We start from the raw sequence: 71,906 nt of genomic DNA, 5'->3' as shown, positions 1-71,906 counted from the left end.
AGCATGCTCCACTGACAAGCTTAACATTATGCCAGCTGGCAACGGCAAAACGTTTAAAAGGCCCAGCCCAGAATCACGAAGCAGGGAAATAAAAGGTGAATGTGGAGCTAGAAAATGTATAGATAACTGGCACATCCACAAATCACTGGCTGTCCCTGCACAAGTTTCGGCATAACTCGTGGAACACTTCATTCAGGACATGTTCACTGAACCAGTACCTGGACTGGCTGGATGAGTGTTGCATTTAAGACATTCCCTCTATTGGTATAGTCCAATATCCAGGACACTGACTTCAAAATTTCTAAGTAAGAGGGAAGGAGAAGACAAGAGGTCTTCCCTTGCATTTGCTCAGCAAGCACTGCTTGTTTTCACTTACATTATATGTTTATTTTGGATGTCAGGGGTTTACAGCTGATGGAATTTGTTGGAAGGCGGGGGCAGGGATGTGTGTGACTAATTGCACTGACTCAAGAAATAGAGAAATAATTCAGCTTCAGAACGGCCAGAACAAGAATCAGCCAAGGAAAACCACCTGAAGATTGGTGGACTTTAAGTACCTGCAGATCAGGGAAGCTTATGTGAGGATTTCTTTGCAATAAGTAGTTCCTTTTCCAATCTTTGTGGCAAAACCTCAGGGCTTACATGAAATACTGTTCAGGTCAGTTCTCTGTTTATACAATAGGCTGAAAAGGCACTCCTCACCCCCTAACACACACACCTGGATACGTATCTGTGCAACACATTGTGGATCATGATTATGTAAATAGAAATTCTTTGAATATCAATGCTCTGAGAAATCAAATAATGGATTTTAAGTCAGCCATGACGCTAACATTTTCCAGTTGTGCTCTTGCTGTCATGCAGTTTCCCGTAATAACAAATGTTGATAGACAATGGTCCCAATAAATGCCATTTCAGAGGTATTTGCAAAGTGCTGTGGGACTTTATAAGACGGAATGATGGAGGGGGAATTTCACAGAGTGACACTACCAAGAAGCGTTTCCTGCCACATGAAATCATCTCTACTTAGAGGTCCTATAATGTAGTCATTCAAGGCTGATTTCAGTATTTACGTAATAGAATCAAACTAGGGCCAGAATCAACGCCCATCAGTTGGCCAATATCACCTGAGAATGGGTCAACTAGTGTTTGAGGTTGCACGTTGGCATCAGTTGAAAGATGTATGAACTGCCAGTAGTGGGACCTCATCTCTACTAACCAAAAGCTTTATATTCATAAAGGACAACTTTTAGGGAAGAGAATTAAGTGAATACCATTGCCATTTTTTCTCCCTCTACACCTTTAAGTAAAAAAACAAAATAGATATTGCCTTTGGAACTAACTGCCTAAGTACTCTTAGGAACTTAAATTTCTGGTTTATTATGCTATTAGTTTCCAAATGCTGTACATCTAAGCATAGCTTAAAAAAAATCAGTTAATGAGCAGAACCAAAGTCCTAGGGCAGTTTGTGAGTTCCTTTGAAATTACACACAAATTTTAGGGTACTTTTTTTTTTTGAGACAGAGTCTCCGTCACCCAAGCTGGAGTGCAGTGGTGAGATCTCAGCTCACTGCAACCTCTGCCTCCCAGGTTCTAAGCGATTCTCCTGCCTCAGCCTCTGGAGTAGCTGGTTACAGGCACGTACCACCATGCCCGGCGTATTTTGTTTTTATTTTTTGAGATGGAGTCTTGCTCTGTCGCCCAGGCTGGAGTGTAGTGGCTTGATCTCAGCTCACTGCAACCTCTGCCTCCTGGGTTCAAGCGACTCTACCTCAGTTTGCCAAGTAGCTGGGACTACAGGTGTATGCCACCACACCCGGCTACTTTTTGTATTTTTAGTAGAGACGGGGTTTCACTGTGTTAGCCAGGATGGTCTTGAACTCCTGACCTCGTGATCAGCCTGCCTCGGCCTCCCAAAGTGCTGGGATTACAGGTATGAGCCACTGCACCTAGCCCATATTTTGCATTTTTTAGTAGAGATGGGGTTTCACCATGTTGGCAAGGCTGGTCTCAAAACTCCTGACCTCAGGTATCTACTGGCCTCAGTCTCCCAAAGTTCTGGGATTACAGGCATGAACCACTGCACTCTGCGGGGTACTTTTTTTTTTAGACAGGATTGTAGCTTTCATCAGATTCCTAAAAATTGGGCCCAGAACTCCAAAGTTAAGAACCATTGCGTTAGAGGAACTGAGAAACTAAACCAGAGTAAGAGATAAACAGGGCAACATTAAAATGAACATTTTATATTAAAAGTTTAAGATTGATGATATACTAGCCCATGTATAGAATCTAATTGCAAACTGAACTTTAACAGGCAAAGATATTAATACATGCAAAGGTGAAATCATTTCAGTGAGTTCAAAACTGGATGGAGGATGCTAATTGTATTAAGCTGTATTAAATTTTTTAAAAATTATACTTTAAGTTCTGTGCATAAATTACACTTTAAGATACATGTGCAGAACACACAGGTTACCTAGGTATATGTGTGCTATGGTGGTTTGCTGCACCCATCAACCCGTCATCTACATTAGGTATTTTTCCTAATGCCATCCCTCCCACCTCCGACAGGCCCCAGTGTGTGATGTTCCTCGTGTCCCAATGTTCTCGTTTCAAGAAATGTGAGATGTCTTTCATAGCCACTTGTTTTCCCAGTTTCTTAGGAAGCCACTCTCCAAATAAATCATGCATATATATAGCAATAACTAGCACAATTTACATGTTCTCACACCTACCATAATTTTCCTCAAAAGCAAACATATTTAAAAATCATAAGGGCCGAGCATGGTGGCTCACACCTGCAATTACAGCGCTTTGGGAGGCTGAGGTGGGTGGATCACGTGAGGCCAGGAGTTCAAGACCAGCCTCGGCAACATGGTGAAATCCCATTCCTACCAAAAATACAAAAAATTAGCCGGGTCTGGTTGTGGCACGCACCTGTGGTCCCAGCTACTCAGGGGGCCAAGGTCGGAGGATCACTTGAACCAGGGAAGTGGAGGTTGTAGTGAGCAGAGACTGCATCACTACACTCCAGTTTGGGTGACAGAGCCAGGCCCATCTCAAAAAAACAAAAAACAGAAACAAACAAAAACAAAAACACCACAAGAAAACAAATGTAGTGACTATCATCAAACTATCAATCAAAGTGATAGTTCTTTCACCTCCATTTGAAATTATTTAAATTCTTTCCACATTTTACCTAAAATACAGTCAGATAAACATTTCACATGGAACCATATCCAAAGTAGTAGCACCATAATTTAGGTATGCTAAAAATGGATTTTCAACACAAGACAAATCTAGTGGCTTTCATATTATACAATATGTTTTCTAACTTCTGGGTGTCTATAGTACTAATTCACTTGATGCTCAATTTAAAACACAATGGAACTTTCTTAAAAAAGAAAAAAGCGTATCATTTTTTGATGAATTCATTTAATGAGATTTTTCTAAAATGGAGTGGTACAAATGTTAAGCCCACATATGGAGGACTCTTGCAAGTGTACTCGTTTGCTCCATTTAACACTTTTGCAAGGTGGCTTCTGAGTGCGCATTAGTTGGCCAGTATAACTAGTGAGATAAAACAAACGTCAGGGTGCGTGCTAGGTTCACTACACTGTCAGAATACTCAGTTTTAGCCCTAGCACTGACAACATTACTTTGGGCCTCTATTTTCTTTTCTAAAAAGAACTGGGTGAATTATCTTAAAGAATTTCCTTCAAGTCCAAATTTTTAAAAATGCTAATATATTGTCCAAGTAAAAGATATCCCAATAAACATCTTTGACATGGAACAAATTAATCAAGTGACACGTAACCACTGACAAACGGAATTGCCATTATCAAGAATTCTAATAAAGATTATTGATTACCACATGCCCAATCCCAGTCTCTGCATTTCTTTAAAATTCACTTGTCCTCTGGGAACTAAGACATCCCTGTACACAAAGTGCGACTCTACTGACGTTTCATCAATTTCCACAATAAAAACATGTTTTTTTAAAAAAAAAAGTTAACAAATGGGGGAAAAGCCAAGACCCAGGATAAAGGATTTAATCCAGTATTTATTCCACACTCATGATGGTTCTCTGTAATCAGAATACAAGTCATAAGAACAATCTATCAAATTTGCTGATAGTCTTAAATAATGCAGCACAGCATTACTTTTAATACTCCTCTGTTCTAGATTAAGTTTAAAAACTCAAACAGCAATCTCCATTATCAATAAAAAAAGTTTGGAATTTTAAAAAAAGGACACTATATCAAGCTGTTTCATAATTTAAGGATTTTTCATTTATAAAAATGCTTTGGAAGCTTGACACTTGAATCTGTTTCTCTACTCATTTGCCCCACCCTCTCCCAATTACATGTTAGTATAGGGTTCTGCAAGAATGCTAGGCTTTAGACATTAATTTTTTTCTTTAATATAGTACTTTAAAATCTGAGAAAGAATTCAAGAAAAAAGGATTACATGTCATGTATTTTTTTCAAATAAAAAAGGAAAACTAAGTGAATAAATTTTAGGCATACTAAGTGTCCCTTTGAGGTAGAATGCTAAAAGGACTTTTGATGAAATCACAGCCTAAAAACCTCTGCATCAGAAACTAACTTCTCATAAATTCTCTCTAAAGGTAACTGTGGAGAATATTAAGTGTAACATATTAACAAGAGCCTTCCAAGATAATATACAGTGGACAAGAATGTTAATCCTACAATGCTGCCTTCATGTACATTGGCAGCACATATTTTTCCTACAACAGACATCCAAGTTCCATTCTCAAAGTCTTTAGCATTCTATTACGAAAAGCACAGCCATGCTAACTTCAGTACACAAACCATAATCCCACACCTACAAAACAAAAATAGATTAGTGGCAGTTTATTGCCTTATACAAATTTAACCAACATGGCAACCATGCCAAAGGAATTAAAACATTTTCAGGACATATGTACAGACTGTACATTTCAAAAACAAACAATAAAAATGCAAGAACAATCTGTGCATCATGTATCAAACTTAACAATTGGGTGAAAACACCAATGCAATAAATGGAATTACAAAGGCACTTCCCTACACAAAAGAGGAAATGAAAATGCAGCCTACAGGGAGAGCTTGAGGAGTGCGAACTACTGCACAATCTCAACTTGGGGGAAAAAAAGCAGATTTAATCATTTATAGGATTCAATGTGATCCACTTTTACAAAGTATTTTCACACAGTCTCATCTTTGTTTTTATGCTGTTTTTCTTGGCTCTCTCGTTCTATACTTTGGCTCCTTCGACGATCATGTTTGTCTGACTGGTCCTTACTATCACTGTGATCTCGTTTGTGGGAACGTTCTTTGCTTCCACTACGCTTTCTAGATTTTTCTTTGCTGGGACTATGTTCCCGTTTTTTTGATTTTTCAACACTGTCAGTTCTTCCTTGACTGCCACTTCGACTTCGTTTATTTGATTTTTCTTTACTTTCATTTTTATGTTTACTTGATTTCTCTTTGCTTCTACTTCTACTTCGTTTCCCTGCATTTCTACTTCGACTCCTACTTCTGTGTTTCCTTTCTCTGCTTCTGCTTCTACTGTGTTTTTTCTCTTTCTTGGAATCTTTTTTGTCATCTCTGTGCCGCCTATCATCTTTGTCTTCTTTATGTTTCTTCTCTTCTACCTCTCCCCTACTTCTCTGTTCCTTGGACCTTTCTCTTGATCGCTCTCTCTCTTTTTCTCGGTCATTTCCTCTTTCCTTATCATAGTCACGATCTCGTCTTCTACCTCTCTCATTTTCTTTCTCTCTTTCTCGATCCCTGTCCCTTCTATCCCCTTTCCTATCACGACTTCGACTGCGACTTCTATGCCTTTCCCTACTTCTGCTGCGCCTGCGTTCTAACCCCCGGTCAATACTTCGGGATCTTCGCCGTTCTTTCTCCCTTTCTTTGGCTTCACGCTCTAGTCGCTGGCGTTCTTTCTCTCTTTCTAATTCTCTGTCAAAACTAGAAGACCCATGGCCCTCCCGATGATGACTTCTACTTCTTGATCTTCTTGGGGACCTCCGTGGACTCAGAGATCTCCTTGGAGACCTAAGGAAGGCGGAGGGAGAAAGAAAATTTCAATGAATAAAACATGAAATTCTTTTCATAGTAATTTTCAACAGCATTATTTATTCAGGTCCTCATGCTTAAGTCCATGTCAAGAATCATCAAAGCAAAAAAGTTTATTGTTCTCATTTACAGATGCATAATGTTACAGAAAAAGCCCTGAAAAGAAGAAAATAATCTTTGGGGGGTAAAAGTGACAAACTAATAAAATGAACAGTAAAATTCCTAACAACGTACTATTTCTCAGAACCATTAACTTTGTATAAAACATATATAAAAAATAAGCATAATTCAAGAGTGACATTACCTTGAACGTCTGCGTTCAACATGTCTGTCTATTTCCTCAGCACCTTCCTTCCCATCTTTCTTGATTTTTCTAGGTCGGGTTTTAATCTGCTGATCAATATTCTTTTGAACTGGAACTGGAATTCTTGGAAACAAGGTAGAAAACCACTCCAGTTTTGTGAGAAAAGATCGTAGCATTTCTCCAATGGTCATTACACAGCCTCCACCAGCCTTCACATCTAGGTCCTACAGAAACACAAAAGATACCCTAGCCGTCAAAAAAAGTATTTCCATATATACATTAATACTATAAAAATATTACCATCTTTGGAATCTCAATATAAAAAAACTAACAGAAAAATTTTATTTTCGTATCCTAATCTGACAATGAATGAACAGAAATATTTGGGCTTAGTGTGTGCATGCAGGTGAGAACAAACCCTGCAGCCTCACGGGCATAAAGGGAACTGATCTCACTCAGTTAACAATATGAAAAAGCCCCTTACATTTCTAAACTATGCGGAACGATTGACTTAAATTTACATTCCACATACCTACTATGTATTTATTTCTGTGGACATATTTGCACACATCATATACCTTGCACCATAACCTAGCTACATATCATCTACTTTAGATAATTCCTGTCTAACGGTTATCTTTTAACAGCTCTAATATAAAATGAAGCCCTAATAAAACTGGAAGCAATAGCAAACCAACTGCCATGAAGCAGTGAGGTTTCTAATTTAGTTATGTAGAAAATAAATAAATGAACAAATAATTGGAAACGCATAATCCATGATGACCATTGTCTCTGAAAAGGGTCATTACCGCATGAAGGCCTTCTTGCTATGCCCTCTCACAGCTCAGGACATGTTAGTCAGCTATTGTCAGTCCCAAACCTATAGTGCAAGCACACAAGGAAAGTGAGATTTGTTATCTAAACAGGAAAACAAGAGCTAAAGGTAAAACTGCTTGCACTCACACACATTTAAGTGTTCAGATATACAGTATATCCAAATATAATCGCTGCAGATATCTAAGGAAGAAAACAATAAGTTAGCTTAAATAGAGGACCTCAGATTTGTAAACACAATAAAAAACATAAAATAGAGGCATCCAGAAACAAAACCAATACAACACCAATTATGATGAGGAACATGCTTTTTTAAAGACAGAAGGGAGAAGTGCTTCAGTATGAAAAACTCATCTAAAGATAGAAAACCCTTAAAGATTGTGATTTAAAACACGTTTTGCTGCTTCTGAGTTATTAAGTAACTCAGTTAACTGGCAAAAAGAAAAAAGAGTAGAGAAAAATAAAAATTCTCCATGTCTAAACAAGATCTTTTTTTTTTAAGGTGTGCATGTAATAACAGAACACAATAGATTTCCATTAGAACCATCCTTAAATTCAATAAATTCTTTGGATGAACTCTGTAAATAGACTACTGACATACAGCACTCAAAGTCTTTATGAACCTTAAAACACAAAATAGCAGAGTGGGTAGACAAATGGACAATACAGCTCATCATTTCATTTTTGAAATGTTAGACTTCACCATGTAAGTAAATTAATGCATATATGACATTTTGTTTTGAGAAAGGGTCTTACTCTGTTACCCAGGCTGGAGTGCAGCGGCAATGATCTCGGCTCACTGCAATTTCCACCTGCTGGGCTCAAGTGATCTTCCCACCCCGGCCTCCCAAAGTGCTGGGATTACAGGCGTGAGCCACTGTGCCCAGTCCTAGTTAATTTTTTTTTTTTTTTTTTTAGAGATGAGGTCTCACTATATTGCTCAGGCAGGTCTTAAACTCTCAAAGTGTTGGGATTACAAGTGTGAGCCACCATGCCCAGCCAATGCATACACAATTTATTTTTTATTATTCTCCTCTAGTATATGGTATATGCATGCATATATGATTTAAATCTAACTTAGTATCTCAGATTTCAAATTAGGGAGACTCAAATTACAATTTAAAAAAAAATTCTTTTTTAAAGGTACATGTGGTGTACTAGGAGTCAGAAAGCTAGAATTAAAATTTTGTCACCTTGAACAAGTCATCCAAACACTTAGCCTATTTATGTAACACCCAGTTCTTCAATTCAGCACTTCTATGCAAGTGGGAATACTGATATATGGAAGAAGTTAGAGGGTGAAGAACTGAAATGTTCCAGAAGAAACAAAAGCTACAATTAGTATTCCGTGTGCATGTATTTTATTATCACCTCGATCTTAAGCATGCCCCATCTTGAAAAATCACTATTAACTATACAATTCAGGATCAATGCAATACACAGAACATAATTAAGAAGTGAAAAATTTCCAATAATTACCAAACACATTTAAACAATTTTAAAACAAGAAAATAAAACTTCAGAAATTTACCCTGAAATATATAAAAGCCATCAGGTCTCAGTAAAAGGACATTAATTCCAAAAGTATCTGACTGAAATAAATTTAACTACAGGAAATTCTTGAAGACATTAAACCACCAATAAATAAAAGATAATAAAAATATGAGAGTAATCAGAAGAAAACAAATTATTACCCTTGTTGACATACCTCTTCATCATCAAGGAAGGATTCAAACCAGTCCCATAGATCTGTAGGGGGCTGTGTATATCTAGAATTACAAAAGACTACTATTAAACATATGTGAATTAAAATGAGATATTTCCTGGAAATGTACATAAATGTACGCTCACCTTATATACATAAATCCAAGAGCTCTAATATATGGAGAGTCTGTGTGTGTTATAAGACCCATCACTTGCTTTCGAGTTAACTTCAGGGTAAATAATTTGTATAACAGGCAAAATGCTGTAGAAACAATTCCTCCTGTTCCAACACCTCGAACCTTTAGGGGAAACAAGAGTTAAGAAAAAGCAGTAAAATAATTAACAGACTCTTAACACCAATTGATTAATCCTGTTAGGTATTAATAACAAGCCATAATCCAGAACTAAGAAACAAGCATTAAAAAGTAACACTTTTCTAACCCTATTTCACTGAACACTTGAATTTAGATTTAAAAAATTGTCACTCAAGTATATAATTGACAGGCCTCTAGTTCTCTAAATATAAACTTAGTTATCAGAAACAGAAAAACTGAAAAATGCACGTACTTCTACTTACCCCTCCGCACATCCCTGTCTGGCCCGCTGTTTTCCTGCTTCCTTTCTCCCATGGTTCAACGTGCGTGACCTGAAAATAGAAAAGAGGAACACAACAAACATTCATACTTTGAATTTGTTTAAAAGCCTGATAAAAGTATACCCAAGTCCATAATAGAGCAGCTCTTCCAAAATTATTTTGGCATTAAGTATATGTTTACTGACATTAAGTGTGTAAATCATTTTTGGAAAAACTGCTTAGACATTTAAACAACACCCAAAAGCTACTAGGGTTTAACAAAACCTTAATAGCTTTGCAGAGGAGAAATCCCACTAAACTGGCCTTATAAAGAGCTGATATCTATATCTGGGAGTCAGAAAATTTCCATAGTCTCCCTTGGTTGCAAAAACTATTTGATAATATTTTAACTTTGATAATATTTGATAATATTTTAACTTATGAGTTGCTTTTAAAACATTTTCCTTTAAAAATGGATTTAAGTCTCCAATTTAAAGCAAAAAGTATTAATGACGTTTAAGCATTAATTTGAAATACTTGAAAATACCTTTAATAGTTCAATTTTATTGTAATTTAAAATCTACATTATAAAATTAAGGAAAATTACTGGAAAAATCTCTAAAACAGTAACAGGTTACTTGTGATGCAAAATTATGGAACTTTTTATTTGTACATTTTTTTCCACCAGGGTCAGGTTTATTCCTGATTAAAGATAAAATTACAAAGGCCACACTTACAGAGATCATTGTTGTAATTAAGCTTCAGCCTAATTATGTGTGAACCAATCCAATTATTCCCCAGAATATAAGTTATGTCAAAAACTGAGTGTGATTAGTCACAGGCATATACTAAGTATCATCAAAGATGATACAGCATCATATTTGCTATAAGGAACATCTTACAAAAACCATTCCTTATCTAAAAATAGCAACAAGAACAACAAAAGAATATTAGCTCTATAATAGAATCCAAAAAGGCCTTTTGGGAAGACCCATTTTTGTTTTTTTAAAAACATACAAAAAAAATCCTGTTTTTTCACTACGTATTTCTAAAATTCTATTTCCACCCGCACATGGTAAATTTTGTAGTCCTGAATAATGGCTTCAGATAGAAAATCATGCATTTAAGTTTAAGCACTACACTATTTCGCAGTGCTTTAACGTTTCCTTTACTCCCCACAGACTGCTATGTAAAAGATGTTTCAATTCCTTAAAAGCTAGCCAAAGTCAGGGTTGGATGTATACAAAATAAAATTACAACGTTGGAAACTTACATATTTCAGTGAGTATTTGATCTGAACGTCTTAAGTCCTGATAATATTAGTAAAAAGCTGGGTCTATTAGTTTTTTAACGGAATTTAAAAACAATTCCTGGTAGAATCTTGTTTCAAAACACATTTGAAACTTAAAAACGAGACTTTCCTCTATTACATTAACATTTTGCCTATGTTAGAAAACAGAACCTGCCGCAAAAAGAGCAGGAACCCAATTTTCAACTGCTTAAAGTTTACTGCATAAATAAAGCTAAGGATTAAATGTTATTCACCATACTGTATCCATGCTAAAAAGGTCTTACCTTTTAAAAGCTAAAAAAACTAATTCATAGAATTATAATCAGACCTACTCTCGTAAGAGGATTCCAAATTTATCTGTGTACTTTATCAACCCAAAGTTGAACTGTATTCCTCAAGATATGTTTTCTATAAAAAGCAACTAATCTCTCAAAATCCTTCAATAACCTAATTACTCAACTAGGGGAAAAGGTGGGCAAAACGAAAGAGAATGTCCTTTTGTTACCATCTCTACAGGTACGTTCAAACGAGAGAAAACACTTTGTGTGGTCTGTCAGGTTTTTAAAAGTCAATATAGACAAAAATGGATTGTATATTAGATGCTCTGGATAAAATATTTAAAGACCATTAAGGCTATTATTAATATTCTTTAAAATAGAAATTAACCTTTGGAGGCCTGGAAGGTATTTTTTACACTACCTAATTTGCAGGGAAGTGGAAAAAGCCTACCTAACTGGTGAAGGACCAAAAGCAATGGCCAAAAAAAAAAAGAAAAAAAAATCTAATTAGCCGTTCATTTAACCAGGGAAATGCATTTATGGCGATTGAGCATGATTAATAGTGCATACCTCTACCTGCGACCCTGGGCTGCTCCGAGCCTCGCTGCAAGACTGAGTCAATCCTGCTAACGAAACAAGAACTGAGACAAGAGTGCAGTGAGGAGGCGCCAGGTGAGCTCCCCAGCACAGCCAAGCCAGCACCGACCCTGCCGCAGAAGCCCAGGGCCCAGATAATTCTAAATTAGCCCAATGCACAGGTGGCTGAGACCTCTTACTCCTGACTTCCTGCTGGGAAAATTTCCAGGCCTTCTGTACACCTCTTGAAATGGCACCTCTCCACCCTCATCCCCCCAACCCCACCCGACACACACGCACTGACCATTTCCCTGTCTGGATCGGATAGTGAGTACCAACAACACGAGGCCAATACTGAAGTCATTACACGCCCTGGCCAGGGGTGAGCGGGAGAAGCACCAACAAGTTGGCGCTCAGTAGATCCACGTCAAAAGGAATAATTTTAAAGCTGTAAACTGGAAAGGCTTCTGTTACTCTTTCCTCCTCTCCCCAATCCCTCTTGCCGAACTCCCCCCAGGGGTGGGCAGAAGGTTGGGGGAGGAGAGAGATCAATAGTGGCGGGCTCTCCCGGCTCTAAAAATCTAAAATGGAAACGAGAGGGCGGCCCCAGTCCGACCCCTCCCAGAGAAGACTACAGGCCGCAGCTCCCCCTCCGCCGAACCACCTTCCCCCACCCACAAATCTTCAGATTTCGGGGGCCGCCTTCGCCCGTTTCCTCCATACCCCCTCTTCCGAACTTACCCCCAAAGCCAAGGCCTACACGCTTCGTACCTTAAAGTAGATCTCGTCCACCACCTCGTGGTAGGTCTTGAGCTCGTAGAGCTGTACTTTGAAGTAAGGCGACGACAGGATGTTGGTCAGGATCATGGGGTTGAGGTTCATGGTCTTCTCGTTGCCCCAGAGCGGGAGCACATTGCCCTGCTTGCCCGAGACCGCCGGCTTGGTAGCGCCGCCGCCGCCGCACTGCTGCTGTTGCTGAGCCGCAGCAGCGGCGGCCTGGTGCTGCGGCTGCGAGTTGCCTGTCAGCGCGGGGCTGTTGTTAGCCATGTTGCGGCGGAAGGAAGGAGGGAGGGAAGGAAGGAGGGGGGGGAGGGGGCCAAGCTCGATCTCGCTCTTCGGGACAACGGTCTGGGACCCTACTCCATGGAACGTCGTCGGGAGAAGGGGCCGCCTTGCTGTGCCCCAGCCGGGCAAGAGAGGGCACCCAGGGCGCCGACAAAAGGACCCCGGGCCGAGAGCAAACAGCGAAACCCAGTCCGCGAGAACTCCACGCAGAAGAGGAGCCGGCGGCAAGTGAGCTCGATCTCTTCCGCCAACTGCCCCTGGGAACAAGATGGCGGACCCGGCGGATATGACGCCACGCACCCCAGCGTTCCAAGCTGAACTGTCGGCCAATCAGAGACGCCCAGGTGGGCTGGAGCGTCCTCTTCCTAGTTCCCCGCGTTCTCTGCACCCTGAAGTCGCTGCAGTGACCTCCCTACCTGACTCTTAGGGGATTTCCCCTGAGAATTTGGGGGCCGGGGGGAGAGGGTGGTAGGCTTAATCCGTTGTTGTTGTATTTTGACTGGGGGCTTGATTTCTTTTGTCGAGAGCTGAACCAGAAAGGGTTCGCATGGCTGCGATGTGCTTGCTAATATCGTGACTCTTGACTCCTGCAGAGTATCCGAGAGGGTCTCCTGGCGTCTGTTTTAAGGTTCTCTGGAAGGGACAATGGTCAGGGACCCCACTCCTCCGGGAGATTCTGATCAAAGGTCACGTCCTTCGCCAGCCTCTAGTGTCCAGCCAGAGGTCTTAAATTTATTCAACCGTAAGATTGAGATGACATCTGCCTGGGCTGTTGAGAGCACTGAAAAAGCTAATATACTTGTGGCGCTTAGTAGACTGTTCCAGGCCTCTGGTAGGCGCCTTTTCTTTTCTCCCTGCTCCGGATCTTTCGATTCTAGGAATGTGTTCGGAGTGGTAAACATTGGGTGAGATACTGTGAAATGGGAATGGGGGTGTGAATGTGTGGGGAGTTTGAATGTTGCAATCTTAACTTCAGTGGCGCATACACAGAGGAGAAGAAAAGAATGACGATGGAAACTTTCGGGAAAATCCCATCTGGATGAAAATAAACCAGGAGGAGAGAGAGAAGACAAGCAGAAAAGTAGGTAAACCAAGAGACAGTTGTATGACAGAATACAAGGAAACAGAAAAAAATAATGAATTGAGTGACTGATTAATGTTTAGAGCTGTACAGTACAAAAGTGGTAATCCTGTCCGGTTCCTTTGTTTTAGGTTGCAAGAGAACTAGAACCCTAAGAGGAGAAGCAGTTTTCACCTTCTTAGTAGCAAATCTTGTTTTTCTCTATAGTGGTTTTTATTAACTTCCAAAGGAAAACTGAAGATCCTAACCCCTGTGTCATGAGTTACCACGTTAGAAGTCCATAGAAAAAAAATTTTTTGAACCCAGTTCTTTTTGTGTATATATTTTTTGCCTTGATAATAATAGTTTATTGAGTTTATCGAGTGACACATTGCCTAATCGTATGGCTTATTTTTAATTCCTCAGATACATGATCTTTCTGTATAGTCTTAAACAGTCTTTAACCCTAGTCACTTTGGATGAAAAGCTTGGTAGAGAGGTTGAGGTTGATATCTAAGTGTCAGTGGCATCAAACTCAGGGAGCCAGGTATTATGATAAAGTGCTTAACATATTCAGTGAATCCCTACAACAGGCTGAAGATGTTATTTTTATCACCATTTTAAAAAATGTTTATTCACTTGTAATTGAAGACCTCTACGCTGCACATATATAAAGCTGTAAGTTTGGTTTGATCAGTTTTGACATATATGTATACCCATTAAACCATTACTACAATAAAAATAATCTTCCGTCATTCCCAAAAGTTTTCTTGTGCCCTTTGTAATCCATCTCTCTTTCCAACTTCATACCGAAGCAACCACTTTCTGTCAATAGAGACTATTTTGCATTTTCTTGAATCTTAAATAAATGAAATCATACACAGTGTTCTCTTTTTTTGCCTCCTTATTGCATGTATCAGCAGGTTGTGTTTTTTTAAAATTACTGATTAGTATTCTGTTGTATTGGTTTATCACAGTTTTATTTATCTAATCATTGATGGGCACAGCATTTTCATTTGTAATAGCCCCAAATTAGAAATAGTACAAAGTGTTAAAAATGCTGTGAACATTTGTGACTAGACAGTGTGGACTTTTTTTTTTTTTTTTTTTTTGAGACAGAGTCCCACTCTGTTGCCCAGGCTGGAGTGCCCTCTTTCAGCAGGAAGTAGCCAGATAGACTTGACACCCCTCTTCACTATGCTATTTTCTCTTTCTTGAGACCATGATATGCAGCAGGCAGACATGAGCATGGGGGAATATAAAGGGTCCAAGATATTTGTCAGGGGAAAATGAGCAGAGCAAAATCACCTGGTGACCATCCAGCAGGCCCTGGAGACAAAAACTTCCTATCTGAGGATTTCAAAAGTAATTAGACTTCCCTATTATCTAACACAGGCATCTGGTTCCAGTTTTTTCCCCCCCAAATTTATAACTAGAATTTCTATACATCCCTCTTGAATGCATGCATATCAAAACTCACTGTGTGACCCTTGCTGACATTAAGGCACCAGAATGTCTACAAATGTAATATTTATCATGACCTACATGGCTAATATGGTCCAAATTGCTTGTAAGCTCCCACTTTAAGGTCCATAAATATCCCTAAGGAAAAATTCACCATGGCACACTCAGTCCTCTCTTGCTGAGGCACCCCACTGCACTCTTCTGCAGCATTCTATTTAATAGAAGTTTCCTTTTTAAACCTATACTGTTGTCTGTAAATTCTTCTTACCAACCCAAGAGTTGACCACTTTCTGATGCAGGGGCTCTGACACCTCACTCGGTGTCATGCCTATGGCGTGAGGTAGGGTTGATATTCATTTTTTCCCCCCGACAGGTACTGAGTTCATCCAGCACAATTTGTTGAAAAGACTTTCCTTTCCCTTTGGAATTGCTTTAACACTTTGTCAAAAATCAATCAACCCTGCCATGTGTGGATCTACTTCTGGACTGCGTTCCATTGATCTTGGTGTTTATCTTTTCACTGATACTAAACTATCTTAACTACTATTGCTTACAGTAAGTTTTGGAATCAGGTAGAGTACAAGTATCCCAACTTGATTCTTCCTTTTAAAAGTCACTTTGGTTACTCTAGTTCCTTTATATTTCCATCAATTAAAAAAAAAAAAGCCTGGCATATTGATATGTATTGGTGTTCAGTGAACATGTATCATTCTTGAATAAATGATAAGAAGATTAAAATGGATTGCCATGTGTAACTAAAATGACAGAAACTGAATATGTGATTGTTCAGAACAACCACAAATCTAGGGTCACATAAGAAGCCATTGACTAACGTACCCAAGAACTAAAAATCTGAAACGATTGGTGGTTTGTGCTAAAGAGTCAAGGGTGTTAGACAAAGCTACCCATCTCCTTGGTTATTATTTCAAAACACTGAATCAGACGAGTTATGAATTGAGATTTAAGAATTACCAGGAGTTAACTAGGTGAATAAAGGGGAACAGATATTCTAGGTAGGGCAAACCTGTGCAAAGGCTGTGAGTCACAAAAGAACAGATGGTGTGTTTGGAATGGGTTGTCACTATTAAGGCACTCAGCCATTTTTTCAGGGGCAAATTAAAAACCAGTGGTGGCTTGGCATGGTGGCTCATGCCTGTAATCCCAGCACTTTGGGAGGCCAAGGCTGGTGGATCACTTGAGGTCAGGAGTTTGAGACCAGCCTCGTCAACATGGCGAAACCCCCAAAAAAGAAAAAAAAAAAAAACAAAATTAGCTGGATGTCATGGCTCATGTCTGTAATCCCAGCTTCTTGGGAGGCTGAGGCACGAGAATTGCTTGAATCCGGAAGGCAGAGGTTGCAGTGAGCCGAGATCGTGCCACTGCACTCCAGCCTGGGCAACAGAGTGAGACTCCATCTCTAATAATAATAATAATAATAATAATAATAATAATCAATAGTGGTTCATACTAATGAATAATGGCTGAATAGTGGGGCTGAATATCTGCTTGTCATCTCCGGCCACCAGAGGAAGGGTCTATGCCTTCCATCTAATAATTCCAGGCCCCAGTCACACAGTGATTGACATATAGTAGATACTAAGTAAATATTTACTTATTGAGAGAACAAATGAATGAATGAATTATTGGTTCTACTTGGCTGGAGAGTAAGACTGATCCAAAGCCTTTAATGAATGTGAGAAGAGTCCAGGAAGTCAGTTAAAGCCATGTCAGGGGAAAGAAGATATATGTCTCAAAGATGCAGCAGTCTTATTCAAGGGGGGAGTATTATAATGTAAGATAACATAAGAATGAACCTGAATTATTTAAATTATGGCCATTTGATTATGGCATGGGGTTATATATTTTAGAAAACTTTATGTGAAAATTATTGAAGTTATCTAAATTCACCTTGAAAATGTTATAGTAGTCTTATATTTAAAAATCTAACCGTTAACTTTAATTCCCATGAAGAATCTAAATTCTGATACAATGTTTGCCAGGGACATTTTTGTGTGGTTGCCAACTCTGTAGCATGGCCAGGGTTACAGATGGAAGTGATCTGCTCAGCAGATGGGTCATAAATTTGTTGATACTGGATTCATTTTAAGCTGCTGCTAAGAAATAAGAAATATCCAGAGGTTATATCTCAACCATTTGGAAAATTACACAAGGGGAGATAACTGTCACTATCTTTTTTTTTTTGAGATGGAGTCTTACTCTGTTACCCAGGCTGGAGAGCAGTGGTGCAATCTCGGCTCACTGCAACCTCCACTTCCTGGGTTCAAGTGTTTCTCCTGCCTCAGCCTCCTGAGTAGCTGGGACCACAGGCGCCTGCCACCAGCCCCGGCTAGTTTTTGTATTTATAGTAGAGATGGGGTTTTGCTATGTTGGCCAGGCTAGTCTTGAACTTCTGGCCTCAAGTGATCCTCCTGCATCAGCCTCCCAAAGTGCTGGGATTAGAGGTGTGAGCTACCGCACCCAGCCCCCCGCCTTTTTTTTTTAAGATGGAGTCTCGCTCTTGTCACCCAGGCTGGAGTGCAGTGGCGATCTCGGCTCACTGTAACCTCTGCCTCCGGGGTTCAAGCGATTCTCCTGCCTCAGCCCCTTGAGTAGCTTGGATTACAGGCGCCCATCACCATGCCTGGCTAATTTTTTTTGTATTTTTAGCAGAGACAGGCCTTCACCATGTTGGCCAGGCTGGTCTTGAAATCCTGACCTCAGGTGATCTATCCACCTTGGCCTCCCAAAAGTGGTGGGATTACAGGCATGAGCCACTGCACCTGGCCCAGCCTCTCTTTTACAAGACAATTCTTTGTATGTCTGATCAGAGACAGAGTACTGGGCTGAATGGGTGATTGTCACATCCGGGCCCAAATGAGATTAGGTAATGGATTCCAAACCTTTTTTTATTTTTTATCCTTTTGTTAATTGCTTTTGCTACAAAATGAAGTCAGGATAGAAGAGTTCTGACTGGTCCCTTCTTTATTTGGCCTTTATAAACCCATGGATCCTTGTAAGTGAAATTCTCTCATTCACAGTGCTATTGACAGGGCAACCCTATGTGGCCCATGATTTATACCAAGGGACCCTGGCTCTCTCACCACAGCCAGTTGGACCACAGGTGGCACTAATCTACATGCTAGCCAGTCACCTGTTATATAGCTTCCTTGTGAATAGATGATCTAGGGTTTCCAGATCCTTGTAGGAATCTGAATGGGGAACGTAATCAAACAGTTAGCAGTAGGCACTAAAACAGAAAGAATGGAATGAGATAGGGAAGGAAACATTCAGGTTCATACCCAGGTTCTGAGTAAGCAGTATTACAAAATAAGCAGGCGCTATGAAGTGGAGAAAAGATTAAGTTCTCAAGTCAGTATACTATGAAAATAAGCATAATCAATATTACCCTTTAAAAATTTGTTAAATAACTTACAAGTAGTACAATCACATAGTTTTGTGAGGTTCTCCTGTATACGTGGACATTCAGATTGTTTTAAGGGATTCACTTTTTCACTTGCCAGGTCCTCAACCTTTATGCTGTATTTGTATCTAAAAGCGGTGATATAATATGTTCCTGCCTCCTCCTCTTCCACATTGCAAAAGAAAGGTACACATCTCACTCATCCAAATCTCATAATAGTGCATTGTCTTGAGGTATAAAAACCTCAAGGTACCAAAGTGCCATTTTTTAAAAATGGTGTTGGAAAGACCAGGTAAAATTTCCTTTTGCAAGTCAGGTGGTTTCCAATGTGCTGCTTTCAACAAAATAGGTGAAGGACCTAACCAAATTGTCCACTGAGAGATCTTTAAACATAATTTTTTTTTTTTTTTTTTTTTTTTTTGGAGACAGGGTCTTGCCCAGGCTGGAGTGCAGCAGCCTCTGCTTTCTGGGCTCGAACTATCCTCCCACCTCAGCCTCCCAAGTAGCTGGGACTACAGGCATGTGCTATCATGCCCAGCTAGTTAGTTTTGTTTTTTGTAAAGATGGAGTCTTGCCATGTTGCCCAGGCCAGTGTTGAACAGCTGGGCTCAAGTGATCTTCCCACCTTGGCTTCCCAAAGTGCTGGGATTACAGATGTGAGTCACTGCACCTGGTAATTAACCATAATTTTTGATGAAAGCTCACCAAGTCATGTTAGCATGTAACTTGGAAGTCTTTTAAAGAATTGTCACACTGCTATAACAAAACTTTGAGATCCATTTACTCACATAAAGGAGGTTTCTCAATACATCTAATAAAAAAATAGGGATAGTATTGATGCTAAACTGTCTCATTTTATAAATCATAAACAGCTATATGAAGTAATTGCTAAAAAGACACATCATCTCATCAAAAGATATAGTTATAATAAAATGCTACTTTTTGTGTTTAATAATTACTTATCAATATTTATATGTTATTTTGATATCAGTTATGTCCTAAGAGTAACTGTTTAAACAGTCAAATAAAAGAAAAAAATTTCAGAACTTAACAGCCTTATTGGAAATGAAACATTTTTAAAACGTAGGTAATTTTATATAATAATGTGACCAATAGGAGATGTCTGAACATAAAAACATTTGTCACTAGGATAAAATTTTATCCACTCCATATCCAGATAAGGACTTTCTTGCTAGCAAATACCCTTAGTTTATTACCACATTTATAAGAATCACATGTTTGCTTGCTTTCCTAGGAATATTTATAAAGGAAGAAGACAGATTATAGATCTTCTACTTAACTCCTTCCTTCTCAGTCATTGATAGATGAAAAATGGTGTTTCATTGTTTATTTTAATTTATATTTTGAGTGATGTTGAATATTTGTTCACATGCTTATAACTGATTTGCACTTCTTTTTCTGCCTCATATAAATAGCAACAAAATATTGAAAAGCTGCAAAGTAGATGAGTCAAGTAGCCGTTACCTTAGCAGACTTGAGAAAGAGGAACCTTAGCAGGCTGTGGAGCAATCTGATTTACACAGCTAAACCCTGCATAAGGCTCAGGAATTGGGAGCACCATATAACCCTAGAAGAGAGCATGATGGGCTAAAAATATGAGGAATGGTAGAAAGTCTGTTATAAGAATCAGTGAGATGCGGCTGGGCGCAGTGGCTCACGCCTCTAATTCCAGCACTTTGGGAGGCCAAGACGGGCAGATCACAAAGAGGTCAGGAGTTCGAGACCAGACTGGCCAGTGTCGTGAAACCCCGTCTCTACTAAAAATACAAAAATTAGCTGGGTGTGGTGGCGTGTGCCTGTAGTCCCGGCTACTTGGGAGGCTGAGGCAGAAGAATCGCTTGAACCTGGGAGGCTGAGGTTGCAGTGAGCCGAGATCATGCCACCGTACTCCAGCCTGGGTGACAGAGCGAGACTCCATCTCAAAAAAAAAAAAAAAAAAAAAAAATCAGTGAGTTGCTCAGATTCCTTCCCTATCATAGTAGAAGCCCAGAGATTTAGCTTTGTAAGAGGGTAAAACATAGATTCTCCAGCTTGGAGGACACCGGGCCCATTTAAGCGTGAAGATCTCATGTAGAAAAAAAGCAAGAAAATTAGAGGACTGACCTCTGAATAATGGGAGCTCATAAAAAGATAGGGGAGGAGATAATCAAATAATTTAATCAATAATCAATAACTCAGTGCTATTTATACTCTTTCAGGCTGACCAATTTATTTGATTCATATTAACTGTAAAATGCCATTTTCTAAGCTTTCACAAATGTTGGGGATAGTCAAAGGGCCTTTGTTCAGGTGATTAAAGGAGGGGGTTTGCATTACCTCTCCCCTAAGCAATCATACCAAAGTGGCAAAACTAAAGAACTACGATTAAAAAACAACAAACCAAAATGGATAATTTATAGAAGCTGTTCAATGATCTACTGATAAAGCTCAATAATCATATCTTAAGTTGTCAGTGTATAAAGGCTGAGGCTGTAATTGGCTAAAGCTCTAACTGGCTAAACTACCAAGGCAGGAAAGCCCCCCTTACAAGCAAATATAAGATATATAATCAACCGTAGAAGAAAACAATAACTTCTGGGTCATCTATAGAGTCTCACTGTCCTGTCCAGGCTATAAGAAGCTTTTCTTCTAAGTGAGGCATTTCAGTTCAAGCCAGCCTGGCTCTGGGTTAGTAAACTCACAGGTAGTGAGTCTAACTGTGGGCTTTGTCTTATTTGTTTGAGGGGAATAGAGCAGTGGAGTGGCCATGCAAGGACCATTTCCCACCTGAAACCTGAAGGTTCCCATGTCTGGACCTAGCTATTCCAGGTTACAACTAAGGGATACAGGGAAAAGAGCACTCAGTCCTCGTCCCCAAATCTGTCCAAACTAGCGTGTAACATTCAGGAAATCCCCTCTCTGGACCAGCTATTCCTAACATCTAAAAAAAGGAGCCTGGACTAGTAACGCTTAACATTTCCAAGTTTAGGATCAAAAGGTCCCTAGGCGAACCCAAAGCAGGTCACCACCTTCTAAACGTCTCATTAATCCCAGTATGGAACCTCAGCGCCCCTTGTTGAGGGATCTCTCAGAGCTTCTGACACCTCCCCGAGCGCCCTCCACACATGGCCCTGAAGAGTCAGTTATTATTCCTCCCTAAAACAGCATAATCTGGGGTATCAGGGTCTAAACCATGTGTTAGGAATAATGCTCAAAATCCTAAGGAAATCGAACATTCGAACAAAGGATTCTTAGCAAAGCAATTTTACTTCTGCACAGAGGGGTGCCTCCTTAGCCAGTTGCCATGAAAGCACACCTGAACAAAGGGCTATAAGAGCCTCTATTCCTGACGCAAGTCCTGCCCCTGTACCCTTTCCTCATTGGTCGGGGTCGGGTGGTACAATCTAAACTAATCCCTGCTGGCTAAACATTTGATTTTGTGAGATAAGGTGGGGCCGTAAAAGAAAGTAGAGAGGAAGGGAAGGGGTGTCTGTAATGAGCTAGAAAGTTAGTCCTCTTTCCGAATAAGGAAAGGAATGTGAGCTGGTACTGATAACGCCTAGTACTGTGGCTTGCCTGGGCATTTAACAAAGGCAAAAAGGAAAAGAGGAGAAAAAGGAAAAAGTTGGGGGGATACTATAAATAAAAGATTGATCAGATTATTTGAAGAGAAACCTCATCATATCACATACGCGTGTGGACCGGGGCTTCTCTAGGTAAAGACTAGAAGGTGGAATGAACTCTCTCAACGATCTCCGTGTCTTCTACTTAAACTTTTGATGAAAAAATTTAGGTATTAATTTAAAGATGGCTGAGAGATATTTCATCAAGACACATGTAATAAAGGACTTTTATTCAAAATATACAAAGAACTTTTTTTTTTTTTTTTTTGAGATGGAGTCTCGCTCTGTCTCCAGGCTGGAGTGCAGTGGTGCGATCTCGGCTCACTGCAACCTCTGCCTCCCTGGTTCAAGTTTCTTCTGCCTCAGCCTCCCAAGTAGCTGGGACTACAGATGTGCACCACCACGCCGCGCTAATTTTTGTATGTTTAGGAGAGATGCGGTTTCACCACGTTGGCCAGGATGGTCTCGATTTCTTGACCTTGTGATCTGCCCACCTCGGCCTCCCAAAGTGTTGGGATTACAGCTGTGAGCCACTGTGCCTGGCCACAAAGAACTCTTAATACTCAACAATAAGAAAAAAACTCAATTAAAAATTGGGGAAAAGACCTAAACGACACCTCACTGAAGAAGATACACAGGTGGCAAATACGCATATGAAAAGATGTTCAAAAGCTGGGCAGGGTGGCACACGCCTGTAGTCCCAGCTACTGGAGAGGCTGAGGGAAAGCAATTTGCTGGTGATTTAGCTGCTGAGCCTTTATATAAGCAGGTCAACATAGCAAGAAAGGCATTGAAACTTGAAATAAGCTTGTTGAAGAAATCTTAGAGAAGAACTGGCATATAATTTTACAATTTTTTCTTAACCATTAACAAAGTTGAAACACCTTATTCAGGTGGAGATGAAGGAACTGACTGATTAAAAACATTTATTGGTTTTCAAATTTTTTGACAATGAAAGGACATGCACTCATCCTACTTTTTTATTTTTATTTTTATTTATTTATTTATTCTTTCGAGATGGAGTCTTGCTCTGTCACCTAGGCTGGAGTACAGTGGCCCAATCTTGGCTCACTGCAAGCTCCGCCTCCTGGGTTCACGCCATTCTCCTGCCTCAGCCTCCTGAGTAGCTGGGACTACAGGTGCCCACCACCACGTCCTGCTAATTTTTTGTAATTTTAGTAGAGGTGGGGTTTCACCATGTTAGCCAGGATGGTCTCGATCTCCTGACTTCGTGATCCACCCACCTCGGCCTCCCAAAGTGCTGGGATTACAGGTGTGAGCCACCGCACCCGGCCCCTACTTTATTTTTAAGGCTTGATATTATTTATTTCTTTCTTTTTTTGAGACAGGGTCTCACTCTGTTGCCCAGGCTGAAGTGCAGTGGCATGATCACAGCTCACTGTAGCCATGACCTCCCAAGATCAAGCGATCCTCCCACCTTAGCCTCCCAAGAAGCTGGGACTACAGGCTGGCACCACCACACATGGCTAATTTTTTATTTTATTTTTTGTAAAGACAGGGTATCATTGTGTTGCCCAGACTGGTCTCAAACTCCTGCACTCAAGCAATCCTCCTACCTTGTCCTCCCAAAATGCTGGGATTACAGGTGTGAGCCACAGTACACAGCCTGGTAATTTTTCCTAACCCATTTCCTGTTTGCCCTGAGAAATACGCACTAGCACCCAGCTGCACTTTTTTTTTCTAAACAGGAAATGGGTTAACACGTCCAATCCAGCTTTTGTCAGTAACAAAGATGACATTTTAATCTCCATTTGTCTGAGTTAGCTCTCCGTTGATTCTGAATTCAAGCCCTGTCAAACACCTAACATCTAATAAACCCAAAATAGGGTTAAAAGATCTGTTGTTTGGGGAAGGGGGCACTTCCTTTCCTTAGGTCAGAAAGACATGTGACCCATGGCAACAATAGCCAAAGCCTGCTGGCAATATCTGGCAACATCAGACGTGAAGCATCATTGTTAAAACCTGTTACAGCAATACAAAAAGGAAAGAGCAGGTTTTTGAGAGGTGGGGAACACTTATGCACAGTTATCCCTTGATATCCTTGAGGGATTGGTTCCAGGACCCTCCCTCCCCATCCCCCCGCCGAGGGATACCAAAATCCTCGGATGCTCAAGTCCCTTGTATAAAATGATGTAGTATTTGCATATAACCTCCTATATACTTTAAATCATCTCTAGATTACTTATTTATTTATTTTTTGTAAAGATGGGGTTTCACCATGTTGCCCAGGCTGGTCTTGAACTCCTAGGCTCAATCAATCTGCCAGCTCAGCCTCCCAAAGTGCTGGGATTACAGGCATGAGCCACCACCCCAGCCTTATTTCTAGATTACTTATAATACTTAATGCAATGTAAATACTTTGTAAATAAGTATACTTTTAACATATTGTTTTTGGCCGGGTATGGTGCCTCACGCCTGTAATTCCAGCACTTTGGGAGGCCGAGGTCGGTGGATAACGAGGTCAGGAGATGGAGACCATCCTGGCTAACATAGTGAAACCTCGTCTCTACTAAAAATACAAAAAATTAGCAGGGCGTGGTGGTGGACACCTGTAGTCCCAGCTACTCAGGAGACTGAAGCAGGAGAATGGCGTGAACCCGGGAGGCGGAGCTTGCAGTGAGCCAAGATCGCGCCACTGCACTCCAGCCTGGGCAACAGAGCGAGACTCCGTCTCAAAAAAACAAAAAACAAACAAAAACACTCATTGTTTTTGACTGTTGTATCTTATTTCTTGTTTCTTTCCCAAATATTTTCAATTCACTGTTATTTGAATCTGTGGATGCAGAACCTGCAGATATGGAGGACCAACTGTAGGTAATTGTTCTTCACTCTTCCTTATTCTAAAAAAGTTTTACGAAAGAGAAAATAGAGATAAAAAGTAGCAGAGGTGTAGGTTGGTAGAGTCAGATCAGGTAAGCTGAAAACCCCAGCCTTTTTGCACTCCTGTATATAATTTGTGCATAGCACTTGGAGGATATTTCCTCACCAAGGGAGAAAATATCAGTTCCCAGCTCCAACCAGAGCATGGTGAGAGCCAAACTGACCTGACCTCTCAGTCCAGCTCTGGTGCTTATGGAATTTATAATCTTGAATATCTATAAATCTCAGTTCCTCATTTGTAAAATGGAATCAAAGGAGCTGGCTGCAGTGGCATGTGCCTGTAGTCCCAGCTACTAGGGAGGTTGAAGCAGGAGGATCACTTGAGCCCAGGAGTTTGAGGCTGTAGAAAAAACTCTAGGAAAAAGAAAATAAACTAATCTAAGGAATGCAACCCCCTTTAAATTATAAGACCCATCAAGCCATTGAAAGTCATGTTCCACACCCGACTTTGAGCTAAGTAATCTACCTGCTACATGGACTCCAGTCTGAGTGTCACCACTAATAGCCATATATTAATCTAATGAAGTCATACTCTGGACACCATAACTCATACCCTATGGTTAAAAAATGCATAATCAATCACCAATCAATGTTATTTCTGTATACCAATGAAAATTCCTGGCAAACAACTTTTGTAATTGTCACTCTCCTGATTTGTCCTTTTTTCTTTAAAAAACTTGAGGCTCTGGGAGGTATTTCCTTGGTAGTTGTCCTGAACCTTAGCCCAAATAAGCTCTCTATATTAATTTTGACTCTGTTTCTTTCTTAAGGTCAACAGATATGATCAAGACTGTGAATAGGGCCAGGCATGGTAGCTAATGCCTGTAATCCCAACACTTTCGGAGGCCAAGGTGGTAAGATTGCTTGAGACCAGGAGTTTGAGACCAGCCTGGGCAACATAGTGAGACTTCATCTCTACAAAAAATAAACAAAATTAGCTGGGCACAGTGGTGTGCACCTATAGGTCCAGCTACTCGGGAGGGTGAGGTGGGAGGATTGCTTGAGCCTGGGAGGTTGAGGCTGGGGCAAGCTGAGACTGTGCCACTGCACTCCAGCCTGGGTAACAGAGTGAGACCTTGTCTCAACAAACAAACAGAAAAACACTGCAAATAGCCACTGCACTCCAACTTGGACAACATAGTGAGATCCCATTTCTGAATGAAAAAAAGAGGAATTAATGATACTCAGCTTGCAAGTTTTTATGAAGATTAAATGATTAATGTATGTAAAATATCTAGTACCACAAGGTACACAGAGTAGTTGGTTACAAAAGGTTATAGTAAAGCTGGGTGTGGTAGTATGCACCTGTAGTCCCAGTTACTCAGGAGGCTGAGGCAGGAGGGTTATTTAGCCCAGGAGTTCAAATTCAGCCTGAGCAACATACAGACCCCATCCCTAAAATTTAAAAAGTTACAATAAAGTACTAATTTAAAAAAAATTATTATGTCATTATTGACTGTAATCCAGCTCTTCTAGACTCTTCCTGTGGATTTTGTGGCTTGAGATTTGAAGGCACACAGGTTAAGCATCCCTTATTTAAAATTTTTGGTGCCAGAAGTGTTTTGGATTTCAGATTTTGAAATATTTGCATATACATAATGAGATATCTTGGGGCTAGGACCCAAACCTAAATATGGAATTCATTTGTATTTCGTATACACCTTATACACATAATCTGAAGGCAATTTTACACAATATTTTATTTTAAAATTTTTTAATTTTTAATTTTTATAAGTACATAGTAGGTGTATATATTTATGGAGTACATGAGATATTTTGATACAGGCATGTAATGCATAATAATCACATGGAAAATGGGTTATCCATTCCTTCAAGCATTTATCCTTTGTGTTACAAACTATTTATTTATTTATTTATTTATTTATTTATTTAGACAGAGTCTCACTCCGTCACCCAGGCTGGAGTGCAGTGGCATGATTTCAGCTCATTGCAACCTCTGCCTCCTGGGCTCAAGTGATTCTTGTGCCTCAGCCTCCCAAGTAGCGAGAATTACAGGTGTGTGCCACCACACCTGGCTAATTTTTGTATTTTAAGTAGAGATGGGGTTTTGCCATATTGGCTAGGCTGATCTTGAACTCCTGACCTCAAGTGATCGGCCCACCTTGGCCTCTCAAAGTGCTAGGATTACAGGCACGAGCCACCATGCCCAGCCATCTGTTTATACTCTTAGTTATTTTAAAATGTACATGGTATTAACTCTTTAAATATTTGGTGGAATTCAGCAGTGAAGCCAGCAGGTCCTGGGCTTTTCTTTATTGGGGAACTTTTTATTACATCTTCGATCTCATTACTTGTTATTGGTCTATTCAGGATTTGGATTTCTTCATGTTTCAATCTTGGTGAGTTGTATGTGTCTAGGAATTTACCCATTCCTCTAGGTTCTCTAATTTATTGGCATATAGTTGCTAATAGTAGACACTAATGATCCTTTGAATTTCTGTGTTATCAGCGGTAATGTCTCCTTTTTTGTCGCTGATTTTATTTATTTGGGCCTTCTCCCTTTTTTTCTTTGTTAGTCTGGCTAAAGGTTTGCCAATTTTGTTTATCTTTAAAAAAAAAACACACCCAATTTTTGGTTTAGTTTATCTTTTGTATTGTTTTCTTCATTTCAGATTCACTTATTTCTGCTCTGATCTTTGCTATTTCTTTCCTTCTAAGAATTTTGAGTTTGGTTTGCTCTTGCTTTCCTAGTTCTTTTAGATGCATGTACTGTTAGGTTATTATTTGAAGTTTTTCCTTTTTTTTGGATATAGGCTTTTATAGCTATAAATTTCTCTTAATACTGCTTTCACTGTATCCCATAGGTTTGGGTACGTTGTGTTTCCATTTTTTATTTTATTTTATTTTTTGAGATGGAGTCTTGCTCTGTTGACCAGGCTGGAGTACAGTGGAGCGATCTCGGCTCACTGCAAGCTCCGCCTCCCAGGTTCATGCCATTCTCCTGTCTCAGCCTCCCGAGTAGCTGGGACTACAGGCACCCGCCACCAAGCCCGGCTAATTTTTTTTTTGTATTTTTAGTAGAGATGGGGTTTCACTGTATTAGCCAGGATAGTCTTGATCACCTCACCTCATGATCCACCCTCCTCGGCCTCCCAAAGTGCTGGGATTATAGGCATGAACCACCACACTCGGCCCATTGTGTTTCTATTATTTGTTTCAAGAAATTTTTCAATTTCTTTCTTAATTTCTTCATTGACCCACTAATCATTCAGGAGCATATTGTTTAAATTTCTATGTGTTTGTACTGTTTCCAAAATTCCTCTTGTTATTGATTTCTCATTTTATTCCTTTGTGGTCAGAGAAAATGCTTGAAATTATTTCATTTTTTTTGAATGTTTTAATACTTGTTTTGTGACCTAACATATGGTCTATCCTTGAGAATGGTCCATATGCTAAAGAGAAGAGTGTGTATTCTGCAGCTAGTAGATGAAATGTTCTGTTACTATCTATTAGGTCTATTTTTTCTCTAGTGCAGATTAAGTCCAATGTTTCTTTATTGAATTTCTGTAAGGGAGACTTGTCCGATGCTGAAAGTAGGGTGTTAGAGTCTCCACCTATTATCCTATTGAGGTCTATCTCTCTCTTTAGTTCTAATAATATTTGCTTTATATATCTGGGTGCTCCAGTGTTGGGTGCATGTATGCTTACAATGGTTATATCCTCTTGCTGAATTGACCCTTTTATCATTACATGGTAACCTTCTTTGTCTTGCCTTACAGATTTTATCTTGAAATCTATTTTGTCTGATATAAGTACAGTAACTCCTGCTGTGTTTTGGTTTCCATTGGCATGGAATATCCTTTTCGATCCTTTTATTTTTCAGTCTGTGTGTATCTTTACAGATGAAGTGTCTTTCTTGTAGGCAGCAGATCACTGAGTCTCGTTTTTTCATCCACTCAACCTTTTTTGGAGAGTTTAGTTCAGTCACATTTAATATTATTAATTGGTCAGGATGGACTCCTGCCATTTGGTTATTTGTTTCCTGGTTGTTTTGCAGCCTTATCTTTTTTTTCCCCTTTACTCCTGTCTTTCTTTTAGTGAAGGTGATTTTCTCTGCTGGTATGATTTAATTTTTTGTGTATTTGTTGTATGATTTTTGATTTGAGGTTACCATGAGGCTTGCAAATACTATCTTATAACTCATTATTTTAAACTGATGACAACTTAACACTGATTGCATAACAAACACACACCCAAAACTAACAAAAACTCTACACTTTGACTTCATCCGCCTGCTTTTTAGCTTTGGTTGTTTCTTTTTATGTCTTATTGTATTGTCTATGTCTTGAAAAGTTGTTGTAGTTATTATTTTTTATTGGTTCATTATTTAGTCTTTCTACTTAAGTCAAGAGAAGTTTACACACCACAATTAGTGTTATACTATTCTGTGTTCTTACTATTGCCAGTGAGTTTTGTACCTTCTGGTGGTTTCCTCATGCTCATGAACATCCTTTTCTTTCAGACTGAAGAATTCACTTTAGCATTTCTCATAGGACAGGTCTGGTATTGATGGAATCTCTCAGCTTTTGTTTGTCTGGGAAGGTCGTTTTTTCATGCTTGAAGAATATTTTTGCTGAATGTAGTATTATAGGGTAGAAGATTTTTTCCTTCAGCATTTTGAATGTGTCATGCCACTCTCTTTTGGCCTGTGAGGTTCCCACTGAAAAGTCTGCTTGCTGCCAGATGTATTGGAGCTCCATTGCATGTTGGTTTTTTTCTCTTGCTGCTTTTAGAATCCTTTCTTTATCCTTAATGTTTGGGATTTGATTATTAAATGCCTTGAGGTAATCTTCTTTGGGTTAAATCTGCTTGGTATTCTATAATCTTGTACTTAAATGTTGATAACTTTCTCTAGGTTTGGGATGCTCTCTGATACTATCGCTTAGAATAAACTTTCTACCCCTGTCTTTTTCTCTACCTCTTCTTCAAGGCCATTAACCCTTAGATTTCCCCTTTTGAGGCTATTTTCTAGATCTTGTAGGCATGCTTCATTGGTTTTTATTTTGTCTTCTCTGTGTATTTTCAAATATCCTGTCTTCAAGCTCACTAATTTTTCTAGTTGATCAGTTCTGCTATTAAGACACTGATGCATTCTTCAGTATGTCAATTGCACTTTTCAACTCTAGAATTTCTGCTTGATTCTTAAAAATTATCTTAATCTCTTTGTTACATTTATTTGATAGAATTCATAATTCCTTCTTGGTGTTATCTTGAATTTCTTCGAGTTTCCTCAAAACAGCTATTTTGAATTTTCTGTCTGAAGGTTAACATATCCTTTTCTCTCTAGAATTGGTTCCTAGTGCCTTATTTAGTTTGTTTGGTGAAATCATGTTTTCCTGAATGATCTTGATGCTTGTAGATGTTTGTCAGTGTCTGGGCATTAGGAAGTTAGGTATCTATTATAATATTTGCAGTCTGGGCTTGTTTGTACCCATCCTTCTTGAGAAGGCTTTCCGGGTATTTGAAGGGACTTGGGCCCCAAGCCCAATAAAGCTGTACTTCTTGCAGACTTATAGAGGTACTGCCTTGGTGGTCTTCGATAAGATCTGGAAGAATTTTCTGTATTACCAAAAAGAGACTCTTGTTCTCTTCCCTTACTTTCTCCCTGTGCTGAGCCACCTGAAACTGGTGGTGTAGTGATGCAAGCACCCCTGTGGTCACCACCACTGGGACTGCACTGGGTCAGACCTGAAGCCAGCACAGCTCTGGGTCTTGCCAAAGGCCCACTGTAACCACTACCTGGCTACTACCTATGTTCACTCAAGGCCCTAGGGCTGTACAATCAGCAGGGGGCAAAGTCAGCTAGATTTGTGTCCTTCTCTTCGGAGCAGCAAGTTCCCCTAGGCAGGTCCAGAGATGAGCCAGGGATTGGAGTCAAAAACCTGATACATTTATCTGATATTCTAGTCTACTGTGGCTAAGCTGGCACTGAAACCATAATATAAAGTCCTTCCTGTTCCCTTCTCCACTTTACTTAGGCAGAAGAGCCTCTCCCTGTGGCCACCACCAGCCCAGAGGGGGGTTCTGTCAGGCCACTCCTGATTTTCACTTAAAGCCCAAGGGCTCTTCAGTCAGCTTGTAGTGAATGCTGAAAGGTTTGGGATTCACCTTTCAGGGCAGTGGGCTCCTCTCTGGCCCAAGGCAGGTCCAGAAATGCTGTCCAAGAGCCTAGGTCTAGACTTGGGAACTGCAAGAGCCTGTTTGTTGCTCTACCCAACTGTGGGCAAGCTTGTATCTAAGAGGCAAGACAAAGTCCCATTTACCTTTCCCTCTGCTTTTCTTAATCAGATGGAGTCTGTTGCCATAGCCACCACAGCTGGGAATGTGGTGTGTCTCACCTGAAGTCAGCACATCTCAGAGCCCAAGGCCCATGATATCCCGCCTGGGTATCATTTCTGGTTATACAGGGCCCAAGGGCTCTTTAGTCAGCAGGTGATGAATCCTGCCAGGACTGGGCCCTTCCCTTCAAGGCAGTGGGTTCCCTTTCAGCCCAAGGTATGTCTAGAAATGTCGTCCTTGAGAGAGGGCCTTTAACAGGGGCCTTGTGACTCTGTTCAGAGCCCTATCCTATTGCAGCTGAGCTGGTATGCAAGACAAAGTCCTCCTTACTCTTCACTCTCTTCTCCTTAAGCAGAAGGAGAGAGTCACTTTTGCCACTGTGAACTGCACTGCCTGGGGTTGTGAAAGCACTCCCTTAGCCACCCTGCCTGGTGTCTCGCTAGGTCACAAACCATCCTAGTCCACTGGCTCAGAGCCCAGCCCAGCATTAGGAATTGCCTAGGAATTGCAGTCTTTGTGTTCTGGACTGCCTTTCATCTTTACTACGACCCCAGAGCACTTTGACTTGCAGTGGTCAGGCTTGCTAAGAAACTCAAATTCTGACCACTAGGATGGGTGATTCCCCGCTGGCTAGGTCTGGTCCAAATGTTCCCTCCATGCACAGGCACTGCCTGATCCCAGGACAGCTTTGCTCTCCTCTCCACTATGACAGGGCAGCACTGAGTTCAATGTAAAGTCCCCCAGTCACTGTGCTCTCCCTCCCCCAAGTGCATAGACTCTCTGTGCCAGGGGATGAGGGAGGGGTGGTGTTGGCGATTCAGAACTGTCTCTCTGACCCTCTTCAATGCCTTTTTCAGTGATAGGAAGTTAAAATCAGGTACTGTGATAGCTCGTCTGAGTTTTGGTTCTTGTGATGGTGCTTTTCCGCATATAGATAGTTGTTAAAATTTGGTGTTTCTGCCAAGGCGCAAGGGGCAAACAGTGTAGGCTTCTGTTCCACTATCTTACTCCACCTTCTTATACAGTATTTTAAATAATGTTGTGCTTGAAACAAAGTTTCAACTGCATTTTGGCTGCGACCCATCACATGAGGTCAGGTGTGGAATTTTCCACTTGTGGCATCATCTCGTGTGCTCAGAAGTTTCAGATTTTGGAGTTTTCAAATTAGGGATGCTCAACATGTACTTTTCTGAGGTAGAAATTTGTTGTTTGTAGACTTGAACACTCTCCCTACATTTTGGTAGTTTCCCACATAATGATTTTCATCTTACCCAAATGGAAGCCCCATCCCCACCACCTAAAACATTTTACAACCCAAGACTCTTCAAGCTGGAAATAACCTAGGCTCAATCCATTAGATACATGGATTTGAGAATTAGATTCAGAAGCCAGTCATGGTGGTATGCATCTGTAATCCCAGCTACTTGGGAGGCTGAGACTGCTTGATCTCAGGAGTTTGAGACCAGACTGGGCAACAAAGGAAAACATTATCTCAATTTAAAAAATAAAATAATGAGTAGGGTTCTTTAGTTGTCTAAGAGATTGGGTGAGAGTTCAATAATACATTATTTTTCAGCCGGACACGGTGGCTCATGTCTGTAATCCCAGTGCTTTGGGAGACTGAGGCGGGTGGATTACCTGAGGTCAGGAGTTCGAGAACAGCCTGGTCAACATGGCTAAACCCCATCTCTGCTAAAAATACAACAATTACCTGGGCACGGTGGTGAGCGCCTATAATCCCAGCTACTTGGGAGGCTGAGGGAGGAGAATTGCTTGAACCTGGGAGGCAGAGGCTGCAGTGAGCCAAGATCTCACCATTCCACTCCAGCTTGGACAATAAGAGTGAAACTCTGTCTCAAAAAAAAAAAACAAAAAACAAAAAACAAAAAAAACCCATTACTTTTCTACTTAAACCAGCCTGAGTTAATTCCATTGTTTGCAATTAAGAACCCTGACTGAATACATTTTTCTTTTCCCTTCCCTCTCTCTCCCTCCCTTCCTTTCTTCCTTCTTCCCTCCCTTCTTTCTTTCTCTCTCTTTCTCTGTCTCTGTCTTCCTCCCTCTCTCTCATTTTTATTTTTTTCTGACACAAGTTATCCAGGCTGGAGTGCAGTGGTGTGATCATAGTTCACTGCAGCCTTGAACTCCTGAGCTTAAGTAATTGATTCTCCCACTCAGCCTCCCATGTAGCTGGGACTATAGGCATGGATGACCACGCTGGCGAATTTTTAAATTTTTTGTAGAGATAGGGTCTTGTTACGTTGCCCAGGCTGGTTTCAAACTCCTGGCCTCAAGTGATCCTCCTGCACTGGCCTCCCAAAGTGCTGGGATTACAGGTATGAGCCACCATGCCCAGCCTGGATACACTTCTAAGTATACAAATGTCAGAAATCTTTTCTCTTCATTTCATCTACCCTATCTTCGTGATCAGATCATCAATTTGGTGTTAAAGATCATTTTAGTTTTAAAAAACAATGTTAATTTATACACTTCTTTACAAATTTTAATTTTTCAATTCTTTCACCAGAATGACCCCCTAAAGTTGGTAGGTCTTACTAATCCTCATTCTATAGATAAGAAAACTGAGATGCAAGACAAGTACTATATAGGTTAAAAAAAGAAAGCTCAGCATTTTGGGGCCTTCAATGTGCTCGACATATTTCCTCTCTGTATTAGTCCACTTTGTGTTGCTATAAACGAATACCTGAAACTGGGTGATTTATGAAGAAGTTTATTTGGCTCATGATTCTGCAGGCTGTGCATGAAGCATGGTAGCAGCCTCTGCTTCTGGTGAAGGCCTCAGGAAGCTTCCATTCACAGCAGAAGGTGAAGGGCGCAGTTGTGTCATATGGCAAGAGGGGGAGCAAAAGCAGGGAAGGAGGTCCCAGACCTGCCCTCAACATTGAACATCAAATTTCAGCATGAGATTTAGAGAGAACAAATATCCAAACTATATTACTCTCTAACCATTTATCTCTGAGAAGTCCTGCTCTCCCAAGTCCAGAGAGGCAGCCCTAAGTCCCCTGTAAGCCCAACCCTTTCTCTAAGCCTTACTTGTGATTGAACTAGGAAAGGAGACTTGGTCAAAATTAGCCAATCAGATTCCCTCTTGAGAAGTGAGCCCTGGACCCATAGAACTACATGTGATGAGTGTGAGAGTACTGCTGTAGACTCCAGGGCTGAGGTTACCACCTGCCCAAGTCCCTGCCGACCTGTATTGGGAGAATGGAATTGTGATGGATAATTTTATGTGTTATCTGAGCCATGGGACTTAGATATTTGGTCAAATATTCTAAATGTTTCTGTGAAGGTCATTCATTTTTTTTTGTGGATGAGATTAATATTTAAATCAGTAAACTTTGAGCAAAGCAGATTTCCCTCCATAATGTTACTGGGCCTCATCCAATCAGTTGAATTCCTTAGTAGAGCAAAGCCTGACACCTCCCCTCTCCATCTACTCCTACTTCCCCAGTCTCACCAACACCCAGCAAGAGGGAATTCTTCCAACTGACTGACTTTGGACTTGAACTGCAACTCTTCTCTGGGTCTCCAGTCTGCCCATCTGCCTGCCCTACAGATTTTGGACTTGCACCTCCATAATTGCATGAGCCAATTCCTTAAGATAAGTCTTTTTTCACATATACACACATACCCTGTTAGCTCTGTTTCTCTGGAGAATGCTGACTGATGCAGGGATGATCAGACTGGTTGTGCTACTGTGGAAGCAGTTTTCCTCTAGATGCTGATCTTGGCAGGGAAGATCCAGGTTTTGTGGGGCCTGAAGCTTATACAATGTCAGTACCTTCTATAAGAAAAAGCATAAAGAATTATGGATATGAAATTACAACTTTGCATGTCTGACAACTGGAAGAATTTTGCAGACTCTTTTGGAATTATGCATTTCAAATCTTATTTCTTCTCCACTACCCTCATGGGTTCAGAGCTGGCCCGTAAGACACACTCACAGTATGATTCAACTTCTGGCCCTGCACCTTCCCATCAGGATGCCAGGCAGCTCAGTGGCCATTCTTACACGACGACAGCCAGCAATAATTTCACTACTGTGCAGAAAAAATATCCAACACTTGGAAACAGATTATTTCACAGTATTTAACATTCTCTAAAAAAATTTTATTTGTAATTTTAGAGACAGGGGTCTTGCCCAGGCTAGTCTCAAACTCCTGGCCTCAAGCGATCCTCCTGCCTCAGCCTCCCAAAGAGCTGGGATTACAGGCACGAGCCACTGCACATGGCTGACATTTTAGTAACATGCCAGAGAATTAAGCCTGTCTCACAGGCATATGGGTCTCTTGGGGATTGTAACTTTCTCTGAGTCACTCCTTACAAACATGAGAGTCCGAACAGTTAACAACCCTGAGAAGTTAGAGGTTAACTTGTAGAATATTGATAAGGTGAGAGCATGTTTTTGTTTCTTGCTTGATAGAGAAGATGCTCCAAGTGTGCTATTATTGCTCCATAGGTTATTATTCAGTTATATACATCATTCAGTGTTATCAGTCTGCTTGGGTGGCCATAACAAAATACCACAGACTAGATGGCTTAAACAACAAAAAATTATTTTCTTACAGTTCTGGAGGCCAGAAGTCTGAGATCACAGAGCTGGACTTTTATACATCCACACCAGTTAGTCATTAGCAAAGCACTACCCAGGAAAACATAAATTTTCAGGCACTTCCAGCTCTCTGTACACATGGACAGAGCTGCTGTCTTTAGTCAGTTTAAATGGCTCACTGGGCCTGGAGGATTCACTTCCAACATGGCTCACTCACATGGCTGGCAAGACAAGGCGGTGCTGGCTGACAGCCTGGGATAGCGGGTGAGTGGGGATTGAGTTTTTCTCCATGTGGGCCTCTCCGTGGGTTCCCTTAGTCTTCTTCACAGAATGTCATTTGGGTTCCAAGAGTGGATGCGTTAAGAAACAGGAAGTAGAAGCTGCCAGTTTCTTAAGTCCTAGGCCCAGAAACTGGCAGAGGTATTCTATTCATTGGTGAAATCACAAAACCTACACAGATTCAAAAGTAAAAGAAATAGATCCCATTTCTCTCAATAGGTGAGAAGGAATTCGTGCATCTTAGTCTGTTACAGTCTTCCTTCTGGACACAAACTATTTACATTCCTCTTACATGGAATATACAATCACCCTCTTCTCAAGACCTCCAGATATTCTATCCTGTTAAGCATCAGGCTCAAGCTGGCATCCAGAGTAACTTAAAAAATTATTATTAGTCAGGCGCGATGGCTCACACCTGCAATTCCAACACTTTGGGAGGCTGAGGCAGGTGGATCACTTGAGGTCAGGAGTTCGAGACCAGCCTGGCCAACACAGTGAAACTGTGTCTCTACTACAAATACAAAAATTAGCTGGGATGGTGGTGCATGACTGTAATCCCAGCTGCTCATGAGGCTGAGGTAGGAGAATCGCTTGAACCTGGGAAGTGGAGGTTGCAGTGAGCTGAGATTGAGCCACTGCACTCCAGCCTGGGTGACAAAACCAGACTCTGTCTCAAAAAAAAAAAAAAAAATTTAAATTTTGAAATAAATTTTTTTTTTTTTTAAAGACAGGGTCTCACTCTGTTGCCCAGGTGGGACCACAGTGGCATGATCACAGCTCACTGCAGCCTCAAACTCCCAGGCTCAAGCGATCCTCCTGCCTCAGCCTCCTGGGTACCTAGGAGTACAGGCACCTGCCAGCACAGCCAGATAATGTTTTTTTTCTTTGTAGAGACAGGTCTCACTATGTTGCCCAGGCTGGTCTTGAACTCCTAGCCTCAAGCCATCCTCCTGCCTCAGCCTCCCAAACTGCTGGGATTACAGTCATGAGCCACCTCACTCAGTCCAGGATAACTCTTGATTACCTATGGTGTGCCAGACACCTACACCTGCTGGACTGTAAAAGCTACGAAAGCATCTTTATCTATCTTTTAAATTCAAACCAGTGCTTGATCCATAATAAATACTCTACACATTTACCAAATAAGTCATCGTTTAACTCTCATTTTTCAACTTTAAAAAAACCCCTACCACTCAGAGAGGATGTCAACTTCCAAAGGTTATGCAGGAATAGTAAAATCAGGATTTAAGGCCTATTTGACTTAAAATCCACTCTAAAAAGACATTACATGGTCTGTAACTCAGTAGGACTTACCTGGTGTATGAAGGAAAGATGAGTTATAATGACAAAATGAGACGACAAAGGCTAAGCTATTAGCTGTGGGAAGGAACAGATGGTAGATGACAGCTTGAAGAGGTCAAAATTTGGTGATTGTCCAAGTGTGGGAAAGACAGAAGTGGATAGAGCCAAGGATGATTTTTCAGACTGTAATAAGAGTAGGAGGCCAGGAGAATGATGAAATAGGCAAATTTGGAGAGGGAACTGGACCTGAGGAGTTCAAGTTGATAAATGGATTGACCAGCAGGTGAGGCAAACACCCTCGTTCCAGGAATGCTGTATACATAATTTAATAGCTTTTAAATTTTCCTTTAAACTTTTGAAACTGTGGTAAATATACATAAAGCCATCTTAACAATTTTTAAGTTCAGTGGCATTCAGCGCAACCATCCTATCTACAAAATTTTCCATCACCCATTAAACAACTCTCAATTCCCTCCTTCTCCCAGCCCGTAGAAACCACCATTCTACTTTGTCTCTATGAATTTGACCACTCTAGGTACCTCATATAAACTGAATCATGCAATATTTGTCCTTCTGTGACTGATTATATCACTCAGCATAATGTCAAGATTCATCCATGTGGCAGCAAATGTTAGAATTTTACTCCTTTTAAAGGTTGATTTTCCTGAAACTCTGTGATTGGAAAAATAAAGGCTGAATATTCCATCATATGTTTATATCACATTTTGCTTATTCATTCATCCTTTAATGGACATTCGGGTTGTTTCCACATTTTGGCTACTGTGAATAATGCTGTTACGAACTTTGGTGTACAAATACCTGTTTGAATTCCTGCTTTGAGTACATACCCAGAAGCGAAATTATTATTTACTCTCAAACGTTCTCTTTTAAATTATATCCTGTAATAAGGTGTACACTCCTTTAATGAAGACAGTCTGCTAAAACTAGTTTCCCCAAGTCAACAGGAATCTCTCAAACTGTAATGTGAAATTATCATTGAGTTTTTTTTCTTTTGAGGCATAGTCTGGTTCTGTCGCCCAGACTGGAGTGCAGTGGTGCAATCACAGCTCACTGCAGCCTCGGACTCCTGGGCTAAAGTGATCCTCTGGCCTCGGCCTCCCAAATAGTTGGGACCACAGGCAGGTGCCACCATGCCCAGCTAATTTCTTTTTTTTGGGAGACGGGGTCTCACACTCCTGGGCTCAAGTGATCCGCCTGCCTCCCAAAGTGCTGGGATTACAGGCAGCAGCTACCAAGCTGGGCCTTACAATTGAATTTTTGAAGCTTATTGTTAGTTATGTACTTCTTTACCCATGACACTAGACCCCCAAATACCAAAAATAAGATTGGTGTAATTTATCACTGTGTTACCCTTAAGCTGTTAGCATAGTGCTTTGCTCATAGTAGGTGTTAAATGTTTGAAAATACAGTTCCAATATATCATTTATGGCATATTAATAGGCTATTAATTCAGTCGTAAAAACATCAGCTTTTGCATCTTTTAAAATATGTCAATCTTTTTTCCCTAAAGAAGGCAGCTTCGTCCCTCTCCTCACCCCCCTAATACTCTTCAATCACACACAGGTAATAAAGTACTTATATATATTAAGTAGAGTCTCCAGAGGGAAGGATGGCAGGATACAATAACTTTTCTAAGAGATCTGACAGTTCTATCCACAATACTCGGGTAAAACTATTTCGGGGGTCGGGGACGGGGCGCTGGGAGCGGAAAGAACGTTTTTCTGAGCGCAGGTATCACTGGGCCAACTTCACCCAGCCTACATTCCTTTAAGGCTCCCGTGGACTGCTCTGGGATCAAAGCGGAGGCTGACTGGGACTCCATCCGCCGGCCGCCTCGCGTGGAGCCTTGCTCCTACTCTTGCCGCCTTCCGCTGGCCGAGACCGTTTTTAGGCCTTTGCCACGCTTCGGGAGCGCCACGAACCCAACAGCCGCCCAAGCCGCCTCTCGGCTCGCGGTCTGCGGACATGCTCGGAGTCGGGGGCCTCCGCCAATAGCTGCCGTACCGTGCCGGGTCGCAGCCGCACGCTAGCGGGGTCAACGGCGCGGCGGGTGCAGGGGTCCTCGTCGCCAAGGTTCGGACGAGGACCTTGAAAATGGCTTCCGGGCATACGCCACAGCGGCCGTTACCAGACGCAAAACCGACGCCTCGGAGCCGAGGGCCTAGAGGGACAGAGCTCGCCGCACCATGGGACTCCCGCGGCCCAAGGCCGACCGTGAGAGCGCACGAGGTTGGCGAGCCCCGCGAGGAAGCCCAGGCGCAGGTGTGGGCGCCGGCGTAGCCGCGGCGGTAGCGTCACGCAGCAAGGCCGCGCGTGCGCGGGCGTCAGGGCGGCTCTGAGTTGAGGACGCCGGCGGCACGGCGCCGAGCTTTGCTTTTTCGGTTGGGCATGTTTCTTACCGCAAGGTGATGGAAGCGACGGCCATTACAAAGACAGAAGCGTTGGCTTCAGTGAGCAGGGTTTCGTAATACAAGTTGGTGACTAACATGTTGCCTAGATTCGAGACTAAAGTCTAGTTGTTGGAGACACACGTGCAATAGAGAACCAAAATTTAAATTCAAGTTTGTGAGAGAATTGGACAGATGTTGGAGCATCTCTGGTTTATCAAGGACACTTTTTTCCCCCTCGAAATTTCATTTTGACGATGCGTGGAAAAATTCTTGAAAAAATTTGAAGTTGAGGGTCTTAGCAATGAAATGGGCAGAACTCCTAAGATTGCTCCGTGTGTATCTAATTGAACTATTAATGATAGTAAAGGGAAAGGATGAGTGTTTTTGCTCTCAGTAGGGTTTGAGATAGTGAAAAGTTACGCTTTCTGAGCCTGTTTGCGAATGTCTGAAAAAATACTGGATACATTCTGTGGATTAAATGATAGTCCACATTTAATCCACAGATTGGCTGCTGTGAATAATGCGGCTTCGGTGTATAAATATCTGTTCCAGTCCTGCTTTCGTGGTTTTTTTTTTGTTTTGTTTTTGTTTTCTTTTTTGAGTACCCAGAGGTGAATTTATTATTTACTTTTAAGCGTTCTATTTAAATTATATACTGCAGTAAGGAGTAAGAAAGAGGCTTTCCTTCTTCCTTACTGAACTAAGCAGCTATTTCCTTCAGGCAACTCTTTACAAAAACGGTTTTGTATTTATTACAGCTGAGTCAGTGTTGATTCTCTCAAATAGAGCCTGAAGGATAAATCTTCATTTTTGTTTCAACAAAACTTGGAAACAAAATGGAAGAAAATAATCTACAGGTAATGCCACCCTTCTTAGCTGTGTATTTGACTCTTAAGAATTATCACCTGGATGTATTGTGAGATAATTGCAAGAAAAATTGATCACGTTTAGGTCCTAGCATTTCCTGGGGTGTTGGTTGAGGTAAACAAGGGTATACATAGATGAAAGAGTCACACTTGGTGTATGTAAGTAAATGTTTTTATTTTTATCACTAGCTGTTAAAGTAGCAAAATCTATTTTAAAAACACTCTAAGTAGTGTTTCCCCAGTGTGATCATGCATATGGATCACCCAGGGATTTTGTTAAGCTGCAGATTCTGTTTAAGGAGGTCTAAGACGGGTGAGGCCCTCGCTTTTGTGTTTCTGAAGTTTCTAGGTGAAGATGCCACTGGTTTGGAAACCACATTGGGAGTATCTAGGGTGTAGCTCCCTGCTGTCCAGTAGCTACACATGGCAAGTGGGCATTTGAAATGTGGCTAGTGGAACTGAGGAACTGAACTTTAACTTTTTTTTTTTTTTTTTTTAAAGACAGGGTCTTGCTCTGTTGCCCAGGCTGGAATGCACTGGCCCAGTCATGGCTCACTGCAGCGCTGAGCACCCGGTCTCATAACTTCATTTTTAATTTTAAGTTTAAAAATGGATATTTGATTACATTATTGGAAAAAAGTATGGAATAACTTGGGTACGTGAATGTATATTTTAAATGTAAAGTTTTTAAATCGAATACAGACAAGTATTTCTGATGAAACTTTTGGAACTGAGATGCAGAAGTACAAAATATATAGCATACTGGATTTTGAAGACAATGTGAAAAACAAGAATCTAAAATCTCACTTTTATATTGATTTTATTTGGAAATTATATTTTCGATATATTGGGTTAAATATTCCAATTCCAATTATAATTCCAATTATTGGGCTACAAGAAAGTTGCCTACTTGTATTTATCTATTGAACAGTGCTACACCAGATATCGAATACCCTTTGGACTACTTTTATAATACTGCTGTGTAGGAACAGTAACAGCTGTTACAGATTAATCTTATAAATCCTGTTTTTTTCTTGGGGTCATGGTAAAGAAAAAATTAGTCTGACTTTATTGAGGACTGTTGCAATAAGAACATTGCGAAGATGAAGCATTTGACCACATAGGGTGATCAGATAGCCGGGGTAGAAGATTCTGTCTAAAGTGACTTAGAAGTATTCTTATTAAAACTGGGTTAGGCAGCCCAAAGATAGGATTGGGGCCAGGTTTGAGGTCTATTCAAGAAGATGGCTCAGAGGAACCTGACTAAAGTTTGGTCAGGGAGAGAGTCTTTTGCTGGCGTGGTGGAATGTTCCTACAGATGCCCAACTACTCAGGAGGCTGAGGCAGGAGGATTGCTTGAGCCTAGGAATTTTAAATTAGCCTGGGCAACATAGTGAGACCCCACCTCTCTTAAAAAGAGAGAGTGTTGGCCAGGGATCTCACTTAAAAAGAGAGAGTGTTGGCCAGGTGTGGTGGCTCACGCCTATAATCCCAGCACTTTGGGAGGTGGGCGGATCACAAGGTCAGGAGTTCAAGAAGAGCCTGCCCAACACTAAGTACAAAAATTAGCCAGGCATGGTGGCATGTGCCTGTAATGTAATCCCGGCTACTCGGGAGGCTGAGGCAGGAGAATTGCTTGAACCTGGAGGGAGGCAGAGGTTGCATTGAGCTGAGATCGCGCCACTGCACTCCAGCCTGGGTGACAGAGCAAGACTCTGTCTTGGAGACGGAAAGAAAAAAAAAATATATATGTATATATATATTTTATATATATATAATATTTATTTTATATTTTATATTTTATATATATATATAAAAAATATATATATATTTTTTTCAGTCATTATGAATATTTTCCAGCCTCCTGCCTACTTGGACCACAGGCTTTGGCAACTCACTTCATAAAATGTCCCTGTGGTTAGGAGTCTTCTAATTGTTTTCATTGAATACATTCATTAGTAATGTTCCCTTCAGCTGAAACTAAGCTATAGGGAGCATAGAGCCAGATTCTCACGTAATAAAAGGCATGAGGATGCTTAGATGAACTGTGGAGGAAATGCAGCGCTACCTAATGATTTTAGGACAAGGGGTATGTGAAGGCCAGTGTGTTTTTCAAAGTGTTTGGGGGAAATAAAGGGTTTTTTTTTTCTTTGCCCCTTATTTAATTTCTGAAGTCATGCATGATTTAGAACCTGTCTTTTTTTGTTTGTGAACTTTAGTGCAGTAGTGTGGTTGACGGTAATTTTGAAGAAGTTCCCAGGGAGACGGCAATTCAGTTTAAACCTCCACTATACAGACAGCGGTACCAGTTCGTTAAAAATTTAGTGGATCAACATGAGCCTAAGAAGGTAGGTATTTCTCTTTCCAAACATTTAATTATTAAGACTAGTAGACTAGTCTTATGAGGTGTTTTGTCAAATGGATTAGCATGGAGAGACTTTTCACAGGGATTACTGCAATAGGGAGAATGCCGTAACCACAAGATCTGCAAGTGTCTTAAGAGTTAAGCAAAAGAGGTTTTTCTTTTACTGGAGAAGTGAACAAAGCTAGAAACTAGGGAGGTGGGATGAAAGGGTGGTTTGAAAGGACAGTAGAATGGGGAGCCTTAAGGAGGGGGCTGTTTCCTCAGACTAAAGTTCAGGGCCCTGGGGAAGAAGGAAAGTTTGAATAAAGTATGGTTAAAAAAGGAATTTTCTTCCCATTGATCAGTGGGGACAAGTATTCATGATAATCATTTGAGGCAAAGAATGGAAACACAAGGAATCTCATCTAAGTTTTATGGAGGAGGGTCGTTCTTTGGTTCTTTGCAGTGAGCCCTTTCCTAGAACACAAAGCATAGGTGGATTCCTTTAGCAGATACCAGAACCACAGGGCTCAGATAGAATTCAGCATTGTCAGGTTCAAATGTGAAGAAAATCTTGAGATTTTGTAGTTGGATATGATCTTGTAGGTACTGTATTTCTAGAGCATTTAGTTAGAATATCGGGCAAACTGGTATTGTAGCCACAGCTATTGTGGTTCTTTCAAAATTAGATGATAATGGGCCGAGTGCGATGGTTTACACCTGTAATTCCAGCACTTTGGGAGGCTGAGGCAGGTGGATAGCTTGAGACCAACCTGGCACCATAGTGAGACCCTGTGTCTACAAAAAATAAAATTAGCTGGGCATGGTGGTGCGTGCCTGTAGTCCCAGCTACTCAGGAGGCTGAGGTGGGAGGATCCCTTGAGCCCAAGGAATTGAGGCTGCAGTGAGCTGTTACCACCTGCACTCCAGCCTGGGCAACAGAGCAAGATCCCATCTCAAAAAGAAAATCAGATCATAATGAGCCTACTCAGTTAACTTCAGAGGAAAGTCATAATTGCATACAATCTACATACATACATCCATACCTGGTTACTATACTAATGAATTGCATGTGAATTAGATGCGGGTAAGGTGAATTTCTAGATGAAAGCTTTCTTTTTCTACTTAATATTGAAGACTTAGTGAAGATTCCTGTGTGTGAAGGTTTCCCTTAACTGCACCACTACTGTTTCTACATTTGCACACAAAGGCGCAGGTATTAGTTTATGTCTTTGTAGCCATCTATGCATGTGTATTCAGGTAAAGCATCTAAAATTGGCTTTTTGGCAGCTCAAAGTTCAGTATGGAATTTCAGATGGTTTGAGGTAATTGTTTAATCAAATAAATGTGTGAGGGGTGAAAGCAAAGTTTTAGAAAGCTTTGTTTGCTGAAATATGCTGAGAATAAGACTCCAAATTCTGATTCTGAATGGGAAAACTGTGTACCTAATTGTTTCTCATAAGTTCAATATAGACAGTAACAGTTGTTCTGGAATAGGAATGGACCTTTCTATTTTAATATGATCAAAAAGAAATTTGCCTGTGGGCTTATAAAGTCTCAGGTTAATTTGTGTGTGTGTGTGTGTGTGTGTGTGTGTGTGTAGAATCTTCTGCCAAAAAGATCCTTCCATATAATACTTTTATTATTTTATTACTGATATATACTCCCCTCTCTCCTCTTCAAAAAAAAAGTTTTTGATCATGCTTCTCTGGCTATAAATGTCTTTGAAATAACATTCTGTCTCATCTACAGGTTGCAGACCTGGGATGTGGTGATACTTCACTCTTAAGGCTGCTAAAAGTCAATCCATGCATTGAATTGCTTGTTGGAGTAGATATTAATGAGGATAAATTACGATGGAGAGGGTAATACCTACTTTCTGAAAGAATTATGCATTAATCTAAAACTAATGGCATTATTAATTGAGTTTAGAGAAAGTGTTGATTTTATACTTGTTTTAAAAGATTGGCTTTTAGGGATTTTCATCTCACTGAATGATCAGGCTTTGCCATAACACTAAAAATACCTGCATTTTATTGCTACCAACTTAAAGTATAGCCTCAGTTAAATGATTATAATACTCAAAGCATTGCAAACTAAAATTCAGATAGCAGAATCTCATCACTTCAATGCTGGACACTATGATAATTTATAGCAGAGAATTTAAAATGCCCCAGAACACTGAGGCCAAGGCTCCAGGCCACCACCTCCATTTTGAACCATAGCATTTCTCCTATCTCTTGTGCGTATAGTATATATACATTAGATTTCCACAGATTGCTTGAAGAATATTCTTTTTCTAAAGAACAAAAATCTCAAAATCACTGAATCAAAGTAAGCTGGAAAACCAAAAGTATTACAAATGAAAACAATATAACAATATTAAATATTCAAAATCTTTTTTTCATTGACCAGTAGCTTCCCACTGTGAGAGGAAGTTTCCCCATAACCTGGTGTTTAATATATCAAGACAAAGAAAACAGGCCATGGCAGACTTACATCAATAGAGGTAGAAGATAATTGTCAGAGGATCTGAGTTCTGTAGCTGGTGAGAATTTTCAAATAGATTATGTTCAGAAAGTTTCTTCAATAATTATTTTGCAGGGATTCGTTAGCTCCTTTCATGGGGGATTTTCTGAAACCTCGGGATCTGAATTTGACCATCATATTGTATCATGGCTCAGTCGTGGAGAGAGACTCTCGTTTGCTTGGATTTGACTTGATAACGTGTATTGAATTGTAAGTTTTAAACTGATATACTGTATAACTGTTCATTTGCAAAACCTGAATAAGTCTCAGTGATCTTAGTGTCCTAAATATTTAGGTCTTGATTATTGTAAGGAAAACTGCTCATTGGTTGGGAATATCTTTTTACTCTGCTTTTCCAGCATTTTACTTAGAAATTTCAAGTATACAGATAAAAATTGCCATAAATACATAGTACCAAGAATACCTATACCCCCCTTTATCCAGATGTTAACATCTTCCTCACTTTTTAAATAATTTGTACATTGCACCCTCCCTCTTCTGTTTCCCCCTCCTCCATCTCCCTTTAGAGTTTTTTTTCTTTTTCCTGAGTCAAGTAAGGGTGTACCCATGGCCCTTTGCCTCTACTGAAAAATTCAGTTTAAAAGTTGGAGGCCTCACACTACTTGACTTGAAAATATACTACAAAGCAGTAGCAATAAAAACATCGTGGTTCTGGTATAAAAACAGAGACATAGACCAATGGAACAGAATAGAGAGAACCCAGAAATAAATCCATGCATTTACAGCCAACTGATTTCAACAAAGACACCAAGAACATATGTTGGCAAAAGGACACCCTTTTTGATAAATGGTACTGGGAAAACTCCATATCCCTATGCAGAGTGAAATTAGACCCCTATCTCTCACTTGATACAAACATCAACTCAAGATGGATTAAAGAGTTAATTGCAGACCCAAAACTATAAAACTACTAGAAGAAAACAGGAAATGCTTCAGGACATTGGTCTAGGCAAAGATTTTGAGTAAGACTATAAAAGTGCAGGCTACAAACAGAAATACACAAATGGGACTATACGAAACTGAAATGTTTCTGCACAGCAAAGAATAGAGTGAACAGAACCTGTAGAATGGGAGAAAATATTTGCAAAGTATTCATCAAGGGATTAATATTTAGAATATACGAGAATCTCAACAGCAAAAAAATAACCCCAAATAATTAAAAAATGGGCAAAGGACCTGAATAGACATTTCTCAAAAGACATACAGATGGTTAACAAGTAGATGAAAAAATGCTCAACATCACTAATCATCAGGGAAATGCGACTCAAAACCATAGTGAGATATCTCATCCCATTTAGAATGGCTGTTATTAAAAAGACAATAAATGCTGGCAAGGATGCAGAGAAAGGAAACTCATATAAATTGGTGTGAATGTAAATTAGTACAGCCGTTATGGAAAACAGTGTGGAGGTTTTTCAAAAAACTGAAAATAGAACTGCCATGTGATCTAGCAATCCCACTACTGGGTATTTATCCAAAGGAAAGAAATCAGTTATATTGAAGAGAGATCTGCACCCCAGTGTTTATTACAGCACAGTAGCCAGGATATGGAATCTACCTAAATGTCCCTCAGTAGATGAATGGATAAAGAAAATGTGGTATTTAGGCTGGGCGTGGTGGCTTATGCCTGTAATCCCAGCACTTTGGGAGGCTGAGGCAGGTGGATCACCTGAGGTCAGGAGTTCAAGACCAGCCTGGCCAACATGGTGAAAACCCATCTCTAGAAAAATGCAAAACAATTAGCTGGGCGTGATGGTGGGTGCCTGTAATCTCAGCTACTTGGGAGACTGAGGCAGGAGACTCACTTGAACCTGGGAAGTGGAGGTTGCAGTGAGCTGAGATTGCACCATTGCACTCCAGCCTGGGCAACGAGCAAAACTCCGTCTCAAAAAAAAAAAAAGGATATATGCACAATGGAATACTATTCAGCTGTAAAAGGGAATGAAATTGTCATGGATGAACCTGGAGGGCATTAAGTGAAATAAGTCAGGCATAGAAAGATAAATACCACATGTTCTCATGTCTGGGAACCTAAAAAATGAGCTTAAATTTAAGTGTAGAGTAGAGTTATTATTGGCTGGGAAGGGTAGTAAGGAGGAGAGGATAGGGAGTGATTGGTTAATGGATACAAAACTACAGCTAGATAGGAGGAATAAATTTTATTGTTCTACAGCACTGTAGGGTGAATATAGTTAACAGTTGTGTATTTTCAAAGAGCTAGAAGAGGATTTTGAGTGTTTGTAGCATGAAGAAATCATAAATGTTTGAGGTGATGGAGATCCTCATTACTGTGACTTGATCATTACACATTGTCTACATGTATCAAACTATCACTCTGCATCCTATAAATATGTACAGTTCAGCTTATTTCCAAGGCAAGGGGTATTATGTAACCAGTCCCCTGTCCCCCATTTTTAAATAAGAATATTTTTTTATTTTGGGCTCCCATTGATTAGATTCAGCTTCTGCATCTTTGGAATACTGCAGAACGCCACAGAGGTTATTTGGGTCTTTCTCTTGGCCTCCCATCTGAAACACATAATGTCCATCTGTCCCTCCTTGATGATATTAATTTTGATTCCCCTTCTCCTGCTCCCCGGTCAAGGTGTTTGCTCCACTGTGTAATTACTGTTTTGATTTTGCCTTTTTCTCTCACAACTAATAGGGAGACATATTGAGACCATGTAGATACTTTGTCACACATTCGTATTTCCCCCTAGATTTAGCATCATCAGTGATTCTTTTCTGATCCAATCTTTATGACAGTGGAGGCAAATGATGTTTACTGTAATTCCAGTACTACCTCTAGACATTTACCAGTCAACCCTTGGCATTTTACCAGGAGGAAGAGCCCTCCCTCTCCCCACTTATTTATTTATCAGTAAGTGAACTCATGAATTCTTACTTTTTGATGGTTTATGATTTATTACTGCACTTATTTTCTTATTCAAGTTGTCCCAGGGTTAGCTAGTGGGGGCCCCATTGAGCTGGCTCCTGAGTCTTGAGATAGGTCTCGTTTTTGTAAGTACTCTCTGACATCCCAGATGTGCCAGGCCTCCCTCCTACTTTTCCTTCTCTGGTCCTGGAATAACTTATTTCTCAAAGGAGCTCTGTTTCCTTTAAATGGGGATTGGTATTTAGGAACCTAAGATAGGTGCTTCTTAATGACTTTTAATAGTTAAAGGGCTTGCTCTGTGGTCATTTTGCCTGGTTGTGTGTTCAGGTTGATTTCTCATTTTTATTTATGTTTGTATGTATGCATTTATGTATTTTGAGACAGGGTCTCGCTCTGTCACCCAGGCTGGAGTGTGGTGGCACGATCTTGGCTTACTGCAACCTCCACTTCCCAGGTTCAAGTGATTCTCTTGCCTCAGCCACCTGAGTAGCTGGGATTACAGGCACATGCCACCACGCCCAGCTAATTTTTGTATTTTTAGTAGACATGGGATTTTGCTATGTTGGCTAGACTGATCTCGAACTCCTGGCCTCATGTGGTCTGCCTGCTTCGGCCTCCCCAAGTGCTGGGATTACAGGCGTGAGCCACTGTGCCTGGCCTGATTTCTAATTTTTAGTAATATGTACTGCTCCTCCAAAGCAGAGAGTTTACTTTGTATTTTTTTTGTATTTTCTATTGCCTGGAACATATTAGTTATAGGAAACAAAATTGAATGAAGAACAAAGGAGCCATATATCAAGTTTAGAACAGCAACTGGCAATAAGAAAATCTACTCGTAGGTATTTTGGTCTCATCATTCGTACTTAAATATATCCAGTTTGTCCTTCTTGAAGTTAGTGTTTCAGTTTCCCGTGTACCTCTTCTATTATTTTAATTTTTATTGTGGTAAAATACACATAACAGAATTTTCCATGTCAACCATTTTAAGTGTACAGTTCAGTGGCATTAAATACATTAGCATTGTCATGCTGCCACACTACCATCCATCCACAGAACTTTTTGTCTTGCAAAACCAAAACAATTACCAACCTGTTAACAACTGCCTGTTCCTGTCTCCCAGTAGCCACCATTCTATTTTCTGTCTCTATCAGTGGAATCAGGCATTATTTGTACTTTTGTGACTGGCTTATGCCACCTCTCACAATATCTTCAAGGTTCACCCATATGCTGTAGCATGTGTCAGAAATTCCTTCTTTTTAAGGCTGAATCATCCATGGTATATGTATATACCATAGGCTGTTTATGCATTTATCTGTTGATAGACACTTGGGTTGCTTCCACTTTTTGGCTATTGTAAAAATCGCTGTTCTGAACATGGTATACACATATCCATTTGTGCTCTGCTTTCAATTATTTTGGGTATATATCCAGAATGGAAATGCTGGATCATATGGTAATTCTGTTTTTAATTTTTTTGAGGAACTACCATACTGTTTTATATTGTTTTCTGTAACAGCTGCACCATTTCACATTCACATTATGGACCAATAACTTACTAGTCTAAGAATGGCAGTGACTTGGCTCCTTGAAGTCACTAGGAACCAAATTCCTGTGTCTTGTTCTACCGTCCCCTGGAGTGTTAAACCTATCTGTGGTCATAGCTGGGTCACAGACATATTCTCCTGGTTAATAGGAGAGGGGAAAATCACAGAGGCATGTATGCTAAATATTTTAAGACCCAGAAGGGGAAAACATCTCTTCCATTCACTCTCTGTTTGTGAGAACTTAGGCTTGTGGTCACACCTGGCTGCAAAGGAGGCTGGAAATGGATCCTGTAAACAGGCAGCCATATGCCTGTGACAACTCTTCCTATGGAGGAAGAATAGAGTAGAATTTGGTGGACAGCTAGCAGCATCCACCACAGAAGTCCTTGCCAAACTGCCTTCCTTAGGAGTTGTACTGATTCACATGCCTATTGCTCATGTAGGAGGGTTTATTTTCCTACCCCTTCACCATATGACTTTTCCAGTGTTGTCGTTTCCTACTTGATCTTTGACAGCCTGCTAGGGGGAAAGTAATCTCAGTGTACTTTCAACTTATATTTTTCCTGTATCACATTTTCACCTGTTCCAGAGTTCAGAGCACTTCTCTGAACTATGTGTTTTTTTAATGAATTTTTCTTATTGGATTGTTAATATTTTTCTTACTAATTCATATGCTTTCTTTTTATGTTAGGGAAATTAGCCCAGTTAATATGATACACATAGCAGATATTTATCCCCACTTTGTTTTTTGTCTTTATTTTTAATGACTTAAAAAAATAACATGTAAAATTGATGATTTTTAGGTGGTATAGTTGTGTGAATTTGAACACACATAGTTTAATGTAGCCATCACTATGGTTAGGGTACAGAACAGCCCATCACCCCAAACACCTATTTTGTACTACTCCTTTGCCATCATCTTCCTTTATTTTCCATCACTATAGTTTTGTCCTTTTGAGAATATATGACAATAGAATCATATAGTTGGTAATCTTTTTTTTTTTTTTTTTTTTTTTTATTTTCAGTAGAGACAGGGCGCCCAGGCTGGAGTGCATGGAGTGCAGTGGCGCAACCTCGGCTCACCACAGCCTCTGCCTCCCAGGTTCAAGCCATTCTCCAGCCTCAGCCTCCCGAGTAGCTGGGATTACAGGAGCGTGCCACCGCGCCTGGCTAACTTTTGTATTTTGAGTACAGATGGGGTTTCACTATGTCGGCCAGGCTGGTCTTGAACTCCTGACCTCATGATCCACCCACCTCGGCCTCCCAAAGTGCTGGGATTACAGGCGTGAGCCACCACGCCTGGCCACAGTCTGTAACCTTTGAGACAATCTTCATTCACTTTTTGATGGCTTTGAGAGTTATCTAAGTTCTTCTGTGTGTCAGTAGTTGGTCCCTCATAATTTCTGAGTAGTATTCCATTGTATGGAAGCTCCACCTTTCATTCTTTACCCATTTAAAGATATTTGGATTGTTTCCCGTTGGAGTGATTATGAATAGAACAATTATAAACATTCACATACAGGTTTTGTGCAGAGATAAACTTCACTTCACTTGTGAGTGGGATTACTGGGTAGGTCGTAGGTTTAAGAGTGTGTGTATGTTTTGCTTTTACAAATTTCCCTCTGTGCTGGGCATGGTGGCTCATGCCTCTAATCCCAGAACTTTGGGAGGCTGAGGTAGGCAGATCACCTGAGGTCAGGAGTTGAAGACTAGCCTGGCCAACATGATAAAACCCCATCTCTACTAAATATACAAAAATTAGCTAGGGGTGGTGGTGGGTGCCTGTAATCTCAGGTACTCGGGAGGCTGAGGCAGGAGAATCGCTTGAACCCAGGAGGTGGAGGTTGCAGTGAGCTGAAATCATGCTATTGCACTCCAGCCTGGGCGACAAGAGTCTCAGTCTCTCTCTCTCTTTCTCTCTCTCTCTCCTCACACACACTCTCTCTCTCTCTCCTCACACACTCTCTCTCTCCTCACACTCTTTCTCTGTTTCTCTCTTTCTCTCTTGACTGAGTTTTGCTTGTCGCCCAGGCTGGAGAGCAATGGTGCAATCTCGGCTTGCTGCAACCTCTGCCTCCTGGGTTCAAGCGATTCTCCTGCCTCAGCCTCCCGAGTAGCTGGGATCACTGGCGTGCACTACCACACCCAGCAAAATTTTGTATTTTTAGTAGAGACAGGGTTTCATCATGTTGGCCAGGCTGGTCTTTAACTCTTGACCTCACGTGATCTGTCCACCTTGGCCTTCCAAAGTGTTGGGATTACAGGCATGAGCCCCTGTGCTGGCCTGAAGAATTGTTCTTAGGTCATGTAAGCATTATTACATATTCAAAGAAGGGAGAAATCGATATACAGATGGAAATTGTTTTTGATAAATCAATTAGAAAAATATGTGCAGGTGAAGCTAAATTTTATTATGTCTTTCTTATTGACCGTTTTAGAATAGAACATTTGGATTCAGGTGATCTGGCCAGATTTCCTGAAGTGGTATTTGGGTACCTGTCTCCATCCATGATTGTCATCAGCACACCAAACTCTGAATTCAATCCCCTGTTTCCATCAGTGACTTTAAGAGATTCGGATCATAAATTTGAGTGGACCAGAATGGAGTTTCAGACCTGGTAAGTTCAGAAGGGTTTTTGTTTATTTGGGATCCTGTTGGAGTTTAAAATCTTAGGAAATAAATATTGATATACATACATTACCTAAATTGTTTTGTACTTTCTTCCAATAAAATTGATTCCAACGTGTGACTTAGTAGGTAATAAGATCACAAAGGAACCATTGCATTTGGGCAAGTTTGGAAAGGGAGGAGGTGTAGTCACTGGGCATCTTTTATGTGAAGGCATCTGTAGTACTGGCATGGAGATGAGGAACAAAACAGAGGGAAGGTTTGGGGCAGTGAGAATGAGCCTCATGCCGCTCCCTGGGGTATCTCCTGAGGCTTAGTCATGTTTTCTGGTGTTGTTGCAAACCCAAATGGATAGTTGGGTTGAGCCCTTATGGTCTCCTTGTCCACCCCTATAGCCTGCCCATGATGTTCCTTTCCTCTTCCATATTCTTAGGGTAAATTGGAAACTGACACTATATCCTTGCTTTGATTTCTCATAGAAATACATTAGGAATTTGTAACTTAGAAGTATTTATGTTAATTGTATTTTTCATGTTCTATTGTACTGCTGACCAGAAATGGTTCCTTATTTAACAGTAGCTCTACATTTAGAAAAATGATTGCTATCCTCGTTTTGGTTTCAGGGCTTTATATGTGGCAAATCGCTATGATTACTCTGTGGAGTTTACTGGTGTTGGGGAACCACCAGCTGGAGCTGAAAATGTTGGATACTGTACCCAGATAGGAATCTTCCAGAAAAACGGAGGAAAGGCAACAGAAGCATGTGTTTCAGAGCAGCATGATCAGCATGTTTATAAAGCTGTGAGTATTCTTTGTGAGATATCTGTCAGGGCTAGCGATACATTAGGATGGTGAACTTTTTTGGGGAGTAAGAATCCCCAAAGTAGAGATGAGTATAAATGACCTTGCTTTGTGGTTCACCCTAGGAGAATTCTTCAGGCCCATGACTTCTGTCCGAGTTAGCCTATGGTATCCTTTGAGACTGCCTGGCCCTTTGGTGTGTTTCAAGGCATGTTAAAGGGAATGATTGCTGGGGTTGTCTTAGAATACTTCAAAGTGGCTGGGTACAGTGGCTCACACCAGTGATCCTAGCACTTTGGGAGGCCAAGGCAGAAAGATTGCTTGAACCCAGGAGTTCGAGTGCAGCCTGGACAACATAGTGAGATCTCCATCTCTACAAAAAAACACCCAGAATATTTCAAAGCAATACTTCAGCAACCTCTTTTTGTAATCTGTTAGGATTATCAGTAGTAAAAAGGAAAGCCAGCAGCAGTTTCTCCCCGGCTTGGCTTAGGACATTACTCTTTGAACCTACAAACTTCTCAGACCCTTTTGGTTTAAAGAGAAGAAGAAGAAACACATCCTCCCCCTCTTTAAAAATTTATTTAATTAGGGGTCTTGTTCTGTCATCCAGGCTGGAGTGCACTGGCACAATCATGGCTCACTGTAACCTTGAATTCCTGGGCACAAGCGATCCTCCCACTTGAGCCTCCCAAGTAGCTAGGACTACAGGCGTGCACCACCATGCTCAGCATTTTTTTTTTCTTTTGTAGAGAAAGGGTCTCACTATGTTGCCCAGGCTGGTCTTGATCTTCCATCCTCAAGCAGTCCTCCTGCCCCACCTTCCTAAAATGCTGAGATTACAGGTGTGAGCCACTGCATTTACCCACATTTTCCCTTTTAACTGAACCATTTTTCGTTTTTTTGCCCTTTCCCCTGTAATATCAAGTAGAAATACTGGGTTCGTGTGACTTGGTAGAAACCTGGCTGGGAGACACTGGGCATTAGCATTAGAAAGCAAATCAGATAGTTAATGTCTGTGTGTCAGTAATTTGATTCCCATTATAATTGAGGCATTTACGATTAGTAGGATCTGACATATTTTCAATATGTACATTTATTCTTACATGGCAAAAAAGTTATTGATGGCTTTGAAAATTTTTCCATGTATTTTCCATATAAGTGTTTTGTTTTTGCCCTTCAGGTTTTTACCACCTCATACCCAAGCTTACAGCAGGAAAGATTCTTTAAACTTGTGTTGGTTAATGAGGTATCCCAACAAGTGGAAAGCTTAAGAGTGAGCCACCTGCCAAGGCGGAAAGAACAGGATGGGGAATGGGGTGATGAGCCCAAAGACACTGGCGGCTCAAAGGCCCCTGTCCCATGCTTTGGACCAGTCTTCACAGAGGTTGAGAAGGCCAAGATCGAGAACTCTCCCAAACCCTTCTGTGTTGGAGATAAATTTTTCGTACCTCTGCAGAGACTCCTTGCTTATCCCAGGTTGAACCGCTTATGTGCTAATGAAGAGATGATGAGATCCGTCATTGCTGACTCAATTCCTCTGAGCAGTGATGGTTCTGCAGTGGTGACTGACCTGTGTAATTATTTTGATGAACAGTTTGAGTTTTGAACCATGTTTATTTCCTGAAATTTCAGGGTCTCACTGATAGTTGTGCTCACTTAGAATTTAGGTTTTTTTGTGTGTGTAATCCTACTTCAAGTAATGTTTTTAAAGTTTCACTGCAAAAGTCTGTGTTCCAAGCCATTGGACAGACCTGCTTGACATATGGCCAGACTGCAGTAAGCCCTGAGAAAGATATTAGGGTTTAACTAAACACGGGTGCTTTCCTTTGATCTTGGACTTTTTTGTTTTCTCAAGAATAAAAAAGTTGGATGTGGTAATATGTTAATTTTGAACTTACCTGTATTTTTTGTGTTAGAGCCATGAGTTGATTGTTGTTAGTCTGTTCTCACATTGCTGTGAAGAACTACCTGAGACTGGGTAATTTATAAAGAAAAGAGGTTTAATTGACTTCCAGCTCTGCAGGCTGCACAGGAAGCATGCGGGAAGCTGGGGAGGCCTCAGGAAACTTCCAGTCTTGGTGGAAGGCCTTTGAAGGGGAAGCAGGCACGTGTTACATAGCTAGAGCCTGAGGAAGAGAGCTTGGGGAGGTCTACACACTTCTAAACAACCAGGTTTAACAACAAGAATAGCAAGGGGGGAAATCCGCCCTTGTGACCCAGTCACCCCCCACCAGCCTGCTCCACCAACACTGGGGATTACAAATTGACATGAGATTTGGGCAAGGACAGAAATACAAACCATATCAATTGTGATATTAAAAATTTAAGAGAAAGTTGTCAAATATAGTATTCAAAACCTTTTCCTTGGGGTAAGAGTAGCTTTAAAATTTTTCTGGGATTCTCTGTCTCCTTTATGCCAAATTCTAACCTGTGTAATATTTAGCCTAGAACATCGATGAAACAGCAATGCAGGTGGTTGGAGGGCATAGAAGCCTCTTCATGATGTAATTGCTGTCCGTGTTTTTTTTTTTTGTTGTTGTTGTTGTTTTTTTGAGCCAGGGTCTTGTTCTGTTACCCAGGCTGGAGTGCAGTGGCATAATCACGGCTCACTGTAGCCTCAGCCTCTGGGCTAAAGTAATCCTCTTACCTCACCTCCCCACCAGTAGCTTGAACTACTGGCATGTACCACCATGCCCAGCTAATTAAAAATTTGTAGAGATAGGGTCTCACTATGTTGTCCAGACTGGTCTTGAACTTCTGGGCTCAAGTGATCCGCCTGCCTCAGCTTCCCAAAATGCTGGGATTGTTTTTTGAGCACCCTATTCTCAGGATGGAATTGGGGTGGTAGTACTAATGGGAGAAAGAAACAGCTTCACCTCATGGGGAAAACAGTAATTTAAATGAGATGCTAGGCACAGGAGTCCAGAGGTAAGCCCCAGGCATGGGAGCTCTGCCACTTTAGGGACCCAGACATCCATCTTGCATGTTGTGGCTACTTAGCATGCCACCCAGGAACAGAGAGATTTGAGCTCTGGCTACCATTTTCATATTCTAAACCAGCAGAAAGAAGAGAAGGGACAAAGGGCACACACAAGCCGTCTGGTAAGGCTTACTGTGGGTTGTTACACAACACGACTGCTTACTTCCTGTTGATCAGAAGGAAGTCTTCAGGCCACACAAAGGGAAGCTGATGTATTAGTCTATTCTTGCATTGCTGTAAAGATATAGCAGAGACTGGGTAATAAAGAAAAGAGGTTTATTGGCTCATGGTTCCGCAGACTGTACAGGAAGCACAGTGGTTTGTGCTTCTGGGGAGGCCTCAGGAAACTTCCAATAATGGCAGAAGGCAAAGGGTTGGTTTGGGGTGAGGTGTCTCACGTGGTGGGAGCAGGAGCAAGACAGAGTGAGGGGGTGGTGCTAAACACTTTTAAACAGATCTTGGGAGGACTCTGTGATGAGAACAGCACCAAGGGGATGGTGCTAAACCATTCACAAAGGATCCGCTCCCATGATCACTTCCCACCAGGTCCCACCTTCAACATCAGGGATTACACTTTGACATGAGGTTTGAATGGGGACACAAATCCAAACCGTATCAGCTGGGAAATGTAGTTTTTATTCCAGGAGGTCATGTGTCCACTTGGTCTGCCAAGGAACAAGGGGAGAAAGAACATTGTGGCAAATAACCATCTGTGCCACAGCTGGGACATCCTGACCAGTCTGGAATGGGGGCTATGCCGACGCAGAGTTGGTGCCTGGGAGAAGGCTGGGGGGAGTAATTCTCAAGCTGAGTTTCCAAGGGTTAATAATTAAGCAGATGGGAAGGGGATTTGGTGAGGGGGGAGAGAATGAAGGGATTCTGATGAGAACCATCTTTTAATCACATTACTTTGGTAAACCAGCTGTTTTTTTCCGGAAATTTCTAATACTGCTATCAGACTTCCCTCATGAATGCTCAAAGGCGCACATGAACAAGAGATTTGTAGCCCCACCCTATTCCTGCTCTCAAAGGCCCTCTGTCCTCACCTTTCTAGATCTCCGCAGTTTTCACTCTAGAGTTCCCTTCTCATCATTGGTCTTCTGTGGTAGAGCCAAGGTTTCTAGCCAAGACCAGCCCTTTCTCCGATCTTTCTTGAAAGTTCATCAGTTAACTTTGTTCGAGTCTAATCACTGGAGCCCCCACATGGAAATATTTTAAGTGCTCATGACTGCCATGGGGGCTAGAGCCACTCTTTCCCATGGCCTTCCCGCTCTCTCTACGACTTCTGTACCTACGTTCTTCTTGAGAAGTGTGTCTTTCCCCTAGACTGGATACAGGCCTTTCTTTGACACTGAAAGACTCATTAATACTTGAGGTCAGGGGTTGCCAAACATGCTTTTGGGGCTAGATAGTAAATCTTTGCAGGTGATCCAGTCTCTATCACAACTATTCAACTCTGCTTGAGTCAAAGCCACCACAGACAATGTGAAAACAAGTGGGCTCAGCAGGAGACAGAGTTTAATCTGCAGTCTTCTTTGAGAGAAGGTTCTCACTGCCACTGCCCACCTCCCATACTAGATAGGAAATCTGCACTACCAGGTATTGAAACCTCCCTGGCCCTTGAGATCTGAAAAGAATTTGCCTCCAACTCCTATTTCCATAGTCTGGGTAACTCCAAAACTCTGAGACTTCTATGATTTCCTGAAAGCTTAAGTTATCACAGCACTGCCTGCTTTCAAGTTCAGTTCCATACAAGTGAGATGTGAATCTCAGCCCCTTCTATGCTGCCCTGAGGCTTCTCAAACATGTCCTGCCTTACCCTCCTCCTCACTAGGCAGCAGCTCCCAGCTAACCTTCCCCAGCTGCCCTTGCTTGCCCCACCCTCTCCCTTCCTCTCCTGTGACTGCCAACCTCCTGCTCCACTGCACGCCCAGCAGTTCAACTCCCTTCAAGTGTTCTCAGCCCTCAGTTCCGCCAGTGATTATCAAGGGAGAACTCCAAATAAAGTCAATTTCCTCAACTAGAGTTTGGGTGCCGAGAACATTAAATCTTTATCTTGTTATGCCTGGTCCCGTGGAGACTGTGTGTCGAGCAGTTGACAGGAAGTCAGGGACTGAGCAGTGTCAGCAGTGGCAATGTGGTCTTTTGAAGACTGAGAACCATGGGTTTCTGCCTTCATGGAGAATGCTAGGTGCTAACTATGGCAAACATGACTTATCATTACATATGTGAACCTCTTAAAATTTGAGACAGATCTCAGTTGATTTAGAAAGTTTATTTTGCCAAGGTTGAGGATGCGCTCCCATGACATGGTCTCAGGAGGTCCTGACAACATGTTCCCCAGGTGGTCGGGGCACAGCTTGGGTTTTATACATTTTAGGGAGACATGAGACCTCAATCAATATATGTAAGATGTACATTGGTTCCATCCAGAAAAGCGGGGACAACTCAAAGCAAGGAGGGGGCTTCCAGGGCACAGGTAGAAGAGAGACAAATGGTTGCATTAAGTGTCTGATAAGCCTTTCCAAAGGAGGCAATCAGATATGCATCTATCTCAGTGAGCAGGGGGATGACTTTGAATAGAATGGGAGGCAGGTTTGCCCTGAGCAGTTTCCAGTTTGAATTTTCCTTTCAGCTTAGTGATTTTAGGGGACCAAGATATTTTCCTTTCACATATATAATGCACATCCTTGGTGATTGCGATCCAGACAAAGGGGACAGCTGGGAATATTGCTGAGGTCTAGCAAGCTGCTAGAAGCTGGCAGTCAGAAATGTGTATAGTAAATGTTAAATACAGCTTTTGAAGCCAGCAGCATGTGTTATATACCTTTTATCTTGAAAGTTAACAATTTGTGTCCTCTATTTCTCTGTTGGGTTCTTAATGTTCCTGCTGAATTGTATATACTCTGCCTGCACACTTTTGCCTCCATTGCTGAAACGATCTCATTTCTTTCTACCTGCTCCACTTCATCCTGTGTGCTAGATTCAAGCTATAATTAGTCAGATTAAGCTGTGATCTGATTTTATTGTCTTACCCAACAACACGACTCCCTGCTCCCACACATCACCCTTGACCCATCAGAGCCTTTGCTTTCACTGAGCAGGCTCTGTGTGTTCTCACTGCTGTGTCCCACCTGGCCTTGTAAATATGTGCTTTGCCATGCTGCCCAAGCAGTGCCTTTGGGTAGAAATCTTCATGGAACTGTACTTACAGAATTTTTCATTAATCCCACACCAAAGGAAACAATTTTACTTTAAGCAAAATGTGCAATGCTTCAAAGTCTGTTGAAATTATTTCAAATTTTAAAAATTACTGAAAAGATACAAAATGTGTTTTTCCTTTGGTGTAAATTTCATGAAATATATGTGAAATAGAAGCAGACAGGATCACTTGAGACAGGTAGACTTGACTGAATCATCAGACGTTTAAGGCCAGAAGGTGGCACACTTTTCCTATTTTAAGTAGCTGCACATACTCGCTTTAAGGATTCTCCAACATAAGATTAAAAAAAAAAGATGCCAAAAATCTTAGGCATGCCAACTTTCTGCAGAGGTTTGAGATTTTCTGCAATGCATACACTAAGGAAAAACAGTTTTGAAATGGTTTGAAGATCTGCAGTGAAGTCAATTTCTTAAGAAATGGTAGAGGTGATACCTCAACCTAGCTGGGTAATAAATGCATGGGAAGGAGGTCTAAATATTCATTTGGGAAATTTTCTGACATTTCCTATTAAATAGGTTCACATGGAATAGAGATCACTGACCCAGGGAATGTCTAAATTTATGCCTGTTTAGGTTTCTTAATTTTTTTTTTTTTTAGACAGAGTCTCATTCTGTCGCCTAGGCTGGAGTGCAATGGCATGATCTTAGCTCACTGCAACTTCTGCCTCCCAGGTTAAAGCGATTCTCCTGCCTCAGCCTCCCAAGTAGCTGGGATTACAGGCACCCACCACCATGCCCAGCTATTTTTTTTTTTTGTATTTTTCGTAGAGATGGGGTTTCACCATGTTGGTCAGACTGGCCACAAACTCCTGACCTCAGGTATCTACCCACCTCGGCCTCATAAAGTGCTGGGATTACAGGCGTGAGCCACTGCGCCCGGCCTAGGTTTCTTAATTTTTTGTTACACTTTGTATAATGTGGAATGAATTAACTCCACCAGTGATTTCCTACCTATCACACAAATGGAAGGAAAGATTTCATTATGTGCTGCTATGATAAGTGATGCATAGGTACAGGAAGCGAAGAAGTGAAAACAGGTGAAAGAGAAAGGGAAGGACAGACAGAGAGAGAGGAAGAAAATCACCAGGTGTTGAAGAAAGGTGGGCCAAGGTGAAACAAGAAGGCTGGGTCTGAGAATTCCATGCTGGAGATGTGGGCAGATCAGAGTCCTGCCAGGTTCTGCTGTGATCTGGTACAAAGTTATTCTGGGTGATCCTCTGTACTGGGGAGGAGTGTGGAGGGTTTCCCATAGAGTGTCCATACCCTACTCTCTCCTGACAAGAGACAGGGTGCTTTCTCTTTAGTCACATAACCTTTTAAAATCTGCACTGTCCTGGGAGGCCCTGACAATCTGCAGAGAAGAATCTGGGTTCAAACTGACATTAAACTATAGTTCTCTATTAATATTAAATTGCTATTATAATTTGAGTATCAGCAGAGGGACACTGTTGGCATTGTTTTTGCTTTCTGAGGACATTCTGGTCTAAGGGAATATAACAGTCTATACGAGGATATAGGTGACACTAAATACCATTTGTTAAGTGATGATCTTTAATAGTGAAAAAATTTTTGTGGGTACATAGTAGGTGTATATATTTATGGGGGGTATATGAGATATTTTGATACAGGCATGTAATGTGTAATAATCATATCAGGGTAAATGGGGTATCTGTTACTTCAAGCATTTATCCTTTGTGTTACAAACAATCCAATTATACTTTTTTTTTTGAGACGGAGTCTTGCTCTGTTGCCCAGGCTGGAGTGCAATGGTGCCATCTCGGCTCACTGCAACCTCTGTCTCCTGGGTTCAAGCGATACTTCTGCCTCAGCCTCCTGAGTAGCTGGGATTACAGGCGTGTACTACCACACCCAACTAATTTTTGTATTTTTAGTAGAGATGGGGTTCCACCATGTTGGTCAGGCTGGTCTCGAACTCCTGACCTCCAGTGATCCGCCTGCCTCGGCCTCCCAAAGGGCTGGGATTGCAGGTGTGAGCCACTGCACCCGGCCCAATTATACTCTTAAAATGTACAATTAAATTATTTTTGACTATAGTCACCCTTTTTTGCTAGCAAATGCTACGTCTTACTCATTCTTTTTTGTACCCATTAACCATGCCCACCTCTCACACCCTACCCCCCAACTACCCTTCCCAGCCTCTGGCAACTATCCTTCTACTCTCTATCTCCATGAGCTCAATTATTTTAATTTCTAGTTCCCACAAATAAGTAAGAACATGTGAAGTTTGTCTTTCTGTGCCTGGCCTATTTCACTTAACATAATGGTCTCCAGTTCCATCCATGTTGTTGCAAATGACAGGATCTCATTCTTTTTTATTGCTGAATAGTACTCTACTGCGTTTATATACCACATTTTCTCTATGAATTCATCTAAGTGTTGATGGACACTTAGGTTGCTTCCAAACCTTGGGTATTGTGAATAGTGCTGCAATAAACATAAAATTGCAGATATCTCTTCAATATACTTATTTCCTTTCTTTTGGGTATACACTAATAGTGGCACATTTAATAAGCATCTGTATGTCCAACACTAGAAATGAGTATATGTGTACAGATGCTATACAAAGGCAAATTTTGGCTTGACGGACCACTGAGTGCCTAGAAAGTAGCATACTCTTAACAATAATGCCCATGTCTTTCATTACAACCCAATAGAGTGTTGGTGTTATGTCCATCCTGGATTAGAAAATAGGTTCAGGCCAGGCGCATAGGCTCACACCTGTAATCCTAGCACTTTGGGAGGCCAAGGTGGGAGGATCACTTGAGCTCAGGAGTTTGAGGCCAGGTTCAGAGGGGAGTTTGTATTCAGACTCAGGTTTGTCTCACCCAAAGCCCAGGTCCATGCCACTGCATGGGCTGCCCCAGGGTTCAAAGAGAAGTCCGCCACAGGGGGCGTTCAAATCTGTCCCATGCTCCCTGGTAATAAATAAAGAAACCCTCAGGGATAAGTTATTTTGGTCCTTTCATTTCTGTTTTCTTACCTTGGCACAATTTTCTGATGGAATCTTAACTGATAAATTTAAAAAGATAAAGAACATCTAAACTTTTAATATATGATTTTTATTGAACATGTTCACCTTTACATTATTACAAACATTTTACAAATAAAAAATCAGTTTTTGTAAAAAAAAAAAAAAAAAAAAAAAAGGAAACATTTCCTGGATTATCACTGTATAGTTGAAACAAAGAAATAAAATACATAAATATGAAGATCATTCTCCAAGTATTAGAACAGAATACTGATGGAATCACTTCAATAAAGTTATTCATAAACATTTGCATGGTTACCCACACCTTGTGTCATCTTCCAAAAAATCAAACACATGAGAGGAAGGGGAGCCTCAAATGAGATGTATCTAAATGTCTTTTCTCCATGGGATTTGGTCAATGCATATCAGTAAGATAATTTCTTTGCTATATATATAAGATAAACATTTGAAAATGCAGAATACATTGTGTAAATTAAAAATTTTGTCAGCTTTGTCATATGGGAAGTAACTACATGGACCACCCACACAAATGTTTAAAATACACTGTGTATATATTATCTTACAAAAATCGCATATGTAAGGGAATAAGGCCTTTATTTCCAGAGCATCTTAACATAGGATTAATATAGGTATATTTATCTTTTATATTTTAGACTTCAAATTCTTTAACATCTCAGCTATTAACATTATGCATAGTACCTAAAACAACATATGAGTAGTGGTATAACAAAATTTCAACTACAGTACTTGGTTGTATTCACATGACGTACCATCTAGAAGTGACCAAACAGAATTTCAGAACTGCCCAATTTAAAGACCTGTTAAGAAAATAAAATGCAACCCCGTCATATGAGCCCAGTTTGTCTCTCAGAGTGTTGCTACACATGCTGGAAGCCTGACACTTCGGAGTATGTACTTAAATGAAGTATTTGATAATAATGTCAGCTCCAGTTTGCAAAGTGTTCTAGTCAGCATAGAAATCTGAAAGCCTAAAATTACTTCTGTATGTTAATTAAAACTAACTGCTGTTTGAATTTGAGTATGTTTTATCTGGAGGCTAGCTGGAGATTCTTTTTCTCCCTTCTAGCAACCAATTGGCTAAGTGGTCAACCTCTGTGGCTCACAGTTTTGTAGAAAAAGCATATACAAAAGAAACTAGGCTGGGCACAGTGGCTCACGCCTGTAATCCTAGCACTTTGGGAGGCCGAGGTGGGAGGATCATTTGAGCCTGGGAGTTGGAGGCTGTAGTGAGCAACGATTGCGCCACTACACTCCAGCCTAGGTGACCGAGCAAGACCCTGTCTCTCTTAAAAAAGGAAAAAAAAAAAAAAAAAGTGAAAAAGAAAAAAGAATCCAGAGTTTGGATATTATTCTGATAGTGTTAAGCTGGAATGGGATGGTGGAGTGGTGGAGTTTAGGACTCTTGGTCAAGACTTTTTCAAGATCATAAGCACTAATCCACATTAGCTGTTGGTATAAGCAGCCTTCAAAAACACCACAAAGGGGAGTCAACCATTCGAGTGTAAACTGATGGCCCAAGGCCTTCTCTGCCCTCTACTAGCCTTCATGACCTGTTGGGTCTCAGTGAGCAGCTCACGGCGCAGGAGGTGGGTCTCCTGACTGGCCTGTGCATTCTCCCAAACAAGATATTTAAGACTCTTCTTTATCTCATCACAAATACACAGCTTTGAAATACCATTAGTCTTTTTCTCTAGGATATAATTAGAAAAAGTATTGTATACATCTGCAAATTCTTCAACACTGGGTGATTTGAAATTTGACTTTAATATTTAAAAATACATTTATTAATACTCTAAATTTTCAAGCCAAATTTTCTAAACTCAAAACATAAACAGAAGTGGACTTATTATTTAATAAACAGATTTTTTCAATGGCTACATGGTTAAGATGTTCTTAACCATGCTCTCAGAAAAGGAAAATCAGAGCGTAAGGCAGACACTTAGGCAACCCTTAGCGAGTGTTTTGAAAGGACTGCACTGAAATTTGAATACAAAGTGTGCCAATGGAACACAAAATGGAATAAAATGGATCCAGACTTTTGCTGACTACAGAAGACACAGACATTAGTTCTTTTTTCTTCCTAATCAGTGTTTCTATTTATTAAAATATTTGTTATATTTACTACTACATAAATCAAGATGTATCTGATGGCTGCTAAGATTATAAAGGCATGATTTTTATGCTTTTCAAAATCTCTCTACTTTTTAAAAAGAATTCTGTACCATTTAAAATACTGAGAACCAGTCTTGTATAGAGAGGTGTGGGACCAAGGGCAGCCAAGGATGAGTAAGATGGGCACCGCCCTGATTGCAGCACCTCTTACATGCCTGATGAATGTTCTCACTAAACCCCACTTACAATCTAGTTTTATCATTTTCAAAACTGCAAAATCATCTGCACAGCACCAATAAAAATATAGCCTAGAAATAATATTTTGAAAATAGAAAAATATGTTTCTAAAAAATGTCATAATAAATATCTCTCTAAATATCTTCATATCTCTATAAAAAACTTTCTTTGATTTTTCCCATAATATATAATGAATGGATCAGTTCACGTGAAGACAGAATGCAAGTCTTTACCACTTAATTCCCTTGGTTAGGCTAAAATGTTCAGGTCATTGTTTTATCCTTAAAAATAAATCTTAAAAAATAAAAAGTATAATAACTCAGAACATTCTCTCTCTCAGAGTCTCTCTACATTCAAAATATAAAACAGGGTATCATCTTTTAAAAAATTCCAGAATCTCTTGGTTAATATAGTATTGGATTAATGCAGAATACCCAATTCTTGAAATATAAAAAACAGCAACAAAAGTCCTAATATTAACTATTCAAAATTTTCCAAACCTTTAAATTTGGATATTAAAATAATATAATTTCCTCCTTATTTTTGCCAACGTGAAAACACCTAGACCAAAGTCATTCTATTCTGACATATTGTCTTTCCTGGATATGACTTTGAAAGTAAGAATTGGGGAATTACTGGTTATACAGATTCTACATTTTTCTTCACTAACAGTGATTCCAAGAAAGTTTAGATCTTTCCACGTGGAAACTGTCATGTAAGGACAGAAAAACCCTAAGGTTTATCTGCTGTGCTGCTCAACTGGATCCAGACCAGGTATTCTTATTTTAAAAGCTGTATTTGATGTATGTTATATTCTACTCTTGCCTCAAAACAACTAACTTTTGACACAGTGGAGAAGAAAATAGTACTTACAGAGAACTAAAATGGAAACCTACCAGTCCGCATCAGTCACGGCAAGCAGCTGTCATGCTGCTACCCACCACCACTTTGGAAAACTGTTAGCCTCAGATAAATCTGAATTTACATGGAAAAGGCTTCTCTGTTTCTGACCATATTACAATTCTCCTCTTTTTCTACATTTTGACTCCTGAAACCAGTAGACCTTACTATTCCGTGAGTTAAGACAGCTCTTCTGTTAGGGTGCCCAACACAGTGGGTGTTAAACTTATTTTGAGCCTTTTATGTAGTGCTTGGGGGTGATTCTGCAGCTCATCTAATATTAATGACAATTAACAATATATACTGCATAAAAACGGCATTACATCCATTCACATATCTCAGACTGAAATGCACTTGTTATTTCATTTATGACTGATACATTGAGAATTATGAATAAGCACATCACATGTTTCAATTGTAGTCTAACATTTTCTCAAAGCATGAACACCCACGCTTTATACAATGCTGTAGGTAGTGAAATAGGGAAGATTTCCAGAACAGGAATTGTGCCTATCTTGACAAATCTATAGGGTTTAAGTTATATTCATGTACTGTCTCTCAAACTAAAAAACCAAACCATAGAGCCCAAATCTATTGAGCACCTTGATCACAGATTTTTACACTTGAATCCTAAAATGATATTCTGATGTGTATAATGCTGTTTTCTCCACTGGGGTGTTCTAAAAGACAAAGCAGGCTTTTTATTATCATGTGCAGTGACCACAGAAGCCAGGTGCTTCCAAGGCACACAGCAGCATGGTGCCTGGAGACTGCCATGCAGATGTTCCCCTTTGGTGGCTGGTACAGGATGGTGGTGGGTCCTTCCAGAGAAGAAATCAGCATTGGCTTTCCTCTTGATAGTTGAGATTCATTTTCTATTAAGTGCTTGAATAAAATGCCTTGATACATCAACTACTCACATCTTAAATCCACTGGGAAATGTTTTCACCGGCTTGACTTCTAGCGTTTGATCACAACTTGTTCATAAGCTCCAGACCCCACCCTAAAACAGTAGAGGAAAAAAACTTCAAAATTTTGAGCTGTAGTGTTTGAAACTGTTTCAAGTAACCTTGTCCCTGGAGAGATGGGGCATTAGGTATTTTTCTACTAGATTTGATTTCCACAAGGTTTAAAGGCATCATGGATAGAAACTATGTGAAATATTAAATGTTTATAATTAATACATTGGATTAGTGTAGATCCTGATTCTTTTGCACTTATTCCCAAAATAATGTATTAGAATTTCCCAATTCTTGACCAATCAACAAACGGTGGCAAGAAGTGCTCCTCAAACATGTTTATCTATCCATTCTAAAATCGGTCTCATCCAAGAGCATATGTTGACTCTGGCAGTGCATCAGGACTCCCACTGAGTTAATGATGATGGTCTTCAGCTGTCATAATATTGTGGCGTTTTCATGACAGTGTTTCATTCTGTTGCCCAGATGGAAGTGCAGTGGCGTGACTGAAGCTCACTGCAACCAGAACTCCTGGGCTCAAGCAATCCTCCTAACTCAGCCTTCCAAAGTGCTGGATTACAGGCATAAGCCACCATGCCTGGCCCATTACTGCCTAAAGTTATCACCAGGTACCCATTTCCCAATTTGTCAAGATGTCAGGGTATACCTTACTACTGGTCATTTCACCCTGAGTGTGCCTGAGTTTAGTAAGCCCAGAAGCAACCACCATGACTAGTGTCTCCCTTAATGACATTTTAAGAGGAAATTCTAAACAATGGAAGTAAGGTAGCAGTGATTACTAGCCCACCATGGACTTGACTGGACTTCTCAGTTGACTGCCCAGAAACTCCTTTTCTCACAGATTCATTCTACAGAAGAAATAGGAACTTCCTCAACAGAATGCCAGTGAGCACCCATTCATACCTACAGAAAATCAGAATTTGAAGAAACCATGGTGGGCAGCACGGCACACTGGCTTTTAGATGCCCTTTTAAAAATGTTCTGCCTCTGGCCATGATGAAGTAACAGGAACCAGACTTTCCCTCCTGCCTTATATAATTAGAAAACTGGATAGAATGAGTGAAATGACAGTTTGCACATACTAGACAACAGGCAGTGCAGGACTGTGGTCCCAAGAAACAAGAAATAAATGAAGAGAGCCCAACAACCGCCCCAGCTAGCTGCCTGAAGCAGTTTCCTTCAGGATCCTCCGAGCCTGCAGTGCAGAGAGGAAGACCCCAAATACAGCCTGCTGGTCTCTCTGAGTGGAGGAGTCAGAGGTCAAAGCTCAGAGGGGCTGGGGACTAGAATTTGTAGACCAGAATAACAGAAGGAGGGGTTGGGGAAAACAATGGCTTGAGAATTCCAAATTTGATGAAAACTGTAAACCCATAGATGGAAAAGCTTGATGAACCCCAAGCAGAATAAACACAAGGAAAAACATACCAAGGCACATCATAGCCAAAGTGCTAAAAACCAGTAATAAACAGAAAATCTTAAAAGCAGCCAGATATATATAAAAGACAAATCACATACGGAAGAATAAAATAAAAATACAGACAGACTTCTTGTCAGAAAAAATCTAATGTCCCTAAAGACAAGCAGGCAGGTGCATGCAGGTCCCAGTAAGAAAACCCAAGTGGGCCAGGCTGTATCCTGGGCAACACAGCAAGACCTCATCTCCACACAAAGTTAAAAAAGAAAAGCTGGGCGTGGTGGCTCACACCTGTAGTCCTAGCTACTCAGGAGGCTGAGGCAGGAGGATCACTTGAGTGCAGGAATTGGAGGCTGCAGTGAACTGTAATCACATCACTGTGCCCCAGCCTGGGCAACAGAGTGAGACCCTGTCTTTCAAAAATGAAAACCAAAAAACTTTACATAAGTCATCTAATTTAATGTTACATCCTATGAGTTCAGTATCTTATTTATCACTCTCATTTTATAGGCAAGGAAACGGAGACTTACAGAGGTCAATAATATCAATCAATAGTGGAAGAGCTAGGACTTGACCCCAGGCAGTCTCATAAGACAGTCCATGCTTTGGATCATTTACTATTTAAATTCCTCTTGGTTGAAGGCTTGGCACAACAGCTCATGCCTGTAATCCTAGCACTTTGAGAGGCTGTAGTGGGAGGATCACTTGAGGCCAGGAGTTTGAGACCAGCCTGGACAACACAGCGAGACTCTGTCTCTACAAAAAAAAAAAAAAAATGCTGAGCGTAGTGGTACCCGCCTGTAGTCCTAGCTACTCAGCAGGCTGAGCCTGGGGTTGAAGACTGCAGTGAGCCGAAAGTGCATCACTGCACTCCAGCCTGGTGACAGGGTGAGACCCTATCTCTTAGAAAAAAATACCATTTGGTTGGAACTATATTTTCTGCTGTTCCTCTACTTAAATTAATAAAGCCCGGGTTTACTGAGTATATTATGTCATTTGCCCTTTAAAATTACTCCATGAGATAGGCATGGTTATTCCTACTTTTCAGCAGAGATAACTAAAATTCTATTGAAGTTAAGTGATTTACTCAGGCCCCATAAGTGGTCTGGCTAGGATGTGAACCCAAGTCTCTAACTCAAAAACATATGTTCTCTCCATCCTTCATACCACTGTCCTTATAAATGTTACTTTTCTACCTGGTTCCTCCTGCTACTGGTCTCTCCTTGCTCTGATCTACCCTTCAAATAATAGCCAGTTATTTTTCTAAAATGCCAATCTGATAGGTCACTTCCCTGCAAGGACAGCCAATGGCTCCCCACTGTGAACATGAGAAGAAGAAACTTTGTTATGGCAAGTGAGGCCCTTTACAGCCTAGCCCAGAAATGCTTGCCATCCTCATGCCCTTAAATACCTGTTCACAACCCCCTCTCCTCAGAAGAACCTGAACTGTGTTATACTATTAATGTGTTAAGTACAATGGGATTTGGTAAGATATAGTAAGATATAGTGGTTAAGTACAATGGGATTTGGACTCAAAGAGACATGAGTTTTAATCTTGGTTTTACCACTTACTAGTTTTAAGGCCTTGGGCAAATTACTACTTCTTCTTCTTTTTTTTTGTTTTTGAGACAGTCTCATTCTGTCGCAGAGGCTGGAGTGCAGTCGTACAATCTTGGCTCACTGCAGCCTCCATCTCCTGGGTTCAAGTGATTCTCCTGCCTCAGCCTCCCAAGTAGCTGGGATTACAGGTGCCCACCACCACGCCCAGCTAGTTTTTGTATTTTTAGTAGAGACGGGATTTTGCCATGTTGGCCAGGCTGGTCTTGAACTCCTGATCTCAAGTGATCCACCCGCCTCAGCCTCCCAAAGTGCTGGGATTACAGGTGTGAGCCACCACATCCAGCCTAAAATTACTTCTTTGTATCTTTGTTTCCATTAAAAAAAACCCACCAAACTAATTGTAGTATGTTGTGAGCACTGAAAGATACTATATAAGAATTGGATAAAAAAATATATATGTACCTGTGCTTGGCATATAACTAACAAATGCTCAATGCTACCTATAGTTGCTATATGTTTATTATAATTATATATAATAATAACTGTACTTATAAACTCATTCTATTTGTTCCCATTACCAGGAGTATTCATATTCATCATATTCACCTTATAAGACCCCACTTATTTTTTATTCTCCCAAAGTCTCTCTTCAAGTGTGAACTCTGAGGTCCTGTTTCTGTTCTCTCAAACTTCCCTCTACTTCTCTATTACAGTATTTATTATAATGTTACGATTTTTAGTTTGTCCATCTCATCTGTAAGAAAGAGTCAGACAGTAAATATTGTAGGCTTTGTGGGCCACAGAGTCTCTGCGGCACCACTCAGCTCTGCTACTGTAATGCATCAAAGCAGCCATAAACACTACACAAATAAACAGGCATAGTTGTGTTCCAATGAAACTTTATAAATACAGGCAGTGGGCCAATTTGGCCTATGAGCTATAGCCTGCCAGCCCCATGTGCTAGACCATAAGCCGGCAGAGGGTGAGCTTGGTCTTTTCTACTTGCATTCTTACCCAGAAATTGGCCCAAGAAACAGTTACTGAATTTAATGAGCAGATGAGTCAATTAAAGATCTAAATAGTGTTACATCTTCTGTAAATCCCTTTTCACATTACTCCCTGGAAGTAGTTTTATATGTCTCTGTCTTACCTACCTATAATATCTGATTGTAGTTAATTGTTGATGTAGGTTTTTGCTGTTAGTCTATTTTTGAGCCTTGTAATGTGCTGGACAAATAGGAGGTACTCATTAAAATGAGTATTAGTAAAAGAAATGAATGCAAAATTCTTTTAGGTTTTGAGCATGAGAGAATAAAATAACTGTCTTGGTCCAAGGGGCTCCCCACTGAAACTGTGACTCACTCTGTAGTTTTGCAGGGACTCTACATAAATATGACATGGAATGGAATTAGGGGTGCACAGAAGTGTGGGGAGCAGGCTGTAAGGAGCAAGGGAGTGATCAGAATTCCTACACTGTCCTCGGTGTCTGTGCTCACTGTTACCTGCTGCAGTGCTGATAATCAGTGGTAAGTCTGGCAGGTGACTTTTCTTCATCTGCATCTGAATAACTAGCAAAACGGTATTTGGTTTTCAGAACTTTTCTTAATATGTATGGCAGTGGGGTGGAGAAAAGGAGAGTACAAGAAAGGTTAACAGCAGCTTAAGTTGCTCAGTGGCTGTGTAACTGCTCAGAAAAGATAACACCATTGACTGGGAATGTAATTTTGCTTTGCTCTTCCTAAAATATCAGACTAGTGATGTACAGTGGCGCATGCCTATGGTCCCAGC

General features: G+C 40.7%; 3 protein-coding genes across 4 annotated transcripts in view; 1 reads left to right on the top strand and 2 right to left on the bottom strand.

Annotated features, from left to right (window-relative positions):
* Nucleotides 1-3,418: 3,418 nt before the first annotated feature.
* PRPF38B (pre-mRNA processing factor 38B) lies at nt 3,419-13,425 on the bottom strand. Its single transcript, XM_011965949.1, has 6 exons — nt 12,422-13,425; nt 9,509-9,577; nt 9,079-9,230; nt 8,936-8,996; nt 6,394-6,617; nt 3,419-6,068 (listed from the first exon to the last, which is right to left on the bottom strand). The coding sequence occupies exons 1-6, from the start codon at nt 12,695-12,697 to the stop codon at nt 5,210-5,212; spliced, it is 1,641 nt and encodes a 546-aa protein (XP_011821339.1). The 5' UTR covers nt 12,698-13,425; the 3' UTR covers nt 3,419-5,209.
* Nucleotides 13,426-39,455: 26,030 nt separating this feature from the next.
* HENMT1 (HEN1 methyltransferase homolog 1 (Arabidopsis)) lies at nt 39,456-55,568 on the top strand. Of its 2 annotated transcripts, none has more exons than XM_011965921.1 (8): nt 39,456-39,888; nt 40,808-40,906; nt 43,135-43,263; nt 45,012-45,124; nt 45,864-45,998; nt 52,688-52,867; nt 53,502-53,679; nt 54,863-55,568. In XM_011965921.1, the coding sequence occupies exons 2-8, from the start codon at nt 40,886-40,888 to the stop codon at nt 55,286-55,288; spliced, it is 1,182 nt and encodes a 393-aa protein (XP_011821311.1). In that variant the 5' UTR covers nt 39,456-39,888; nt 40,808-40,885; the 3' UTR covers nt 55,289-55,568. The 2 variants fall into 2 exon arrangements, with proteins under 2 accessions (XP_011821311.1, XP_011821302.1); XM_011965912.1 differs by lacking the exon at nt 39,456-39,888 and adding an exon at nt 39,892-40,109.
* An 11,413-nt stretch (nt 55,569-66,981) lies between these two features.
* The window catches only part of FAM102B (family with sequence similarity 102, member B), a gene marked incomplete at its 5' end in the record, with an annotated part of 42,615 nt that continues 37,690 nt past the window's right edge, over nt 66,982-71,906 (bottom strand). Inside the window, one exon of the mRNA XM_011965935.1 lies at nt 66,982-67,167. Within this exon, the coding sequence (XP_011821325.1) occupies nt 67,125-67,167 (43 nt within the window). The remainder of the gene's footprint in view (nt 67,168-71,906) is intronic.

This window comes from Mandrillus leucophaeus, unplaced genomic scaffold (genome assembly GCF_000951045.1).
Source record: "Mandrillus leucophaeus isolate KB7577 unplaced genomic scaffold, Mleu.le_1.0 Scaffold1189, whole genome shotgun sequence".
In the NCBI taxonomy this organism is placed as follows: Eukaryota; Metazoa; Chordata; class Mammalia; order Primates; family Cercopithecidae; genus Mandrillus; species Mandrillus leucophaeus.
The sequence above is the reverse complement of the archived record's forward strand: the minus strand, read 5'-3'. Positions and strand labels throughout refer to the sequence as shown.

Excerpts from the sequence above, each read along its gene's own strand:
- HENMT1 (XM_011965921.1), top strand. The coding sequence starts at position 40,886 with ATGGAAGAAAATAATCTACAG. Across the intron at positions 40,907-43,134 it reads TGGAAGAAAATAATCTACAG|TGCAGTAGTGTGGTTGACGG; the intron begins GTAATGCCACCC and ends TGTGAACTTTAG. Across the intron at positions 52,868-53,501 it reads AGAATGGAGTTTCAGACCTG|GGCTTTATATGTGGCAAATC; the intron begins GTAAGTTCAGAA and ends TTTTGGTTTCAG.
- PRPF38B (XM_011965949.1), bottom strand. The coding sequence starts at position 12,697 with ATGGCTAACAACAGCCCCGCGCTGACAGGCAACTCGCAGCCGCAGCAC. Across the intron at positions 6,618-8,935 it reads CCTTCCTTGATGATGAAGAG|GACCTAGATGTGAAGGCTGG; the intron begins GTATGTCAACAA and ends GTGTTTCTGTAG. Across the intron at positions 6,069-6,393 it reads GTTGAACGCAGACGTTCAAG|GTCTCCAAGGAGATCTCTGA; the intron begins GTAATGTCACTC and ends CGCCTTCCTTAG.